Source organism: Solanum lycopersicum, chromosome 10 (genome assembly GCF_036512215.1).
Source record: "Solanum lycopersicum chromosome 10, SLM_r2.1".
Taxonomy (NCBI): Eukaryota; Viridiplantae; Streptophyta; class Magnoliopsida; order Solanales; family Solanaceae; genus Solanum; species Solanum lycopersicum.
Window position 1 is genome coordinate 45,860,066 of NC_090809.1, and position 72,089 is coordinate 45,932,154.

The following is a 72,089-nucleotide window of genomic DNA, read 5'->3' on the forward strand; positions in this document are numbered from 1 at the left end:
CGCCATTATCTTTATGGTATTCATGTGAAAGTGTTCACCGATCACAAGAGTTTTCGGCATGTGTTTAGTTAGAAAGAGCTTAATCTCACGCATTGAAAATTGTCTATGGGTAGTACCAGCCATTTTGAAGAAGATAAGAAAAAGTTAGAAAAGGAGGTGTATAGACTTGCACGATTTGGAGTTTGATTAATGCATTACAATGAATGAGTAGTAGTGGTGAAGAATGGGTCTGAATCATCATTAGTGAGAGAAGTAAAAGGTAAGCAAGACCAAGACCCTATATGGCTTGAATTAAAGACAAGTGTTCATAAGCAAAAAATAATGTGTTTTGAACAAGGGGGAGTTGGTGCATTGAGATATCAAGGTAGGTTGTCTGTACCAATGGTAGATGATTGAATTACTTTAAAAAAAATTCACCCATGAAGTGTGTTATCTGATTTGGTAAGAAGAGATCAGTTTGTAGAGAAGCTACTTGAGAAGCTAAAAAGTATAGGAAGAAGAGATATCTACATCTCTTCAAATTTGGAGAAGTTCCAAATTGAGGTACTAATCCTTTTCTAGGCATTGCTATTAAGTTGTCATGTTGTGTTCATATTTTGTTGTTGTGTGTATGAGCTGAATGTAAGATGTTACACCATACGCCTAGTAAGAAAAAAAATCTCATTTGAGGACGAATGTTCCCAAGGGGGAGATATTGTAACATCTCACAAATTTAGATATCTAGGAAGAAACTTAGAAGTTAAAATAGTCATTTTGAAAGAAAAAAAAATTAGTTAAAATCTGGAAATTTTCTTAATTTGGAGAAAACTTAGTTTTTGGTCAGCTTCAAACGGCTATAACTCCTAGTTCAAGATGATTTAGAGGTATTTCTTGATTTTTTTGGAAATACCTTGGACATATCTTTTCAATGCCGCCGAGTTTGCGAAATTTCAATTTCGTATGAGTGAGATAATGTCTTTCGGAAGTAGGGCTGTTGTATTAGGGACAGTCTAATCTTGATTTGGGAAGGGTAAAGTTGTATTTACCTTACCAAATCATATTATTTCATTTTTGGATAATAAATTAGGTTCTAAACTGATTTTATTCAGTTCACACTTAGAAAAAAGTTAGGGTTTTGAGAGAGGAGAAAAGAAGAGGAGAAAAGAGGAGAAAGGAGAAAAGGAAGAAAGAACGTTCAAGATCGTCGAAGTTTGTCTTGTGGAAATCGCCATGGGTGATCCCTAAACAGGTATGTGAGATCATTCAGTGTTGGTTACTTTCACCCACACCCCAAATTTGATTCAATACAACAAATTAGAGTTTATTTGAATGAAAATCTTGAAGTTCTTGATGAAAAGTGTAAAGTTCTTGTTAATTTAATTGTAGTTGACATCTAGTAGGTTTGATTCATGTTTTTCGGGTCTAATCTATTGGGTAATGTGGTATTTAGGGATCCTAAGTATTTGGGGTGAGATCCATGGTAGTTAAGGAGCCTTAGATATGAAAAACGGATAAGAAAAGTCAAAGGTCCTGTCAGATAACCGTTGAGGCACCGCGCCTTCCAGAGCCTCTCAGGGTAGGCTCGAACTAACAGGACCTAGCGCATCTTACGTCACAGAGCGCCCTAGACCGGGGTCTGTACGAAAGGACCTGGCGCCCCACGCCTCTCAGAGCGCCAAGAACCCGTTCTTTCCCTATCTTTTCATACTAATTCCTAAGTTATGTACATTTCATTCCTAGTCGATTCCAATACTCTAAAGTACATCTAAGCATCACGAAATCATCCCTAAACATGAGATCATGATCCTTGAGTCCATAATTCAATTCAACGGAAGTTAACATCAAAGTCAAAGAAGTTAAGAGTCAAGTTTAAAAGTTAAGAAACAAGCCAAAGTGAGTTCTTAAAGTTTTCAAAGAGTCTTAAACAATCATTTTAACTTTGATTTAACGCTGAAGTTACAAATCGAGAAAAGAGAAAAGAGTTGAGTTAAATTCTCAAAAGCTATAAGGGAACTAATTATTTCCTAAAAGTTAAGTTTCAAAATAAGTAAAGAGCAAGAGTTGAGTTCTTTTATCAAAAGCTCTGAGGGAACTAAGTATTCCCAAATGGTTTATAAATGTTTCACATTTAAGTTAAAAGGAAACTAAGAGTTCCAAAAAATTATTAAACTAAAAGGGGAACGTTGATTTCAAGAAGGAGCTTTTCAAAAGTTAAAGGTTTCAGTAAATTATCTCAACCCAAAGGAAGAAAGTTTTATTAAAAGTATGATTTGGGGGTAGTAATGAGCATCGATGTGGGGATGAGAGTTCATATTAAATAAGTCTACATATAAACCATGGAGCCATCATGGGAATCGACGGGTCATACTTTTAAGATGATTGTGTAAGGTAATCTAGGGGATCCACTAAGGTAAGTAAGGTCTTATACCGATGTCATAGTATAGGATGGTCCTCGACAGCGTTAGGTAAAACATTGTATCATCACTTAGGCTCAAGTGATGGTTGTCGGTTAGAGAATCTCCCACAGAAATTATATTACTTTCATATATAAGTAAAATTATTTTCATTGTTGTTGTTGTTGGTGCTGCTGGTGGTGGTGGTGGTGTTTTTTTTGTTCTTGTTGTTTTATGAAAAAGAGAGGAATAATTCTCAAAATAACCTAACTGTTCATTACCTTATCCACCACTATAAACCATGTTCAATCTCGAACATAAAGAAGAAAAAGATGGAAGAATAACCGACGTTAACGATAGGCTTAGTTATGATCAGTGTTCATCTCTCTAAGTGAGATCCTTCTTAAGACCATTCAATCAAGATCAATTACTAAAAGCTGAATAATCACAGACCTAATCAAGAATTTATCCTCATGATAATCTATCTACGAACTTAAGCTATAAGAATGTGAGCGTTACCCAAAGATTACTCATCAAGGGATAATTGAACTTATCTAACTCAAAGAAAAACAAGATCAAGTAAACACCTAACAAGAAGTACACCCCATAATGTAGAACCTTTAATAACATTGTCAGATAACTGTAATTATTCATGCAAGCTCTTCTATAAGTTCTCATAAGCAAGGTCATATGCATAACCAATGTTATATTTCTACTATCCAAAACAACACCAAATCTTCCATAAATGAAATAATCTAGTCTGCCCAAGGATCGTGCTAAGTAGTGGAAGAGCGAGAAATTTCACAAAGAGAGTCTAAAAATAGCAGCTTGTTATGTGAAGGGCGTCTAAACTATGTTATTTAATTATTTCGTGAGTCAATTTACTTGTATACATAATTATTTTTTTCCAGAAAAAGGGTGTCCAATTTGACACACTTTCAACCATGTTTTATGTCATACGAGGCGAGACGTAAGCCCAAAGACATGGGGCATAAGTCTTATGGATCTACGAGACATATCTCATGTATACTCAATTTAATATTTTATTACCGAAAAATAAACAAAAGTAAAACTTTCAATTATATATATATATATACACATATATATATGTATGTATGTATGTATGTATGTATGTATGTATATGTGTGTACACACACACACTCCGAACATGTATCTATATTCCATTCTTAGATATTGTAGGCATTATAGTTGTTCGACTTAGATCCTTTGGATCTACATATTCAATTTGCACTTGGAGAGATTTTGGTCCGCCCCTCCCCAAGACTCACCCGAGACTCTCCCTAAAAACATTTTTGAAAACATTCATCCTACCTATCAAGAGTACGGAAGAAGATTGATACATCCGGTCCACCACTAGAGATTCACTTATAGATGTAGAAACACATGTGGCCTATGCAATGAACCATACTCCGAAACATATCTAAAACGAAGTAGGTGGTCATATAAAAATGTAGGAAAAGAAGGTCAAAATACACAAGATACTTTCCATAGTGCATATATCAAACATTGTCATTTATCTGACTCTACTTCCTAGATTTTTAGCCATCTACAGTAACCCTGTCACTGCCTGAGCCTACACCCTAGAGAGAACTGGACCTCGAGAACCATTGTTGGGTCAAGCAAACCCTTAGACTGACTAGACTCTCAGACTTACTCAACTAAAAATGTACTCAATCTTAACAAATAGTCTAAATCGATAAACTGAGAATATTTTAGAAATAACATTCAACTTAGCCAAACTGGCAAGTCAAGTCTTATAATCAAAATAATTGAAATGCAAAGAGTAAAGAACTATAACTATTTGCCCATGAAAACTCTAATACTCAAGGGGATGTCGAGACAAGACCCTTGATCATCCTAACAACTGAAATACAAAAAATATCACCGAAAAGCAAGGAGGTTCACCAAAAGACTCTGAATGCTCAACTGGATCAACGAGGCACTGGATGTAGATCCTAGTTACCTATATCTGCATCATAAAATGATGCAAGATAAATGGCTGCAGTACATTGAATGTGCGAGCATGTGAGGGAAAATCTAAAGAAAACATAAAAAGAAATACTTACCTCTTCTCAACTAGACTCAACTCTTTTCTATAGAAAGCAGAAATAAAGATGCAGTATAAAGAAAAGCTTCAAAACATGAAGATAACAACTCAGTTCATTTAAAACACACAACAACTCAATTTTTATATGAAAATACAAGTAAATCCGTGTATACAAGTTTACAAAATATGTCTATGGGAGTTTTAATAGCCGAAAACCATATCTATGGGCTTATATGATGGTACAACGTCTTGCCTCACGCTGACTGGGCTGTCTTATACCTTGTCGGGGAATGGAACCTAACTTACTAAAAGGATCCACTAGTATATGCTAAAAAAAGAATTAAGGAATCATCTAAAAGTATGACCCTTTTCTACCCATCTTGGCTACACGCTTTACGGAGATCTTGAATTATCTAAACTTAAATATGTCCCCAAAAAGGCCAGCATGAGATCAAAGTCACTTGCCGTCCGTTCGCTCTCTGTTCAACAAAGGCCATCGATATTTACTCCCAAAATATTCTAGCTCATATATTTTAAAAGATATCTCTTTCTATGGTTTGATATTATTACCCAAAACTAGCTCAAAATCTTTCTTGGAAATCGATGTTTCTTCTCTTCGGAATCAATGTTTCCCTGTTGTTTAAATAAAAACATTTTAACTCTTAGGAATACTTAGTTTCCATATAATCTTTTCAAGAAAAGAAATTCACTCTTACTCTTTCTCAACTCAATTCCCAAGTCTTTAAAACATGTTTAGAATGATTGTAAAAGACTTTTCAAAGACTCTAAGAACTCTCTTAATTTGACTCTTAACTTTTGTTGAAGTTGAATTATTGATTCAAGACTTATGATCTCATGTTATGTATGATCTATCAATATTGATGCGTACCTTATAATGTAGAAAATAACTAGAAAAAAGGTCCGATTGGAGGAAACTCAAACAGAAAGAAGTGGGAAAGGGTAGAGGACTTGACCACCCTAGTGTAGTGAGTACCGCAGGCGCTAGAGCCTTAAGTACAAATGATTAACTGGGCTGCACTGAGTGGCGCGGCGCCACAGAGGGTGAACTATAGAACCAAATTTCTGGCGCACTGAGTGGCGCTACACACCCGGCCCCATCTAGAAAATCCCTAAATTTTCTTGTTCATTTTCAACTCTAAAACATATAGATTCGATTGGTTTTTTCAGTTTGGAACTTATAATTGCTTACAAACCTCCCTTAACAATTGACACTTGTATCCCCTCACTCTGATTTATTATGTTTACATTTGTTAATGTCTTTAGCTATGACTAGCTTGCACTAATTTGTACTGGGCTCTTAATTCTTGAAACCACTCCCCATGAGAACGATCCCAACCCTGGTTTGGTTATAATACTACTGACAATCATTGACACTTAGAATTGGAAGAAGTATCCTAATACGTCAAGTCAGTCACCCTTACTGTATAAGGGATTCTTACTTGCCTAAGGTAGGACCATTACTTTTTAGCTTAGGTGAATCCATTAGCTATAGACCTATGTAGACACATAGTTGGGATAGGGAGATTACTACAAGATACCCTGCCTTGACCCACAGATGAGCATCCATCTCAATCTTTATCCACTCACTGCTTAGAATTATTCCCCATGGAGTACTTGACATTAATTACTATAGTCATTAGTATGAGACAAAAGATTGTTACTAGATAGGTCCCCTTTATTCATGGATAAACATCCATCTTAAGCTCAAAATTAAGATAACTCATAGATTTAAAGATAAGAATATCATTTAAACTAAGAATCCCCATATTGTGAGAATGTCCTTTCACAAATATGTCGTTATCATTCATTAGAGTTCAATTGAGAATAGCCTTCAATCAACCCACATCATTAGCATAAGCATAGAAACTTCATTCATTTTTAACTCAGGTATGTAGGTGTGTATGTGAGAATAATATTTCACATAAAACCTCATCATTTATAACTGTTAGAATAATACTTCAATCATAAAATAATTACATTCTAAACATGATCATAATACATTCATAATGATCACACATATATTATATAATCAAAATCATACATTAATCATTCATACTTTACCTTTCAAGGCCATGATCACAATATATATAGCAATTAAACACCTCCACCTTTCAAGTGGATCAATAGCTCAAGAACAATTCTACTTCAACATGTAATTTGATCATAACTTTCCCTTCAAGGGTCATAATTCCAATTCATTAACACACACTACAATTTACTACAATTGAAGCATGAATAATGATACAATTAAATAACAAAAATAAATTTAGACATATTTTGTTCATAAGCTTTCATAATCAACAAACTTACTTCATAAAGGCAAAATATAGGAATTTAGAGAATTCATGGGTTCATAGAGTATTTTCATCATCAATCGTCAATTAAACACCGATACAATCATAATTTGTCATTAATAACCATTTCAAAATGTTTGATGGAGGAACCCATTAGATTGAGTAACAACCCTAGGCTTTTAAGAAACTTGAAAACTTTAAATTACTTTAGAATGGACTCTAAGGGTGAAAGATAAAACTAAATAAATGCTTTATATACCTTGCTTTTGAATCCTTGAAGAATTTGAGGAAGAACCCTATAGAAATCCACAAACCCTTGATTCAACGGATAACTATTTAAAATGATCCTAGATCATTACAACTAAAACATGAATTTACCAAAAAGACCATCACTTGATAGCCCTGTCCAAACACCATACTACATTGACAGTTCGTGAAGAGGACCACAGCCCGCGGTGGCGCCCGTGATCCTCTTGGTAGTAGCTCCTTTCCGATTGCCAAGACTTCATGAGGCCAAGGCATAACCACGCACCTCCCACAATTTGTGGTCAAGACCACGAATCATGGAGGAGGTCGTGGTCTAGCCTTAGAGATAAAAGGTCTTGGAGCCTTGAGACCAAGTCATCTCCACGCCCAACCTCACGCCCCATCAAGGGCACCACCGCCCGTGGTGGTGCCCGTGGTCCCTTGACTAGTAGCAGTTCAACTTTATACCATCTCTACCAAGCTAAGGCAACCCCAGGAGTCTTCCCATGGACAGTAGTTATGAGCATGGCTCATGTAGGGAGCCTTGACTTGGCACCAAACTACAACATATTGCCATACAACCATGGGTGGCACCATGACTCATAGTGGCTACCATGGGTCGTGGAGAACCTCGTGGTCATGACAGGCAATGGCTAGGACAATTTTTAGGTAGCCTTGCCCCCTAACCATGGACTTCACCCAAAATATTTTTCTTTGCCCTTAACCCTTGACATTGACTTACATATTTTATTTATATTTCAACCTATTATTTTATGGGTTGCTACAATATCCCCCAATTAGGAACATTCATCCTTCATTAACACTATAAACACATTAAGGGGTTAACGACTCAAGAATAACAACATCATGCATGCAACATTATAAACAATAGGCTCAATGCAACACAAGAAAGTAGGAACTACATTTACAAACTCATTATGCATCATAACTTCAACATTTATCATTACATTAGTGGAACATCCATTTCCAATTCTTATCATTCTCATCAAATTATCATTAGGCATATCATATGAAACTTTTCCTTAAAGTAAAATTTCGTCATGTTCAACATTTTATCTCATGAAGCACAAAATAGGCAACTCATACTAGATGTATATCAACATGAGGAACAAAAATCATATGAACTTATTTTCTCATTTAAACATGAATTTATGAAGAACATGCATATCATAAGGAAGCCATGGAACCAAAATCACTCATGATTCTAAAACATGAAACAATCTAGAAGGAACTTTTGGTCTTAAACTTGAATAAGAATATAAGGAAAAATAAAAGGGTAAAATAACTCTTACAATCTTACTATTCAACTTACTATCCCCCACTTAGGGGTAAGCCCAACTAAAGCTAACATGAAAACAACATAGGAACCTCAATGCAATATTCATGACCATAAGGAATTATCACATACAAATTCCTTCATCTGGAAGAACTCTTTTGCAAACTCTAGCCACATCCTTTACGAAAGACCCTTACTGGGTTACTGCCCTTAACATCTTTCAAGGATGGAACTTCTCAACTTTTTATTTCTTATCTTACTAGTTTAAGATCCCAACCGATACTTCTAGACTAGGGAGGTTATCATTAAGCACTCTTGCTCACCACAATATTACCAACATCACTTAAGGTCTCATATGAGTCTATATGCCGGGTCTTAAACTCCTCAAACTCACTACACCACATAAGGTGAGACTTCAAGTCAACCTAAACCATGAACATGAAGAACACTTATACTCCTTGCATACCTAAACACTTTGTCAAATCTTTCACCATACTTCAAAACTCAATATGACTATACACCAATCATCACACATAGCAAAAAAGCAAATAATCTACACAAAAGGATGCCATTTAGTTCTATAACATCGTCTAGACTCCTCTAGTCACCTAAACCCCATTGACATCCATACAAACATTTTTCTTTCTCGATCCTTGTAGCATTAGGCCTTCAAGTTGTCATATGTTGAAGGACATCAAATAAAGAAATAAAAGAGAGCTCCTTTAAAGTTAACTTTGTGGCATGACTCAAGAGTAATGAAGAAAGTGAATCTTTCTAACGTCCTATAGCCTCTCGCTCATAGATGCATCACGACTAATACCGATGTACAAAACTCTACTACACAAGGCTTGTGAGACTTGGTTCTAAAAACCATTTCTAAAAACTTATGCTCTGATAACATGTTTGTTACACCTCGAGTCTAAACCCTTGACGTGACACGGCGTATAAGACTCCGTGGAGCCTCATATCATTCATTACATTTAATATAAGGAAAAATTGTACGAAATTAAAACTTTTATTTAAAATTATTCAATCCAAAAACATCATTTAAAATGCAAGCGGAAGTCTACCATCTTATATGGACATCTAAGACAAGTCTTTGAAACTAAAAATAAGGTCACCATCCTTTACAATTGAAAGTCTTAAAAGAAACTAGACATTGTGTATTACAATAAAAGAAATAGAACATCAAAAGTACTTGTCCTCGATTTATGAGGACATACCACTTAGGCGTGGAAAATCTCTAATACAACTCCTTGATCTAGGGATAAAGCAACTCGCTTTTCTGGAATCTACGCTTGTAGTAAAAATAAGAGAAATATGGGTTAGAAAAATTAAGTACTAAGTAAGATGATCATGCAAAAATATACTTAAAAAGGGACATTTTATTTGCAAGTCATGCATTTTTGCCATTTTGATAAAAGTTCATGAACATAAGTATAAGAGGAAGAATACACCACATAACCAACATACAAGTCCTTTATTCACATTTTAACATAATCAACATATAAACCATAAGTCATTTGGTCACATTAAAGCCTTCACCTCAAGTAACCCTAAAGCTATACTTTGTGGAATATATGAATAGCGTCCCTGACCATCATCCACACTAATTACCACATTAAGGAAAAAAAATGAACTTACCATTCATCATTTCCATCTTTACACAATACACATTCATAAGAGACATAAATATTTCATAATTTATAATATCACATTAGGACCATCATCTAAAGAAACTCTATGTCATACTTGTGTAATGTATGAGTAGCATCCCATAATACTACTTGCACTAAGTAATTCTTTGGAGCCACCATAATCTAGGGACATTCACATTCTATATGTCATGACAAAGAAGTAACTCATAATACAATCCAAGTAAAGCATGCATCATTACATTAAGTACATAAATCAACATTCTTAATTATCACAATAAAGAACACCTTCATTCATCAGACATTAAATCAACATCCTTAATTGCATTAGCCTAAGAGAACATTCATTTCATTAAACATTATAAAGACACACCATGACTACTCTCGAATCCTACTTGTGCAATGCATGAATGACATTCTATACTACCGCCCACACTAAGTAGTTCATTCTTAAGAAGCCATAGTTTTCATTTTTTGTGGGGGTAAGCGTTAACCAACATATACCATGTGAGCAATTCATGGAATCCTAGTGTCACCCTAACCAGATAAGGGATTCCTACTTGCCTAAGGTAAGACCATTACTTTTTAGCTTAGGTGGATCCACTATCTATAGATCTATATGGGAATATAATTATGGGATAAGGATATTTTTACAACATACCCCGCCTCAACTCATAGATGAGCATCCACATCAAGGGATCACTACTAGATACCCTACCTCAACTCACAGATGAACATCCATACCAATCCATATCCATTCGGTGCTTATCATTATTCTCCACGGAGTACTTGACATTAATTACTTTAATCTTTAGTATGGGACACGAGATTGTTACTAGATACTTCTCTTCAACTCATGGATTAGCATCCATCTTAAGCCCTAAATTCATTCATTAAGATATCTCATAGATTCAAAGAAGAGAATAACCTTTCATTTATGAATCCCCCTGTTGTGATAAGGTCCTTTAACAACATGTCATTATCATTTATTAGAGATCAATTAAGAAAATCCTTTCAATCAACCCATTATCATTAATGTAATGATAGAAACTTCATTTATTTTTTGCTTACGTGTATGGGTGTGTATGTGAGAATAGCCTTTCACATAAAAACTCATCATTTAAAAGAGTTAATTTAGAATAAGACTTCAATAATAACACTATTACATTCTAAACATGATCATAATACATACATAGATATTACACACATATGATACTCATCAAAATCATACAGTAATAATTCATACTTTGAATTTCAAGGCCATGATTACAATATATATAGTAATTAAACACCTCCACCTTTCAAGCGGATCAATATCTTAAGCACAATTCTACTTCACCATGTAATTTGATCATAACTTGCCCTTCAAGGGTTATACTTACAATTCATCAACACATACTGCATTTTACAATAACAAAGGCATGGACAATAATTCAGTTTAATAAGCAAAAACAATTTAGACATATTCCATTCATAAGCTTTCATAATCAACAAACCCACTTCGTAAAGGCACAATTTAGGAATTTAGAGAATTCATGGGTTCATAGAGTATTTTCATCTTAAATCGTAAATTAAACACTTATACAATTATAATTTGTCATTAATAACAATTTAAAAATGTTTGATTAAGGAATCCATGAGAATGGGTAAAACCCCTAGGTTTTTAGAAACGTGAAAACTTGAAATTACTTTTGAATGGACTATAGGGGTGAAAGCTACCCCTAGATGAAAGATCACCATAAATTTCTTGTGAATCCTTGAAGAATTTGAGGAAGAACTCTCTAGAAATACAAAAACCCATTCATCAATGTCCTTTCTTCTTCCTTGAGTTTTGAGAGACAAATATTGAGAGAAGAAGAACTTTGGGGTTTTGATTTGGGTGTTTTGAATAAAGGAGTAAAATATGTGTTGAAAGACTTAAAACTATATATATGCATGATATATAACTTAACACGAACCCATATCATTACAAATTAAAACACAAATTTACCAAAAAAACCCTCGCTTGACAGGTCTGTCCAGGCACCATGCCCACTTCGATGGTCTGTGAAGGGCGACCACGACCCTTGGTGGTGCCTATGGTCCTCTTGAAAGTAGCTCCTTTCCAATTTCCAAGCCTTCATGAGTCCAAGGCATGACCATGGGACCTGCCACAGTCTATGGTCAAGACCACGAGTCGTGGTGGAGGTCATTTTTAAGCCTTAGAATTATGGAGGCGTTGAACCTTGACATCAAGTCACTCCCATGCCTAACCTCACACTTCAACTTTTCCCCATCTCTACCAAGCTATGACAACCACGCGAGCTTTCCCATGGACCATGGTCATCACCATGATCTATGAAGTAGCTCGTGAGGGGATCCTTGATTTGGCACCAAACTAGGGCACACTGCCTTGCAACCACGGGTGGCACCACGAATCGGGGTGGTTATGAGGGGTCATAAAGACCCTCGTGATCACTCTAGATAGTGGCTACACAAATTTTTACGCAACCTTGTACCCCTAGGCATGACCTTCACCCAAAACATTGGTCAATACCTTTAAACCTCGACGTTAACTCACATGTTTTGTGTCTATTTCAACATATTATAGATAGCACAATACTTCTCATAGTACTCCAATGAAGGAAACATCTCCAACTTTCTTGATACTAACAAAGATTATAACTACACATCATTTACCTTACTTTCAAACCATCACTCGTATGAATAAACATTTTATCCTCTAAAAAGATTCTAACTATGTCTTTCTCTATTTCCATTTAAGCATTCCATGATAGATACAAGTCACACCCACCGAGGTACAACAACTGAATCACACACAATGTCAACTTCACACAATCATTCATGTACTAAGTTTCAACTACCATTCAAATCATTGTACACCTTATGTCAAAACTTAGAAAGATTCTTAGTAACCCCAATGATATTGTATACTATGAGCAGATAACCTCTTTATACGATCAAATGTCTATGCAAGGCAACATCACACTCTATGTATTCTCATCAATGGTGTTATTTTGATCCCCTCAAAATCTTAAATAACCATGCAGAATAGTAGTTTCATACCGCAACATCATTATGAGTCATCTACCACAATTCAAATAATCCAAACCAACATAAAAGAATAATATGTTCCACACATCATTATTTATTACTCAAATAAAAACGTAATCCTCGTAACATGAATAATTGGTAACCTCTAGTAATTTTGTATCAAACATGTCCACATCTCATAGTGGTTTATAAACTACAATGAAAACTCCATATAACCTTCAAAAATTCAAACCAAGGACCTATACGAAAGGCCTTATTTCTTCCACTTTCTTATATTCTTTCGATGACACAAATTTTAAATTCCTTGAACTCTTTGATACACCAGATTCTTGTTCCTTTTTGTGACTTGTTTACGAATCTTATTCTTTGACCAACTACCCATGACCTTTTTACCTTATCCTCTAAACCAAAAAATTACGTGAAATACCCACCCCTTAGGTCCTTTAACATTAAAAATTAACCAAATTTACAACTCAAATTATGCACAAGTCCATCCAAATGTTCAATACCCAATACGATAGATCATTTCTTCCTTTAACAATCCATATACCATTACAAAACATACTTCCATGAACATAGAATGACAATTAAAAAATTAATTTTGATCCCAACCGTGTAACACAATATCATTATCTATCAACATTAACATATACATTTAAGATCTTTATACCATAAACCATTACAAAACATACTTCCATGAACATAGAATGACAAATAAAAAATTAATTTTGATCCCTACCGCGTAACACAATATCATTATCTATCAACATTAACATATACATATTAAGATATTTATGAATTCACGTATTGTAGCCTATTATTAATCGGTTCTCAATGGATCTTATCGTATCCTTTGTTAAAAAACCAATTGTTCCAGTCACCAAACTTGAAATCATAAAATAACTTATTACCACACTCGAGTCAAACGTCTGTAGATTTCTTTCTCAAATCTTATCCAACAACTTTTAAGTGGTATGAATGACACGTAACACTATCACAATAATTTGGGCAAAATAGATAGAATGAGATGTCTCTAAATCTAATTATCCACTCTTTCTAAAGATACATCTTTGTCCCTTGCAATCAAGTTAAATATTCTTGTTATCACCTTCTTCACATATCTAAACTACACCCCACTAATTCTTTAAATTTATTACGCTAGCTCCTTTCAATTCTACTCAATTTGTGTTTCTACACATTATACAACTTCCCGTACGAACGAAGCTACTCTCCAAATAGTAGAAAACTACAATTTCATATGCACGCAAGTAGTCATTATCATAGAGAATCCATTTAACATAAAATCTTAATCATATGGTTGCATCCTGGTCATACATTATCACAAACTCTTATTACCTTTATGCTCAATAGATATTGTCATCATCATAAAATCAACATTATTATCAACATGACACCTTAATCCTACTTATACCAATCAAATCCAATGGACTAATCCAATTTCATATGCATTTTACTCCTAAAATCCTCAATTTCCTTCACTCAAGTGTACTCATTGAAAATTTTCTTTACCTATAAGATTTTCATTCTGACATCCATCATTTCCTTATGACTCACTAGTCCTCATTTAAAATCCTCGAGATACACTTCACAATCTAACACATTAAAACAATTCCAAAGACCCACCACTATAATCTTTCTTATAAACAATATTTTAATCCATACATCCATAGTAATAACTTGTTGGTTTATCATATATAAAAGCAACATCGAATCTAATCATACGAGCATGTGTACAATTGATAACTCCTTAAGTAGTTATCATTCACACTTGTCAATGATGTATCCGTTTCTATATACCACTAATATCATATCATGAAAGCCAGGAACCACCACTATAATACATCATACCTACTAAGAAAATTGTACCTAAATAGCCCACACATTTCTATCCATTGAATAAATGCAATATATTATCAAATTTGTTCCATCTCTAGCCTAAGAGATATGCATTTTTTCATAGATTAGGTCGATAACAGAAGCAACACACTCCATTACTCTAGCCAAGTAGGAGCAAGTACTTTTGTACTAGTTAAAGTATGAGCCTTTTTGATATACACTCAAACTATGAAGCTACAAAAGAGATTTGGACCTCAATTGACGCAACATCATTCTCATTATTCTCTAAGCAATTCATAGATGCTATGAGAACTTTACTAACAATAAAAATCTAAAGTTACAGTTTTTGTTTACCTAGCCATTGTTTAATCATTCGACTTCCAATTATAAGACCAGTCTAGATATTGCCTATATCACAAGTACTATTCTCTGTTAGGGTAACTAACCGAAAAATAGAACACATTCATGAAGTCCCGCTAACCATTTTTCAACCTCATCTTTCAAGTATCATCAAAATGTATCATTGAGTCATCACCATACTCAACCCTTTCAAATTAGTGAACATTTTTTATTGGACCACACATCCTTTAAATAACTCTATAACTTCTAAGCCATATCTAGACTCCAAGCCATACACAAAACCCCAACGAATAACATGAACAACCACACATAGGTCATCACTATAAGTGATAAATAATGAAATGACGCAATAAGAATTAGAGCGAATAAAAGAGGTATGATAAGGATTCAAGAAGTGAATATTTTTCTTGAAAGTCAATATAGCCTAACAAAGATAAGTATAGATGTATATGTATCAAAGATAAGTATATACGTGAGACCTATGAACCTAGCTCTGATAATCTTTTGTCATGATCCAAAAATTAGATGTGATGGAACTTGTATTATTCCATCAAGACAAGTCAGCCTAACCCCCAACAATCACAATAAAGTGCGTAAATAAAGTGATAATAAAATTAAAATACTATAAAATAACATGGAAATTCATAATCAACTTAAATATACCCCCAAAACTCAATGGTCATGTGCACAAGTCTCTAATGTATTAAATTAGCATTGAAAGGAAACATAAGTTTCAAATGACTTTACCTCTATAATAGAACAAGATCATAAATAAGAGTAAGAAGGATCGCTGCAACGCAAAAAAACTACCTTGTCATATCCCTAGACTACCCCTTAGATATAACACGTGACCTAGAATCACAAGTGATACCTATCTAACCCTAAGTCTGGCGTATGAAAATAATACTGAAATTGAACTACATAAATCACATACTATATGGAAGGTACAAGCAATGGACATCTGAAAGGAAAAAACCAGAGTAGTTTGAATATATAGAATATAATAAGAGTTTAGTGATTAATGAAACAACACTTTATCATTCGAGTTGAATCAATTGCTTTGTCTTATAAATTCTCTAACTGAGTTGACTTGTAGTAACATGCCCCCATCTTACTCTAACATGATAGAAAATTGAAAGTAAACAATGAAAAGTAAATCAAGTCTATTGTCATCAAGGTATGAGGACTAACTAGTGAAATTGCTAAACTTAGGATGAGAATCAAATTAAGCATGAATAGGTAGCCGAGTGCATGAACCTACATCATAATAAGGAAAAAGTATGTGTCAGTATTTTTAATGTATTAAGCATGAATAACATAGATATGCAAAGGTGAACGATATAAATAGACAAATTACTACTATAAATATAGATTGAGCATAACAATAAACTATACTGAAGTATAACTGAAAATTGAGCTAGATGCAATGACCAAGTACTAATTATAAAGATAACACGCTGAACTAAAGTAAATGTTGATAACATGGTCAATACAATAAAAGTATGATTAAGGGAGTTACTATTAACCGACATAAACTACGTGAGCTAAACATGGAGTCCGATGTGTACGCCTAATCCAGAGGATCCAACATACCTTGCTAGAGGTATAGAGGCATGATTGTGACGTGATCGCTAAAACTGATGCCCAACACAGTGTACTTTTGAACCTATATTGGCACGTAGTTCTAGGACTTTGAGGGTATGTTAAACCCTTCTCGAACTAGATGCTAAGTCTGCTCCCAACTTAATATATATATCTAAAATGAAACTAAAATACCGAGTAGGTCAAAATACTTGTATGCTATATTAGAAATGCAATCAAAATATACTAAGAAATATGTCATTCGAGTTGTAAACCATAATTTTCTAATTGATATGCATAACAAGTATAATATTCATGAGTTGATAATTAATACAAGCTAGGGCTCTGAATTGTATACATGAAAATTATACTTAATCACCAATAATCATTTTACTTAGATTATGGGAACTATAACAACTAATATCTCAATAAATCTATAAAATCAAGAAACTAAGTATGAATGATTTATGAGAAATCTAAGAACTAACTCAATTATAGGGACCTAATGGGTGAAATGAAACCAAAGTGAAATACCACATACCTATTGAAAAAAAATATAGAGAAATCCTTTGGATTACGAGGGTGAGCTTCGAAATTACGAGGCTATTCGTTCATGGGAGAAACTGGTGCCTCTTCCTCTTCCTTTTGTTCTAAATTGAATGATATTAAGAGAGAGTGTTCTAAGTTTTTTATGACCAGATTATTAGGTTGAGGTTGAGTAAAATGACATATTTTAGGCATCAAATGACATAGTTTAAGTGCCCAACTTATAGGGGAAAAGACCAAAATGACCCTGACTTAAAAGTTTTCGGACCTCTTTCATAGGCCCATTCAAGGACCACGTGAAGCACCACAGGATGTATGGTCAACCGTGGTTCCTCACAGAAGTTAAGGTGGCACAAGGTCATTTTTCACGAACCATTCAACAGCCCGTGTGGTGTTCACGGACTGTTTAGTGATTGGTGGTTCCTTACAAGGGCCTTGGGTTGTTTTGATTTACTTTCATGGAAAACTGATGACCCTTGTGTAGTTCCACATCTCTTGTAGGTTTCCGTGGTCCTCCACATTTTTCTCGGTGTGAACCACGATGATGGTTATAAGTCCTATTCATATCACAATGTTTACGCCCAATTTTATCCTAACATTTTCAAAATTAGTGATTTTTAAGCTTTAACTATCTATAGTTCAAAATGAATTTTTTAAAATTTTAAACAAGTTTATTGATAACTATTTTTTTTATAAAAAAAATACGATTTTTTATCAGTTAATTCAAAAATTACATTTTTACATGTCATTAATTATGTTCAATACACTTTTTTAATATTTATTTTCTTTGTTACATTTGTTAATATTTATTTTGATATTTAGTATAATATAGAAATTTGTTTAAATATGTGTAAGATTTCATATCAGTCAATAATTTTGGGGCCTCAATCTTGAGCCCCATTGTATAAAAATAATCTATTTAGGGATCTATTAAGTAAAAAAATAATGGGTGTTTGGACAATACTTTAGATGGTGGATGAAGATTTCCAAATGAAAAAAAAGAACCTTAACAAGCTCTTTCCATTTTTTTTTTCCAAAAAAGCCAGCCTCCACCCAGACTTTCTTCTCCATAGTTCTAATTCAATGTTTTCTCATTGTTTTCATCTTCTCCGGTGAAGCAGAAAAGCAGAGTTCAGCCGATGAGCTCGTGACCTTAGCAGGCACCTAACAACCACCAGATTCAACTCCAAAAGAAACCCCGAACGACCCTTTTCCTTTTCCGACCAAACACCGTCCAAAAACCGTCACTTTTTTTCGAGCTCCATCAGCTCGCTGCCACCATTGGTCGTCACCAAACCCACCGCCAAAACAACCATAAAAAACCGACTCCAAGCAATTGCCAACTCAGCAACTCAACCACCATACCACCGCATCCAAACAATGACCAACAGCCACCATAAACCCCTTTTCCTTTTCCCATTTTCTTGACCAAAAGGCCTCCAACAAATCGCCCAAACCACAAACCAAAAACCCCTCATAAAACAACAACAGAAAACAAGACCCACCAGTTCCAATTTTCTTTTCCCCTTCACTATTTCTTTGTATTGAAGGTGTTTCAGCCTCAACTATAACTCCGGTGAATACAACAGCGGCGAGTTACTACTCCAAACCAGCACACAGTTGCTCCATCTCCAGCGAAACCCATAATGCTCCGGTGAAGCTTCAAACTCGGTCTACCATTGTATGGTATTGTTTGTTTGTTTCTGTAATTTTGCATATTGATTTGCTGTTATAAGAATTTTAACAATATCTCATTATATTTGTTTGGTGCTTGTCTTTTAAAATAATATATATATATATATATATATATATATACTTAAAGTTTTAATTTATAATTTTCAAAATTTTAAATTTCAAATTTAAATTTTCAAACTTTAAATTTTGAATTTAATGTTTGAAAATTTTAAATTCAAATTTTAAAGTTATAAAATTTAAATTTCCAACTCTTAAAGTTTGAAATTTTTGAATTTAAACTTTAAAGTTATAAATTTTAAAATTGACTATATTAAAAATTAAATTTAATACAATAATATTAAAAAACAAATTAAGGCGAATAACCTATATTTTATTAATATTTATTTGATATTACAATTACATTTATAAAAATATTAATTTGAATTAAATTTCGAATTATCATACTTTTACTAATAGTTGGTGCCACCATATAAATCCCTTCGTAAATCATTCAACATTTCTTTAGTAACATGTTCGAGAATAGGTTGAATAGAAAGATCTTTCATTGCTTCAATCCCTTCGTCACTATAATCCTGCATTACTTCATCAATGTCATCTTGAAATTTTGTTGGTAGTGGTTCACGATCCAAATTTCTTCTATCGGCATTAATCCAATCTCGAAATAATACCGATATCTCCAAGCTGTCGGTTGCTAGTAAATGCCTATGTTCTCCAAGTTGAAACCTTGCTGCACTAAAGACGTCTTCCGAAGCTACCGACGACGCTTGCATTGCTAATATATCTCGAACCATCGGTACTAGTTTTGGAAATCCTTTGGTGCGATCTCTCCACCATTTGAGAATATCTTCAGTAGGTTCTGTATTTTGATTAATATAGGCATCAAAATCATTTATATTATCGTGAGAAAGTTCAAGATAATCCTTTAAATAATTATCAATATTATTTTCATCAAATCTAACCCTAGAGCTTTCAGGTTCATTTTCACTTGATAAATTTATATCAGCATTATATAAATCATACAATTTTCTAGCTTCAATTTTTATGCTATCTTTAACTTGTTGACAGCTAGGAATATCTTCTAATACATCATTAATATCTAAGTAAAAATATATTTTTTCAACCATTCTTGATGAACCAAAATCTTTATACTTAGGGTGTAACAAACATGCAGTTAAATAAATTTGAGGAATAGGAATATAATATATTTTAAATTTTATAATCATTTTTTCAATGGTTTGTTGAAATCTTGGTTTGTTTTTAAATTTATATAATTTAGAAGAACTCATACAAATATCAGGAAAAACAGTACAAATTGATGCACTATAAAGTACATAAATTCTTGTTGTAGTTAAGTAAAAATCTTTTAGGAAATCTATAAGTTCAGTTATATCACGTCAATCATTATCATCTTGTCTATATCTCATATAAGAATTATGAGCATTCCAAATCATTTGTAAGAGTATTCGATATTCATAAGCGACTACAAGCATTTTATGTAAAGTATTCCATCCAGTAGCCACTGTTTTTGGAATTTTTCTAGTTGGAAGATTATTTTCAAAATAGCGATTTTGAAAATCTTTACGACGAGACTTAACTTAACATTTAAATATAAAATGACATGCATTTTCAACTTTCGTATATCCGTTATAATACATATTTACACCATCTCTAACCATCAAATTATATATATGTGCGCCAACAAAATTATTACTTGAAGCATTATCTAAGGTTATACTACTTATTTTTATCACCTATTCCATAACTTTGTAAAATATCTAAAATAGTTTGAGCAATATAACTACCGGTTTTTTGCATTTGACAACATTTATAACCTAAAATTCTTTTTTGCATATACCAATTTTTATCAATACGATGTGCAGTAACAGTCAAATAATCGTTACCATTTACACTACGACCCATATCAGAAGTAATAGCTATTTTACAAGTATTATAATAAAATAAACAACGAAGATATTGAAAATATTGTGCATGATAATCAAATACAGTCTTTTTATTGTATTTCTAGCAAAACCTTTAAAATTTGGATTATATACAATGTGAATATAATGTATAAAATCGGGATTTTCAGCAAAACTAAATGGCAAACCCATAACACATATCATTTTAGCTAGTTCTTCAAGATCTTTTTCTCTACTATATGAAAGTAGTAAACTAGAGCCAGAAACATTAAACGGATTTAATTGTGTTTGTACCATTTTAGAGCCGCCTACCCCTACATTTTCAGGAAGGGGGTACCATTTTTTTTAGCTTTCGGTACCGCTTTAGCATGCAAAAATTCATTTTTACTACAAGACATTAAATGACTACTCAAATGTCTCGTCCCGCCAGATTTGCCAACAGTTTTGTGATTTAATATATGTTTACATTTATTACAAATAGCTTGTGCATTATCTTTGTTTTGTGTCATAAATTGCCAAACAACCGATTTTTAACACGTTCTACCTTAGGCCTAGGATGTACTGGGGGAACTGGGGCAAGGACAAAAAAAGGAAGCGGGACTGGGAGTATTAGTAGCCGTAGGTGGCTCAGTTTCATCATCATAATTATCATCAAAAGTAGGCGTATCAGTATAATTATCAATATCAATATCATTATCATTATCACTAGGCAAATCCTCATCAAAATTCCAAAGCGACGTTGTAAATGTTCATGATAAGGATCTAATCCAGAATTACTATCAATATTAAAACCCGTATCATCAACATGTGTATAATTATCCGTATTTATTCTTAATACAGTAGATTTTTTAGTTTTTGATTTAGAAGAACTACCGGTTTTTGCATTATCGGAGGATGTAAAGTTACAAATATTTTTTACACACTCTAATGCAATATTTTTCCCTTTCCTTTTTGAACAATATTTTTGCCGAAATCCATATTAAAAAATTAAACGTGAGATTAAATATAATACGAAAAATGTTATGCAATTATGCAAATAATAAATCACAAAATAAATAAATAATTATTTAAATATAAATGAAACGTAAAATAAAAGTTAGAACGAATGTACCGAACGTCTACTTAAAAAAGTAGACTTTTATGACCGCCGAAAGCCGAACGTGATAAGTTGAAAATTGAATTTTGAAGCTCCAAATCTAATTTCCAAAGACCAAGTAAGGCAACACCAGAATTTAAGATATTATATATTATAGAATTAGAGATTAGAGATAGAGAGTAGAGAGTTGAGAGAGTAGAAGATGAATAGATGATTTTGTGATTTAAAAGAATGAAATTTAGGAGTATTTATAAGTAAAAAACACGGTTAAAGTGTAATTTTTAAAACTTTAGGGTATTAAAAAAGTTAGGGGTGGGGTAGGGCTCCTATTGGATGAAATTCTACTCAAATAGCCGTTGGGGGGCCCACTAGCCATAACCCAACGGCTAGTAACAGATATATTTTAATTTTTTTTAATCGGACCGGACCGGATCGATAATTACCAGAACCAGTAAATTCGGTATTTACCGATTTCCGTCCCGGTACCTGTATCGGAATCGAAAATTAATGGTCCTTAACGGTACTAACCGATACCGAACCGGACCGAAATCCGATAAGTACTAGTTCCGCTGCCAGGCTTAGTTGTTTTTGATGAATTTCTGTTGCTTTATATCATTGCTACTCCATCTTGCCACTTTTGATTTTTTAGTTGGATTATTTTATTACTGTTATTATATTACATTTCGTTATCACTTAAATGATTATTATGTTAATTTATTAATTTTAGTGTGTTTTGATAACCTTATTTTTTTCAATTAGGTGTTATGATATTTAATTATTACTCCCTCCGTTTAAAAAAGAATAACCCTATTTCCTTTTTAGTCTTTTTTTGAAAAAGAATGACCCATTTTTTTTGACAACACTTTAGTTTTAACTTTCCATATGACATGTTTAAGACCACAAGATTAAAGTGCATTTTGGTAAATTTGACATAACCTTAATTTAGAACCACAAGATTAAATGACTTTCTTTATTTTCTTAAACTCCGTTCTAAGTCAAATTAAGTCATCCATACTAAAACAGAGGGAGTAGTTCATTTTATTTATCTATTGAATGTTGTTGCTTATTTGGTTATTATTTTGTATTATTTATTGTTCATTATTTTGGATATCCTCATTTGTTATCCAAAACATTGTCAAGACTTTATTTTATTTTTTGCTACAAAATAGTTATTTTTGTGGAATTTTGGTCCTCCTCTCATCAGATCACTCTTGTTTTGCTTATATTTTTTACTTCATGTTATTGTATTTTTAGTGGTCAATGAGAAATTATGTCCATTGGTTTTTGAGGTCCTCAAATTTTAAAATACGAAAATTTAATTTAAGTTTATATTATATATTTGTTAAATTTGGCCGATGAAGAAATTATCGTCAATTTTCAAGGTCTCCCAAGTTAATAAGACGGGATTTTATTTTAAGTTATTATTGAATTATTTATTTTTATTTATATTTATTTAATACTAACTCTTTTATTAAGTGTATTTACAGATACATCGAGTTGGTTTTCATCGAAGCTAATCGAATAAAACTTTAATTGTAAGTTTATTTATTATGTATATTATTGGGGATGAGCAAACTTAGGCCGTTACTTATTATTGTTTTATTTTATTATTAGTGTATATTGAACGCCTATTATACTTGTTTGTAGTTTAATTTCCTCCTTAAATTGAAAAATTAAATTTAGTCGGGACCCACTTTTATGGATTTCGAAGGGTGCCTAACACCTCCCTTCGAAATTACTTGAACCCCTTATCTAGAACTAATGGTTTCGTAAATTACTTTATTTGGTTTCCTAGTTTTCCTAAAATTAGGTGGCGACTCATTTAAAATTCATTTATTTTTATAATTCTTTTAAAATTGACTTAAGTTATTATTTTTTGAGTCACCGCGACGTTCACCCTATTTGAATAGAGCAAAGATGTATACATAATGACGACTCTGTTGAGGACATAAAAGTTCTAAACAATAAGAGTTTATTTTTCAAATTGAGGAGACTTTTCTTTTATTTTGTTATATCTTGTATCTTGTATATTCTAGTTGTAATTTATTCATTATTTATTTCATTTTATATATGTTGGCATTGCATCATGACATATTCTGCCATTTTGACTTTTTTGTTTCCTACTTAAAGGACGATTATGCGGGTTTGCAGTCGTTCGTTAAACAAACCTTTCTCGGAGCACCCTGATGAACGTAGTTGACTATTGGATAGACAACAATCGTTAACTGCTCTAGCCCAAGTAGTCCGCTTGGTTCACCTATCCGCTACAAATAAATCACTCTTAGTCCAAATTAGTGTGGAACAAAATCCAATTTTATAATTTAGCGCATTAGCCTAAGATGATCGAATATCCAGGGCGTGTTAGGTCCAATTAAAATACAATCTTGTGTCCAAAATGGTCTCCGTCTTGAACAGACGATAATAATTGTGTGTTTGAATTTGAAGGATGTATACATCATTTGACAAATCATTGTCCACTAGGGTTACAAATTTATTTTAATAGTTTACTTTAGACAATTTAGGATCTTCACTAGCTATTATTTCATCCAAAAACTGTTGGCACTCAGATATGAAAAAGAAGTTCAAGAAAAAGTACCCTTTACTAAGGCTTAGCTTAGGATAGTACCCTTTCGTGGAATTGATTATTTGTATTTTTTCCTTATTATTTTGTAATCCTATTTTGTTTATTTATAAAATTTGTACTTAGTGTTTTTGTGAGACAATGAAATGTTGTCAGCTGGCGTAAATACATCCTTTAGATTGATAGGCGTGCCCTTGGCATAAAGGGTCACATATTTGTATCGGACGCGCAATAATTTTTTTGTACGCTATGTGATAGTGTTTGTATTTAATTGATTTTCTTTGTGTAATATTTCGCATTATTAATTACGAACATGATTTAACACTTTTATCGTTTGAGTTTTTTAATTTATGTAAGAATCTAGAAGTAATTGTCCGTCTGCAAGGGACAAGAGAACTCGCGAAAAATGAGTCTTTGAATTTCTCAAGACAATAGTAAACTGGTGAAAGGAAAAATCAGGGGAATGCTTGACTATGATGTCACTCATTTATTTTTTTTACTTTTGCACTATTGTCCTAATTTCACACATTTCTCATGTTTTTGTAGGAAAGTTGTCCCCGAGAACAGTCGGGGATGGTCATAATAATGTGTGATTCTTGTGGATAATTGAGAGAATGCATAATTCCAAGAGCCATTCAGAAAGGAATACAACAAATTGTTACTATAAAAATTTGAAGACCACATTCGACAAACAATATGGAGATTGATAGCTAAGTGGATACAAAAAATATTAGTGAAAACAGTAAGAAGATATTTTCTGATATAAATGTCAGCGACACTGTACTTACGAGCATCACTTTATGTTTGTCTAAGTTTTTATAGAATTTTACACCGCATTTTTACGAACTACACGAACCACATTCTCATTTCGGTGAGATACATAGGCATCCCTTCTTGGGTTTGGTATTATTTTTTGTAAAAGTAAAAAATACAATAAACTAGTTTGTGCATATTTTGAAAGTCATATCTGCACGAACTACGCGAACCTGATTCTTATTTTGGTGAGATACGTAGGCAATCCTTCTTGGGTTCGGTATTATTTTTTATAAAAGTAAAAACAAAAATAAAATAAAATAGTTTGTGCGTATTTTCAAATTCATATCTGCACGAACTACGTGAACCTTAGTCTCATCTCGATGAGATACGTAGGCAACCTTTCTTAGGTTTGATATTATTTTTTCTAAAAGTAAAAAACAAAAAAGTTTGTGCATATTTTCAAAGTCATATGTGCATGAACTACGCGAACCTGATTCTCATTTCGGTGAGATACGTAGGGATCTCTTCTTGGGTTCGATATTATTTTTTCTAAAAGTAAAAAAATAAAATCAAATATTTTGTGCATATTTTTAAAGTTATATTTGCACGAACTACGCGAACCTGATTTTCATCTAGGTGAGATACGTAGACATCTCTTCTTGAGTTCGATATTCTTTTTTTTAAAAAGTCAAATGGTTCGTGTATATTTCCAGAGGCATAACTGCATGAACTATGCACACCTGATTCTCATCTTAATGAGATGCATAGGAAGCCCCTCCTGGGTGTAGTATTCATTTTTTTAATAAAAAAACACGTTGTGTATATATCGTAAGAGTCATGTATTCAACTCTGTTGGGACAAATTCACTTAGGAGCGTGTAAAAATATTTGATATGATGAAGAAAGCTGAATGTGGTAAACCGTAGATTCTTTTGGTACCTCTCATTTATACTTTTGTGATACTTGAAAATCATTTTGCATGCATTCAAGATAAGAATAAAACCAACCTTATGTTCATGTTCATTGTGTGGTAAGATTGTAACAACCCTAAAAATGGATAAGATAAGAAATGCTTAATGTGTCAAGAGTGCCTATGATTAGACCAGGGTCACACGGATTGATGCGCATAGAACCACATCTCGGATTCCTTGCTACAGCCAATCCAACTAACTTGGGGAGTTATTTGATATTGGAAATTTTAGGTTCAACCATGTAGGGATTTCGAATACGAAAATTTAAAGAAGGAGTCTTTACCGGACATAAAAAGGGAAAATAATAGGTCTGGAGGGTCTAGGGATAAAATGGCCTTTTTCTAGGCAAAGGGTAGTATTGTAATTACCCTAAATATACAATTAATTATTTAATTAATAAGTTAGAGGGGTATTTTGGGGAGAGAGGGCCGAAATTGGGCTCTTGAAGTGAAGTCTTGCTCCAGCGGGTTCGAACCTAGGTGGAAGTAATGAATTAACGTGATTTTTTATTTAAGCTATATAATTAATGTAATTAATTAATAATTATTATTCATTACATGATTTAAAAAAAGAAAAATCAGATTTTTATTAAATAAACAAAACCTACTATGTCCTAAAACTAGACTCCTAAGCCTCCTACAACTCCCACTCTCACACGTTTATCTCTCCACTATCATGCGCAATCTCTCTTGTTCTTTCTCACTTATTTTCTATTCCAAAATAAGATATAAAGCATAAAAATAAACCCAGTTCTTCACACTTAAAGAACTCACACGAAATCACAAGAAAACAAATCGCACACTAAGCTAACGGAGGTTGTCATTCGAGTGGAGTTGATATTGAGGGGTCTTAGACTTGTTCTTGGGTGAAGTTTTTGGGCAAAAAGCTAGATTTTAACGTCAAAAAGGTATGCATTTTCTTCTCTCTTGGTGCCTTTCCCAGGAGTCCCTTTAAGGTTCAAAATATTCATTCCGAAAACTAGGATTGTTTCCCGTTGTATGTCCCTGTCACTAGCTCCCATTGAATCACAGGTTGGTTATGTTTGCTGGTAGAAAACTAGTGATGAAACGTGTTTTCGTGATGATTATATGTTTATATGTATGTTTGGAATTATGTGATTTATGTTGATGTTTCTGAAAAAGTTACTACGTGTGTATGCGTGTGTTGTCGTTGCTACTGTTCATGGTTTAGGACTTGAAATGGCATGATAGTTCTTTATATTTCATGTACACATGTTGATGTAAATGTGATGTTCATATGAGTTGAAATATGACTGATTTGAGGGATAATGTCTTGTCTAAACAAATACATGAAGACGCACCTAAAACGTTCTAAATGCACTACGAAATTCCCCTAAGAACTAAGGTGTAACTTGATGAAAGGATTCTTAAAATTAAAAAAAAACTTCCAACTTCTAGTGTTTATTTCGGTCAGCAAAGAGGGTTCAAAATGTTGAAAAAAAATGAATTAAAACAAGTGAGGTCATGGAGGATTGAACCCGTGACCTCACCATGTTTAAAACCATGAAAATAAAGAACTAAAAAGAAATGTGGTGAAGGGGATTCGAAACATGGTATTGGATGTAAAATGTAACTTAAAAGAAAAAAAAAAGAAATGAGAGAAGTGAGATTCAAACCCACCACCTCTCAATAAAATTTAAGGAAGATCAAAAGAAAGAAAAATAAAATGTGAGGCGTGGGAATCGAAATCACGACCTCTAGGCAGTGAAGGAGAGTAAAAAAAATGAAATAAAAGAAATGTGAGGCGTGGGAATTGAACCCACAACCTCTAGGCAGTGAACAAGAGTCAAAGGAAATGAAAGAAAAGAGATGTGAGGCGTGGGAATCGAACCCACGACCTCCTAGGCAGATTTAAGGAGTAATGTTAAAAATAATTAAAGAGGAGCTATGGGGGTTCGAACCCACAACCCCTCGGCCAAAGGAGAGAAATTTAAAGGCAGTGAAAATAAAAAGTAATTGAGGTTGTGGGGGTTCGATCCCACATATTCTTAGTTCCGTTAAGTTAAAAATGAAGATAGAAATTAAGGAAAAAATAAAATGAAGGCACTGGGGCTCAAACTTGGCTCCCCAATCCATATGCATCAAACCAAAGTGAATAAAAAATGTAAGTGTTCTTCAAGGGATTTGAAAACCGTGTACCCTTCCCAAATTCCGTATTGATACATAAGTCATACGTGAATTAAATGTTCAAGAATAATACTGCCTACTTAGATCTAAATTGAGATATATGCATACATACAAGATGCATAAGTCTTGTACCTCATAATCTTAGGAAGATATGAATAATTTAAACGAACTATGAATGAAGCCTCATGGCTTGTATGTATAAATCCATAAGTCTAACATACATTTAAAAAAAAAGAAAATAAGGGAGCCTAAGATGTATGTAATGAAATGATGTAACCCTAGAAGGATTAAGTAAGAATGTAAAACACACTAAATGTCCAAGTGCATTGGCATATGATGAAACAAATATTATGTAATGAAATGATGACTACAAGGGTTAAGTAAGAGTGTGAAACACACAAATGGCCAAGTGCATTGGCATATGATGAATTAAACATTCACGTAAAAAGGATTGAGTAATTATGAAGAACAAATGTGCTAATGTTAATGAATGTGGTGACAACATGATATGAAGCTAATGTAAAAGATTAGAGCAATCTCAAATGAGCCTAAGTAAATGTCACCAAAACATACTCACCTATTAAAGTGTAAAGTTAATGAAGGGACTAGTCTCTATGAACACTCTAATGAAAGTATTGAGATTAACACACTTAATACTAATGATGAGATGATAAATCATCTATTGAGCTATGATGTACTCATACTAGAAGCCATCTTACATGACGTATGAGTTGAATGTAATAGAACTTTATACTGAGCACCGATAGACTAGTTATGAGCGGTGATGCCTTATTTTGGGAAGGTTGGAGGTTCACGTAACTCTCATGAGATGAGACTATCCGGTATACCGGGTATGGGTCTCCTTATATCTCCTAGTCTTATAACCTATACTGCCAATATAGGGATATGGCAGGGTTCAATTCCCATATATGCCAACATGTTCTGGGTCACTTTGGCCAGTGATTCCACCTCTTTTCTGCGTGGCGTTTCATGACACTAGATTTTATGATGCTCACATGATCTATGTCGGTTAAAGTTAAAGTTCCCAATGAATGAATGAGTCCAGCCTCAAATGATGCACATAATGAAACGAATGATTCCAAAGGTGTTAGGATAGGATAATCAAGAGGTGAGTTAGAGTGAAGTAATTACATTAGGTCATTCATGGTCACGACACAACAAACCCGATAAAAGCCTTAAAGTACATCCTAGGTATAACTGGTGTTTACAATGGCCCATGAATGAAATGAAATGAAGTACATAGAATGAATGAATGAGACTCTGTGTTTTCTAAAGAAGACTCCCTAGTTGAGGTCCCATATGTTGAGCTCTCATTTTGGGAAGTCTTAATGTCAAGTCCATGATTCCAAGGTCACATGGCATACGAATAAATGATATGAACAACATTATGTGTTATATGAATTATGATATGTGCTATGTGTACGCTGTTGTGTGCTGTGTGCAAAATGTTAAGTATGATGATGCATGCCACTCTAATGGAAGAACTTTCCTAATCCAAATTTGGAAATCTCATTCACTTTCCTAATCTCAAATTTTCAAGTCCACTAACTTGACATTCTACAATCATCTTGTTAGGAAAGATTTATTCTTAATCATGCATGAGCTTGGTGTGTGCTTGCATATACCCATACTTAGTACAAGTGTGTAGTAACCTATGCAACTCTAACCTTTTAGGTGCAAGCACTGGTGGACGCTAGAGCTACAGGATCAACGCTGCAACTATTCTGACGTCGAGCATTCATACGGACTCGGAAGTCCCTCATACTTTTGAGGATGCTCGCACCTTTACATTCTAGCTTAGTTGTAGGATTGATACAGTGGAGTATGTTCCATTAGCGTTTCTTTACCCTTTTTTTAGACATTGTATTGGTGCCATCCTGGCCAGTACATCTTTATCATTATAATAAACTGCTTCTTTCATTTGATGATCTTAATTTTAGATGGTTGATGGTGAACAATTATATATGTAATAGAATGTTTAGTAAGCATGTTAGAAAACAAAAAGTTTCAAATTTTCCCCCACAATTAACCTAGATGAAGTAAGAATGACGTATGTAGGCTTATGTGCGACTTCTGAGAGGTCAACGACGCCGGTTTTGTCTGGTTTCTAGACTCTAGTCGTGACAAAGGTTGTATTAGAGAACTATGTTAAATTACAAAAATATTAAGTTCACATCAACCACATTGAGTAGTTTCTAAGATATGGTTGTGAAGTGCACCACTATCTTGGATTAGAGATTGCATAATGCGTAGGAAAATTTACCTTCTTCTGATCTTATCGAACCTTTCCTAATGTCTGATTTTCTTGGTGTTATGAGCATTTCTAGCATCAATTTTTGTTGTTTACAGAGAATGAACACTAGGAGATCTATTGGTTAGAGGAGAGGAGTAGCAGCTGTTGGGGACAATCAAGTTCCACCCCAGGTTTCAGCTGAAGGAATAGCCATGCCAGTTAGCCCTTCTAGATTAACTGATGCTGAGGTGAGGGAATCTCTGGACCATATGGCACAGGCCATCACCATGCAATCTCAGGCCATGACTGCCCAGGTCAATTGACAGAATGTTCAAAGGGAGAACCCACCGGTACGTAGCATGGCTTACAGGCTACGAGACTTTACAAGGTTGAATCCCCCTTTTTTCACAGGGTCCAAGACTTTAGAGGATCCCAGGAATTTATGGATGAGGTACACAAGATTTTGGTGGCTTGTGGGCTATAGATAATGAGAAGGCTGAGTTGGCTTCCAATCAGCTGAAGGATGTTGCACAGACTTGGTAAAAGATGTGTCAGTATAGACGAGCTTCAGGCGGAGTTCCGATCACGTGATAGTTGTTTAAGAAAGCCTTACAGGAGAGATTTTTCCGCAGGTAGATGATAGAGGCCAAGGTTGAGGAGTTAATCAGCCTTAAACAGGGATTGATTATATTCAAGGAGTATTCCCTGAACTTTGTGAAATTATCCAGGTATGCCACTTGTCTTGTGTATAACAACAGAGACGAGATGAGTATATTCTTGACAGAGATTGCTGAGCATCTGGAAGAGGAGTGTAGGGCAGCTATGCTGCATGACAGCACGGCCCTTTCCCGGCTTATGGTCCATGTCCAAGAAGTGGAGATAAGTAGGATGAGGAAGCACACTAGGGAAGGAAACAGATCAAGGCAAGTTGAGGAGAATTTTTCAAGGAAGAGTAGAACTAGAATCTGGGAAAAGCCCAAGTTTAAGAAGGGAATCTCCCACCAAGGGGAGTCAAATTCATCCAAGGGTCGCTATGATAGGTATTTTAAGTCCATAGTTAAAAGAAACAATGAAGTAGATACACATCAGGAGAGACCACCTTGTAGGAAGTGTGACAAACTACATGGAGGAGAGTGTATTATGGGAACTAACGCTTGTTATAGTTGTGGCAAACCGGGTTACATGGTGAAGGATTGTCCGAATAGGAGAATTCAAGAACAAGGGAAGGCGAGATTTTAACCTAATTGTCCAAGTGAATAGGCTCCAAGGAGGAAAATATTCTTCGCACTCAAGTCTAGGGGTGCAGGGGAAGGCACCTCTGGTGAAGTCTCGGGTGAGTAGCCTTAGTTAGTCCTTCAGGTATTTGACTTTATATGGTGTCTATGCACTAGTATGAGGTTAATATGTTTGAGAAACCATGTTGGTTGTTGATTTGTATGATTTTTCTGTTTACTTATGTTGTATGCTTTGATGAGACTAGTTTAGGAAAGAGTTCCTTAGTCTGTTAATGTGAAAATACTAGTAGGTTTTAAGGATGTGCACCATCATGTTAATATATGAATCAGATATTCACCAATGGGGAGTATTGGATTACATATGCATGTGTACGTTCTATAGATGACTTACTTATTGTTAGTGAAAAGTAGTATCAATTTGGGGACGAATTTTCCTGGGGGGGGGGGATAATGTAACAACCCTGAAAATGGATAAAATAAGAAATGCTTAATGTGTCAAGAATGCCTATGATTAGACCAGGGTTCACACAGATTGATGCACGTAGAACCAGACCTCCGAACCCTTGCTACAACCAAAAAAAATAACTTGGAGAGTTAGTTGAGCTTAGAAAGGTTGGGTCCAACAATGTAGGGCTTTCAAATATGAAGATTTACTTGAAAGGGTCTTTATCGGATATAAAAAGGGAAAGTCTTAGGTTTGGAGGGTCTAGGGGTAAAATGGTCTTTTTTGACGCTAAGGGTAGTATCTTAATTACCCTAAATATAAAATTAATTATTTAATTAATAAGGTGGAGGGGTATTTTGCGGGAGAGAGGGCCAAAATTGGGCTCTTGAAGTGAAGTCTTGCTCCACCCGGGTTTGAACCTAGTTGTAAGCAATGAATTAAAGTGATTTTTTATTTAAGCTATTTAATTAATGTAATTAATTAATAATTATTATTAATTATATGTAAAATAAAATAAAAATCAGATTTTTATTAAATAAACAAAACCTACTAAGTCCTCAAACTAGACTCCTAAGCCTCCATCCCACTCTATCACGTTTATCTCTCTACTCTCATGATCAATCTCTCTTATTCTTTCTCACTTATTTTAACTTCCAAAATAAGATACAAAACATAAAAATAAACCAATTTCTTCACACTTGAATAACTTACACGAAATCATAAGAAAACAAACGTTAATCGCACACTAGGCTAACAGAGGTTGTCATTCAAGTGGAGTTGATATTGAGGGGGCTTAGACGTGTTCTTGGGCCAAGTTTTGGGAAGAAAGCAAGATTTTAACGTAAAAAAGGTATGCATTTTCTTCTCACTTGGTGACTTTCCCAAGAGTCCCCATAAGGTTCAGAATATTCATTCCGAAAACTAGGATTGTTCCCCGTTGCATGTCCCTGTCACTAGGTCCCATTGAATAATAGGTTGGTTATGTTTCCTTAAAGAAACCTACGGATGAAATGTGTTTTTGTGATGATTATGTGTTTATATATATGTTTGGAATTATGTGACTTATCTTGATGTTTCGGAAAATGTAACTACGTGCATATGTGTGTGTTGCCGTGGCTATTGTTCATGGTTTAGGACTTGAAATGGCATGATAGTTCTTTGTATTTCATATACACATGATGATGTTAATGTGATGTTCATATGAGTTGAAATATGGCTGATTTGAGGGATAATGTCTTGGCTAAACAAATACATAAAGAAACACCTAAAACTTTCTAAATGCACTATGAAATTTTCCTAAGAAATAAGGTGTAACTTGATTAAAGGATGCTAAAAATTAAAACAAAATTGCGAGCTTCTAGTGATGAATTTCGGTCATTAAAGAGTGTTCAAAATTTTGAAAAAATGAATTAGAACAAGTGATATCATGGAGGATTGAACCCGTGACCTCAACATGTCAAAAACAATGAAAATAAAGAAGTAAAAATAAATGTGGTTAAGGGGATACGAACCATGGTATTGGCTGAAAAATGTAACTGAAAAGAAAAAAAATAAGAAATGAGAGGAGTACGATTCAAACCCACCACCTCTCAATCAGATTTAAGGGAGAGTAAAAGAAAGAAAAATTAAATGTGAGATGTGAGAATCAAACCCACGACCTCTAGGCAGTGAATGAGAGTAAAGAAAATGAAACAAAAGAAATGTGAGGCGTGGTAATCGAACCTACGACCTCTAGGAAGTGAAGGAGAGTAAAAGGAAATGAAAGAAAAGAGATGTGAGATGTGGGAATCGAACCCACGTCCTCCTAGGCAGATTTAAGGAGAAAAACTAAAATAAATTAAAGAGGGCTGTGGGGGTTCGAACCCACAACCTCTCGACCAAAAGAGAGAAATTTTAAGGCAATGAAAATAAAATTTAAATGAGGTTGTGGGGGATCGATCCCACATCCTCTTAGTTCCATTAAGCATAAAATGAAGAGAGAAATTAAGGAAAAAATAAAATGAAGGCATAGGGGCTCGAACTTGGGTCCCCAAGCCATATGGATCAAACCAAAATAAATAAAAAAATGTAAGTGTTTTTCAAGGGACTTCAAAATCAGGTGCCCTGCCCGAATTCCGTATTGATACATAAGTCATACGTGAATTAAATGTTCAAGAACAATACTGTCTACTTAGATCGAAATTGAGATCTATCCATACATACAAGATGCATAAGTCTTGTACCGCATAATTTTAGGAAGATATAAATTATTTAAACGAACTATGAATGAAGTCTCATGTATTGTATGTGTAGATCCATAAGTGTAATACACATTTAAAAAAAAAGAAAAATAAGTGAACCTAAGATGTATGTAATGAAATGATGTAACCTAGAAGGGTTGTGTAAGAGTGTAAACACACTAAATAGACAAGTGCATTGGCATATGATGAAACAAATATTATTTAATGAAATGATAAAACCCTAGAACGGTTAAGTAAGAGTGTGAAATACACAAATGGCCAAGTGCATTGGCATATGGTGATTTGATCATTCACGTAAAAATGGTTGAGTAATTATGAAGAACAAATGTGCTAATGTTGATTAATGTGGTGATAACATGATATAAGGCTGATGTAAAAGATGAGAGCAGACTCAAATTAGTCGAAATAAATGTTACCAAAATGTACTCACCTATGAGAGTGTAAAGTTGTAACGACCCGTTTAGTCGTTTTGAGCAACAGACTTCAATTCTGGAAAAACTAGCAGAAGCGACGGACCCCACGACGGAACTTCATGGGCACGACGGACCGTCGCAGGGTCTCGTTTCAAAACACTTAGAAAATCTGAAATTGGGTACTAAAAATCAACTCTCTGAACTTTGTGACGGAATGGCAGGACGGACCGTCACAGGTGTGACGGACCGTCACAGACCCTTGGTGGAAATATTGGGTCTATGAACTCTGCGACGACCTGCAGGATGGACCGTCGCAGGCACGACAACCCGTCACAGGTTGCGCAAATCCCAGGCAGAGTCGGACTTCTGGTTAAGTTTTAAGGGACGTTTTTGACTATTCTTGCCTTAATTATAAAGTTCGTGGGTTTATATTAATAACTCAAATTCTTGATGGGTTAAAAGAGGTAACCCTAAGTTAATTAGTGGGGTATTATTGCCATCTTTTATTCTTAATTATATACTAATTAGGGTAAAAGAAAGAGGGTTTGAATAAAGAAAATAGAAAGAACAAGAGAGAGAGAGAGAATCGAACAAGAAGAAGAATATCAAAGCTTGGGAGATTGCTTGTTGATTCCAATTCTTCGGTGGAGGTAGGTTATGGTTTCTCTTACGATATTCGTAGTAAACTCTTAATAGAGAATGATATGTATTGATAATATTGTAAACCCTGTTATGTGCTTAATTGTATGCTTGCAGGAATGTAATTATATAATTGTGATTATATAAGCATGACGAAGTTATTGAATCCCAAATCTTGCAAAATCTTAATCTCTTTGTTAATAATGAGGCCTTGGTATAAAAGAAGGCGTGATGAACTAAAATAATGGGATTGATGGTGCCTTGGTAAGAAAGAAGGCTTGATGAATTGATGGAAGGAGATTAGGGGATAAGGTGTCACGAACCGACACGTAGAATTAGGGGATCGGGTGTCACGAACCGACACGTAGAATTAGGGGATCGGGTGTCACGAACCGACACGTAGAATTAGGGGATCGGGTGTCACGAACCGACACGTAGAATTAGGGGATCGGGTGTCACGAACCGACACGTAGAATTACGGGATCGGGTGTCACGAACCGACACGTAGAATTAGGGGATCGGGTGTCACGAACCGAGACATAGATTTAGGGGATCGGAGTGTCACGTACCGACACAAGAGGATTAATGAATATTGAGAGAGCGGAGTGTCACGTACCGACACAAGAGAAATAAAGATAATGAATCTTGAGAGATGTTAATATACTCAATCTAATGAACATGATTACCAAATGAGTATGGTATCGAGGCTTGAGCCCTCATGGATGAACTTGATGGTACTTATTGATGATTATAATACTTGTTGTGGCTACATGTTGAGTTTTATAGTTGATTTACGATAATATCGATATATATACTGTTCCCTATTTTGAGTTGGCCGATGATATCTACTCAGTACCCGTGTTTTGTACTGACCCCTACGTTTATGTTTTTCTTCTTGTTATTTGTGGAGTGCAGCAAACGTGCCGTCATCTTCGACTCAACAGTAACTCAAGCCAGTCTTCGTCACACCGGATCTTCAGGGTGAGCTAACGTTTACAGCTTGGACTGGATCTTCTCCTTCGTGTCTTGATGCCTTGAACTTATGGCATGGACTAGCTTCTTATGTATTTTTAGCTTTTAGAATACTCTTAGTTTAGTCATTTGATTGTAGATGTTCTTGTGATGATGACTTCCAGGTTTTGGGAATAATAGATGTTGAATATTGATAGTTATTGAATTGTTTTATTAATGAGTTTAAGTCTTCCGCATTACTTTCTGTTGATATACTTTGAAATGTTAAGGTTTAGATTGGTTGGTTCGCTCACATAGGAGGGTAAGTGTGGGTGCCAGTCGCAACCCGGTTTGGGTCGTGACAAACTTGGTATCAGAGCATTAGGTTCGTTGGTCTCATCACACAAGAACAGGTCTAGTAGAGTCTTAAGGAACGGTAGGGGGACGCCTTTACTTTTCCTTGAGAGGCTATAAGACTTTTGGAAAAATTTCACTCTTTCATTCTTTCTTTCGTGCTACTACTTGAGTCCAATTGGTATCTAGGCGATAGGAATTGGTATCTGACCATCTTCACTCTCTTTCGCAGATGGTTAGAACTAGAGTAACAACTACGCCAACACAAACGTCGGCCAGACAAGAAACAACTGAGCCAGCCACTGGGGCTGTGGCTCGAGAAAGAACAGCGGCAAGGGGCCGTGGAAGAGGTCGTGGGAGGACGTCCTCTAGAGGGAGAGGACAAGCACCTAGCCCATCTGATACTAGGGCAGTGACTCCTCCACCGACCGAGGAAGATAGAAGAGAAGGGGAGGATGGGGAAACTGAACAAGTGCAAAATGAGGAAATGCCACCCCAACCTACCCCAGAGATGATCAATCAGGTTCTGGCTTATCTTAGCGGGTTATCTGATCAAGGTCAGGCACCTCCAGTGTTTCCTGCGCCAACACCTCCGGTTTCAGAAGTACAACATGCGGCTACTATGGCTCCCCGCATGGATGTTCCATTGGAAATAGGCACGTTTCCACGTCTGACTACTGGGCCTATAATGACAAATGATCAGCATGAACTTTTCAGTAAGTTCTTGAAATTGAAACCTCCAGTCTTCAAGGGTGCGGAATCTGAGGATGCTTATGATTTTCTGGTTGACTGTCACGAGCTACTGCACAAGATGGGTATAGTAAAACAGTTTGGTGTGGAGTTTGTGACTTATCAGTTTCAAGGGAACGCCAAAATGTGGTGGAGGTCACATATCGAGTGTCAACCAATAGAGGCACCACCTATGACTTGGGCCTCATTCTCTAGTTTGTTTATGGAGAAGTATATCCCCCGAACTTTGAGGGATAGGAAAAGGGATGAGTTCTTGATCCTAGAGCAAGGTAGGATGTAGGTTAATGCTTATGAGGCTAAGTTTCGTGCACTATCCAGATATGCCACTCAACTCTGTTTCAGTCCTCAAGAGTGGATTCGCCGGTTTGTGAAGGGGTTGAGGTCAGAATTGCGGATTTCTGCCTTACAGGTAGCGGCAACGGCAAAATCCTTCCAAGAGGTGGTAGACTTCGTGATAGAAGTGGAAGGAGTGAAGCCAGACGACTTCACTATGACATCGACATCAAAAAGGTTTCGAAGGGGAGGTGAGTTTAATGGTTCTTACACTAGAGGACAGGGTTCGGGAAGTTACTCAGTCCGACCAATTCAGTCTTCACTACAGACTGTAGTTGGGGGACCACCTCAAACCGGTCAACACTTCTCCAAGGGGCATATGATCGACTCCAAGGAATGTTATGGATGTGGGGAGATTGGACATATTAGGAGAAATTGTACCAGACCAAGTTACAGACCCCCAATAGCTAGAGGTAGAGGTGGTCATGGTAGAGGCCATTTTTCTGGAGGGCGTGGTGGTCGAGGTAATAGTGGTCACCAAAACGGCAGAGGTAATGGGCAAACTGGGGCCACTACATCACAACATGGTAGGGGCAATGGACAGACGAACGATAGGGCCCATTGTTACGCTTTCCCTGGGCGGTCTTAGGCGGAGGCATCTGATGCTGTCATCACAGGTAATCTTCTTGTTTGTGATTGCATGGCTTCTGTATTGTTTGATTTTGGATCCACGTTTTCTTATGTATCTTCCTCATTTGCTAATGGTCTAAATTTACATTGTGAATTACTTGATATGCCTACTCGTGTCTCTACTCCGGTGGGTGAGTCTGTGGTAGTTGAAAAGGTATATAGGTCTTGTTTGGTAAACTTTGTGGGGAGCAACACTTATGTAGATTTGGTTATCTTAGAAATGGATGATTTTGACGTGATTCTGGGTATGACTTGACTTTCTCCGCAATTTGCAATCTTGGATTGTAATGCTAAAACGGTGACGTTAGCCAAGCCTGGGACAGACCCGTTAGTGTGGGAGGGTGACTACACTTCCAATCCGGTCCGCATCGTCTCCTTTATTCGTGCTAAGAAAATGATTAGCAAAGGGTGTTTAGCTTTCTTGGCACATCTCAAGGATGACACTACCCAAGTACCTTCGATTGAGTCGGTTTCAGTAGTTCGTGAGTTTCTGGATGTGTTCCCTGCAGATCTTCCTGGTATGCCACCGGATACGGATATTGACTTCTGTATTGATCTTGAACCCAGTACTCGCCCCATTTCTATACCCCCTTATAGAATGGCTCTCGCGGAGTTAAGAGAGTTAAAAGCACAACTTCAAGAGTTATTGAACAAAGTCTTCATTAGACAAAGTGCATCTCCTTGGGGTGCTCCGGTTTTGTTTGTAAAGAAGAAGGATGGGAGTTTTCGAATGTGTATAGACTACAGACAACTAAACAAGGTAACCATAAAGAACAAGTATCCTCTTCCCCGCATTGATGATTTGTTCGATCAGTTACAAGGTGCTTGTGTCTTCTCTAAGATTGACTTGAGATCCGGTTATCATCAATTGAAAATATGGGCAACGGATGTGCCAAAGACTGCTTTTCGAACGAGGTATGGGCATTACGAATTTGTAGTGATGTCCTTTGGTCTTACGAATGCCCCTGCTGCGTTCATGAGCTTGATGAACGGGATTTTTAAGCCATATTTGGACCTCTTCGTGATCGTATTTATTGATGATATATTGGTATACTCAAAGAGCAAGAAGGAACATGAAGAGCATTTGAGAATGGTATTGGAAATGTTGAGGGAGAAAAAGCTTTATGCCAAGTTCTCTAAGTGTGAGTTTTGGCTAGATGCGGTGTCCTTCTTGGGGCACGTGGTTTCTAAGGATGGAGTGATGGTGGATCCTTCTAAGATTGAGACAGTGAAGAATTGGGTAAGACCCACTAATGTGTCAGAAATAAGGAGCTTTGTTGGGTTAGCTAGCTACTACCGCCGATTTGTCAAGGGATTCTCTTCTATTGCTTCCCAATTGACGAACTTGACTAAGCAAAATGTCCCATTTTTATGGTCGGATGAATGTGAGGAAAGCTTTCAGAAGCTCAAGACTTTGTTGACTACCGCACCTATCCTTACCTTGCCAGTAGAGGGTAAGAACTTCATTGTTTATAGTGATGCATCCTATTCTGGTTTGGGTGCAGTACTAATGCAAGAGAAGAGTGTGATTGCTTATGCTTCAAGACAATTAAAAGTGCATGAACGTAACTATCCCACTCATGATTTGGAATTGGCCGCGGTAGTGTTTGCATTAAAACAATGGAGACACTATTTATATGGGGTTAAGTGTGAGATCTATACAGATCATCGTAGCCTTCAATATGTCTTTACTCAGAAAGATTTGAACTTAAGACAGAGGAGATGGATGGAGTTACTAAAGGACTACGATATCACTATCTTGTATCATTCGAGGAAGGCGAATGTTGTAGCGGACGCTTTAAGTAGGAAGGCGGGAAGCATGGGAAGTCTAGCTCACTTGCAAGCTTCTAGACGCCCATTGGCTAGAGAGGTTCAGACTCTAGCTAATGACTTGATGAGATTAGAAGTAAATGAGAGGGGAGGATTGTTGGCTTCTGTGGAGGCAAGATCTTCCTTTCTTGACAAGATTAAGGGAAGACATTCTGATGATGAGAAACTGCGCAGAATTCAAGATAAAGTATTGCGAGGAGAGGCTAAGGAAGCACAAATCGATGAGGAAGGTGTTTTGAGAATCAAGGGAAGGGTATGTGTACCCCGCGTCGATGATTTGATCAACACTATTTTGACAGAGGCCCATAGTTCAAGGTATTCTATACATCCGGGTGCAACCAAGATGTATCGTGACCTAAAACAACACTTTTGGTGGAGTAGAATGAAGCGTGACATTGTGGATTTTATTGCCAAATGTCCAAACTGTCAACAAGTAAAGTACGAACACCAAAGGCCCGGAGGAACACTTCAGAGAATGCCCATTCCGGAATGGAAGTGGGAAAGAATTGTGATGGATTTTGTGGTTGGTCTTCCGAAGACAATGGGTAAGTATGACTCCATTTGGGTGATTGTTGATAGGTTAACTAAATCTGCTCATTTTATTCCGGTTAAGGTGACTTACAATGTCGAGAAGTTAGCCAAGATCTATATCTCAGAAATCGTTCGGTTGCATGGGGTTCCACTATCCATCATATCAGATAGAGGTACGCAGTTTACTTCTAAGTTTTGGAAAACATTGCATGCAAAATTGGGTACTAGGTTTGACCTTAGTACTGCGTTCCATCCGCAGACCGATGGTCAGTCTGAAAGGACGATTCAAGTGTTGAAGGATATGCTTCGTGCGTGTGTGATAGAATTTGGTGGCCATTGGGATAGCTTCTTACCCTTAGCGGAGTTTTCATACAATAATAGCTATCACTCAAGCATTGATATGGCTCCATTTGAAGCATTGTATGGTAGGAGATGTAGGTCTCCCATCGGTTGGTTTGACGCATTTGAGGTTAGGCCTTGGGGTACTGACCTTTTGAGGGATTCGATAGAGAAAGTGAAGTCTATTCAAGAAAAGCTTCTAGCGGCGCAAAGTAGACAAAAAGAATATGCAGATAGAAAGGTTAGAGACTTAGAGTTCATGGAGGGTGAACAAGTCTTGTTGAAAGTTTCACCACTGAAGTGGGTGATGCGGTTTGGTAAAAGGGGTAAACTAAGTCCAAGGTACATTGGACCATTTGAGGTACTTAAGCGAGTAGAAGAGGTGGCTTATGAGTTAGCCTTGCCTCCAGGGCTGTCCGGAGTGCATTCGATATTCCATGTGTCGATGTTGAAAAGATACCATGGGGATGGAAACTACATCATCCGTTGGGATTCGGTTTTGCTTGATGAGAACTTGTCTTATGAGGAGGAGCCTGTTGCTATTTTAGATAGAGAAGTTCGCAAGTTGAGGTCAAGAGAGATTGCATCCATCAAGGTGCAATGGAAGAATCAACCGGTTGAAGAAGCCACTTGGGAGAAAGAGGCGGATATGCGAGAAAGATACCCACATCTGTTTAAAGATTCAGGTACTCCTTTTCGCCCTTGTTTTCCTTCTTTTGATCGTTCGGGGATGAACGATGGGTAAATTGGTATCTAATGTAACAACCCGTTAAGTCGTTTTGAGCAACAGACTTCAATTCTGGAAAAACTGGCAGAAGCGACGGACCCCACGACGGAACGTCATGGGCACGACGGACCGTCGCAGGGTCTCATTTCAAAACACTTAGAAAATCTGAAATTGGGTACTAAAAATCGACTCTCTGAACTTTGTGACGGAATGGCAGGACGGACCGTCACAGGTGTGACGGACCGTCACAGACCCTTGGTGGAAATATTGTGTCTCTGAACTCTGCGACGACCTGCAGGACGGACCGTCGCAGGCACGACAGCCCGTCGAAGGTTGCACAAATCCCAGGCAGAGTCGGACTTCTGGTTAAGTTTTAAGGGACGTTTTTGACTATTCTTGCCTTAATTATAAAGTTCGTGGGTTTATATTAATAACTCAAATTCTTGAGGGGTTAAAAGAGGTAACCCTAAGTTAATTAGTGGGGTATTATTACCATCTTTTATTCTTAATTATATACTAATTAGGGTAAAAGAAAGAGGGTTTGAATAAAGAAAATAGAAAGAACAAGAGAGAGAGAGAGAGAGAATCGAATGAGAAGAAGAATATCAAAGCTTGGGAGATTGCTTGTTGATTCCAATTCTTCGGTGGAGGTAGGTTATGGTTTCTCTTACGATATTCGTAGTAAACTCTTAATAGAGAATGATATGTATTGATAATATTGTAAACCCTGCTATGTGCTTAATTGTATGCTTGCATGAATGTATTTATATAATTGTGATTATATAAGCATGATGAAGTTATTGAATCCCAAATCTTGCAAAATCTTAATCTCTTTGTTAATAATGAGGCCTTGGTATAAAAGAAGGCGTGATGAACTAAAATAATGGGATTGATGATGCCTTGGTAAGAAAGAAGACTTGATGAATTGATGGAAGGAGATTAGGGGATCGGGTGTCACGAACTGACACGTAGAATTAGGGGATCGGTGTCACAAACCGACACGTAGAATTAGGGGATCGGGTGTCATGAACCGACACGTAGAATCAGGGGATCGGGTGTCACGAACCGACACGTAGAATTAGGGGATCGGGTGTCACGAACCGACACGTAGAATTAGGGGATCGGGTGTCACGAACCGACACGTAGAATTAGGAGATCGGGTGTCACGAACCGACACGTAGAATTAGGGGATCGGGTGTCACGAACCGACACGTAGAATTAGGGGATCGGGTGTCACGAACCGACACGTAGAATTAGGGGATCGGGTGTCACGAACCGACACGTAGAATTAGGGGATCGGGTGTCACGAACCGACACATAGATTTAGGGGATCGGAGTGTCACGTACCGACACAAGAGGATTAATGAATATTGAGGGAGCGGAGTGTCACGTACCGACGCAAGAGAAATAAAGATAATAAATCTTGAGAGATGTTAATATACTCAATCTAATGAACATGATTCCCAAATGAGTATGGTATCGAGGCTTGAGCCCTCATGGATGAACTTGATGGTACTTATTGATGATTATAATACTTGTTGTGGCTACATGTTGAGTTTTATAGTTGATTTACGATAATATCGATATATATACTGTTCCCTATTTTGAGTTGGCCGATGATATCTACTCAGTACCCGTGTTTTGTACTGACCCCTACTTTTATGTTTTTCTTCTTGTTATTTGTGGAGTGCAGCAAACGTGCCGTCATCTTCGACTCAACAGTAACTCAAGCCAGTCTTCGTCACACCGGATCTTCAGGGTGAGCTAACGCTTCTAGCTTGGACTGGATCTTCTACGTCGTGTCTTGATGCCTTGAACTTCCGGCATGGACTAGCTTCTTATGTATTTTTAGCTTTTAGAATACTCTTAGTTTAGTCATTTGATTGTAGATGTTCTTGTGATGATGACTTCCAGGTTTTGGGAATAATAGATGTTGAATATTGATAGTTATTGAATTGTTTTATTAATGAGTTTAAGTCTTCCGCATTACTTTCTGTTGATATACGTTGAAATGTTAAGGTTTAGATTGGTTGGTTCGCTCACATAGGAGGGTAAGTGTGGGTGCCAGTCGCAACCCGGTTTGGGTCGTGACAAATGTTAATGAAGAGACTAGTCTCTATGAACACTCTAATGAAAGTATTGAGATAAAAACACTTAATACTAATGATGATATGAGAAATCATCCATTGAGCTATGATATACTCAAACTGGAACCTAACTTCCATGACGTATGAATTAAATGTAATGGAACTTTATATTGATCATCGATAGATTAGCTCAGAGCGGTGATGCCTTCTTTCTGGAAAGGTTGAGGTTCACGTAAATCTCACGAGATGAGAATGTCTGGCATGTCGGGTATCAGTCTCCTTATATCTCCTAGTCTTCGAACCTATACTACCAATATAGGGATCTGTCGGGGTTCAATTTTTATGTAAGATAGCATGTTTTGGGTTACTTTGGCCGGTGATTTCACCTCTTTTTGGTGTGCGGATTTATGACATTGGATTTCATGATGCTCACATGATCTATGTCGGTTAAATTTAAAGTTTGCAATGAATGAATGAGGCCAGCCTCAAATGATGCATATAATGAACTGAATGATGCCAAAGGTGTTAGGATAGGATAATCAAAAGGTGAGTTAGACTCAAGTAATGACATTAGGTCATTTTTCATCATTGCACAATGAACTGGATGAAAACCTTAAACTACATCCTAGGTATAGCTAGTGTTTACAGTGGCCCATGAATTAAATGAAATGAAGTAGGTATGAATGAACAAATCAGACTCTATGTTTGGTAAAGTAGACTCCCTAGTTGAGATCCCATATGTTGAGGCCTTATCTCGGGAAGTCTTAATGTCAAGTCCATGATTCCAAGGTCTCATGGCATAAGAATAAATGATATGAACAACTTTATGTGTTATATGAATTATGATATGTGCTATGTTTACGCTGTTGTGTGCTGTGTGCAAACTGATAAGTATGATGATTCATATTACTCTAATGACATAACTTTCCTAATCCAAATATGGAAAGCTGACCCACTTTCCTAATCCCAATTTGGCAAGTATGCTAACTTGACTTTCTACAATCAACTTGTTAGGAAATAACTATTCTTAATCATGCATGTCCTTGGTGTGTGCTTGCGTATACCCATAATTAGTACAAGTGTGTACTAACCCTATGCAACTCTAAACTTTTAGGTGCAGGCACTGTGGACGTTAGATCTACAGGATCAACGTTGCAGCTATCCGGACGTCGAGCATTCATATGGACTCGGAAGGCCCTCATGTTTTTGAGGATGCTTTCACTTTTAGATTCTAGCATAGTTGTAGGAGTCAGCTATTTGAGTATGTTCCACTAGCGTTTCTTTCTCATTTTTGTTAAGGCATTGTATTGATGCCATTTTGGCAAGTACATCTTTATTTTTATGACAAACTACTTCTTTCATTTGATGTTCTTAATGTTAGATGGTTGATGGTGAACAATTATATATGTAATAGAATGTTTAGTAAGCATGTTAGGAAACAAAAAGTTTCAAATTTTCCGCTAAAATTAACCTAAATGAAGTAAGAATGACGTATGTAGGCTTGTCTTTAACCTCTGAGAGGTCAGCAACGCTGGTCTCATCTGAGGTTTAGTCTGTAGCCGTGGTAGAGCTTTTAGATCAAAATTCATTTGTATCGCACTGTTAATCTAGAACTTGGCCTGAATGTCATTGAGGCGAAATCCTGAGTAATATATTGTTTGAGAAAGGATTGTAGGCCATTTTTACCCAATTGTGCCTTTCAAAGACTTCCAATGACATTAATCCCTAGTTTTTCCACTTTGATCCTTAAACCTTTCTTTGAACAACCATATTTTAGACATTATCCTTTTGAGTGCTTATATGCACTATTCCTCTCTAAGACTAACCGTCTTGAGTGCACCAAGAATGTATAAATTATAATAGAAGATTCATGTATGAAATTTCCAAAAGCAAAGATATCGATTTTCATAAAGTCAAGGAAGCAAAAAAAAACTTCTAGATAAAGAAAGAAACAAATAATGAAAGAAATAAAGAAACACAAAAATACCCTTAAAAGGTAAGTGAAAGACCAAAAAAAAAACACTCCAACAAAAGATTAGAATTTTTTTTAAAAAAGGAGTGAAATGAAAGAAAATATCCAAGAAATGAGGACTTAAAAAAAGTCGAAAGAAAGAGGTGAAATAAAAGAAAATAAGGACTCAGAAGACTTAAAAAAAGTCGAAAGAAAGAGGTGAAATAAAAGAAAATAAGGACTCAGAAGAAGTCATAACAAAGGGGTGGAAAAAAAGGGAAAAGCTCAAAAAAATGAGAATTAAAAAGAAGTCAAAAAAAGGGGAGGATAATGAAGAAGATCTGACGCCAAAGGCGTATCAATCATTAAGGGTACATATTTAGTGTGACACTCAAGGAGGAATTAAGTCACTTATCCCAAATAAATATTATATCCATCCTTAAGCCTACATTACAAGCTAATGACATGCCCTACATGATCTCATTCCACATGTTCTCACATTAGTGAAGATTTACATAAGGGCAAAACATATGGTATTGCAGTTGTATTCATTGAACATTCTTGTGAGTGTGAGTGCACTTTGAAATTTTTTCTAAAATAAAATGTTTCAAATATGCGTGGAATAGGATCAGTCTTTGTCGTGAGGGAACTTGAAACATGAGGATTGGTACAATTTTAACCTATATTTGATGTAAGATGAACAAATCTTGTTGTTCCTTAAGTATGTTTGAGGTACAACTTAAAGTTGTAGGAATTACCTTCAATTCAATCTTAATTAGAAAAAGAGAATGAGAAATTTACTTGTAATCTTAACTTTTGTACCAATTGTTGTCAAGATTAGACTGTCTCATCACATTCTTTATTTTTCAAAAAGAAAAGAATAACGAAAAAAAGTGAGCAAGCATCCACTCTTTAATATTTTTCAAACCTTTTTTTAGAGTCTTTCCATTTATTTTATTTTTTAAAAAAGAAGAAGAAGAAGAAGAAGAAGTAGAAGAAGAAGAAGAAATTTCTTTTTTGAGTTCTTCATTATTAAAAGTGTCATTAGGTTAATCTTGTATGTGTGATAGTCTTATTTTACTTCATTGGGTTGTCCATCCCAAAAATGTGATATATATCTTGTCTTTAGGTTTTGAATATTGTAGAGAGTATTATTTTTTCTATTTCATAATGTTCATATTATGCCTTTTCTACTGATGATTTTGTATCAGGTTCTTTGCAGTATTCGTTATCTATAGGATTGGAACTACATTTGAGCTGATTCCTCACTTAAAAGGATATGTAGGCGCCACGACGACTCGGTCGTATACCTAGTGTAGTTTTTATTTCTCCTTATAATACAAATTGGGACAGAATTTTTGAGAGCATCTAAAAAATTCACAATAAAGGTGCAACCTCCATCAAGTCAAGATTGTGGGTCAGTTTGAGATTTGCCAAAAGTTCTAACCGGGACAAATTTTTTGAGGAAGACCTCAAAAATTCCAACAATTACCGTGAGAATATTGATATTGAACTTCAAATGATTCATCATCCCTTTAATTTCAAATTCAACTAGAAAATCTCCAGCATTTTAATGGCGAGCCAGCAGCTCCTCGTACAAATCTTCAATAAAACATGAGTTTCAAAGAACATAAAGCGTTCAAAACAAAAATGATGATTGCTCACTTGCGCCAAGTGAAAGGCACTTTGGACACATGAAAGCATCGAGATGATAACATTTTCAAGACACACGACCCATCCACCTCGTAACAGTGGAAAATCATTGGGTCATCCATCATTTGCATTTTCATTGCATTTTTCAATTGCCGAGAAGGTCATTACATTTTCCATTTTCACAAAGGATAATTTTTTTTTACATTTGCCAAGAGGGCAATTGCATTTTTTTACCGAGAAAGTCATTGTATTTTATTTGCCAAGAGAGAAATTGCATTTTTTTATTTAACAAAAAGGTCATGATTTTTTCATTTTCCAAAAGGACAATTGCATTTAAGCCGCATCTATTCCATGGTCAAGGATGTGCACCATATCTTTTAAACGTTCAAGTCGGTGGAAACTTGTGTTGAAAGATATTTGCATTTACGTTGTTCGAAGGTGAAGGATGTACACCCTATATTTTCAAATTTCAAGTCGGTGGAAACTTGCATTGAAAGATATGTTTCTTTAAGTCACCTTTATTCGGTGGTGAAGGATGTGCAACCTATCAATTGAACGTTCAAGTCGGTGGAAACTTGCCTTGTAAGATATTTGCATTTAAGTCGCAGCTATTCGGACGTGAAGGATGTGCACCCTATAAATTCAATCATCAAGTCGGTGAAAACTTGCGTTGAAAGATATTTGCATTTAAGTCACATCTATTCAGAGGTGAAGGAAGTACACCCTATCTAGTCCACGTTTAATTCGGAGGAGGCTTGCTTCGCAAGATTTTCCTTCATCCTACCGATGGACATATATTCAAAATCCTACTGATGGATAATCTTTTCATTCGTCCTATCGATGGAAATACATTCAAAATCCTACGGATAAATAATCATTTTTATTCGTCCTATCGGTGGGCATAAATTGTATCCTATCGATGGATCACCTTTTTATTCGTCCTAGCGTTGGATTATCTTTACATATATTCAAAATCCTACCAATGGATCATCATTTTTTTATTCGTCCTATCAATGGACATGTATTTAAAATTCTACTGATGGATTATCTTTTTGCATTCGTCCTACCTATGACACATAGTCAACATCCTACCCATGGATTATCTTTTTTCATTCGTCCTACCGATGGACAACAATTTAAAATCCTACCGATGGATTATCTTTCTTCATTCATCCTACCGATGGACATATATTCAAAATCCTACCGATGGATTATATTTTTTCATTCATCCTACCGATGGACATACATTCAAAATCCTACCAATTAATTATCTTTTTTCATTCGTCCTACCAATGGACATAGAGTCAAAATCGTACCGATGGATTATCATCTTTTTCATTTGTCCCACCATGGACAAACATTCAAAATACAACCGATGGATTATCATCTCTTTCATTCGTCCTACCAATGGACATGCATTCAAATTCCTATTGATGGATCATCTGTTTTTGTTGTCCTACCGATAGACATGCGTTCAGAATCCTACCGATGGATCATCATCTTTTTCATTCATCCTAGCGATAGATTACATTCATATCCTATAGTTGGATCATCTTTATTCATCTTATTGGTGGACATAAATTATGTCCTTCCAATGGATCATCTTCATTCATTGTATTGCAAGAGATACTACCTTTTTTTATATTTTAACTTTGTCCATACTAATGAGTTTTATCTTTATTTTTTCAATAACATCCAAGAGGATGCATTCTCACTGAAGCCACATGTGCGGACTACTTTAACGAGGATGCAACACAATGTTGAATATTTTTTATGCAAAAGCAGGATTGACTTCCACCACACTTTTATGTAAAGGTCATGTGTTTGTCCAAAATCGAGTTTGTCAATTTTCGTTGTCCACGATTTCTTTCACCAATCATATCCAACGAAAGGAACAACTGTTGATACCCAATTTTTGTCTAACATTTTCAGAATTCGTGATTTTTAAGATTTATTTCTTTAATAGTTCAAAATGAATTTCTTATAATTTTTAATAATTTTATCGATAACTATCTTTAATTACCAAAATTTAGGATTTCTATCAGTTAATTTTAGAATTGCATTTTTACATGTCATTAATTACGTTCAATACATTTTTAATATTTATTTAATTCCTACATTTGTTAATATTTATTTTGATAATTAGTATAGTATAAGAATTTATTTAAATATGCATAATATTTCATACATAGATACTTTATCAGCAAATAATTTTTGGGCCTCAATCTTGAGTCCTTTATTTAGGCCCATTATATAACAATACTCTATTTAGGGCACTACTAGGTCAAAAAATAATGGGTGTTGGACAATATTTGAGATGGTGGATGAATATTTCCAAATGAAAAAAAAACCTAACAAGCTCTTTCCATTTTTTTTCAAAAAAGCCAGCAACTACCCAAACTTTCTTCTCCATAGTTCTAATCCAAGGTTTTCTCAGTGTTTTCATCTTGTCCGGTGAACCATCAAAGCAGAGCTTAGTCAATGATCTTGTTACCTGATTAGGTACCTAACGACCACAGGATTCAACTCCAAAGGAAACCCCAAACGACCCTCTCCCTTTTCCGAACAACCACCATCCAAAAAACCGTTATGTTTTTTTGTGCTACACCAGCTCGCAACAACAATTTCTCGTAACCAAGCCCACCACCAAAACAACCATACAAAACCAACTCCAAAAATTGCCAACCCAGTAGGTCAACCACCATAACACTGCCTCCAAACAGCGACGAACAACAACCACAAACCCCTCTTCCTTTTCCCATTTTCTCGACCAAAAAACCGCCCAAACCACAAACCATAAACCCCACATAAATATTCCAACAACAACTAGAAAACAAGACCCACCAGTTCCATTTTTCTTTTCCCCTTCACTATTTCTTTGTTTTGCAGGTGGTTGAGCCTTAACTGAATATCCGGTGAACACAACAATGGAGAGATACAACTCCAAACAGCAGACAGTTGCTCCATCTCTGGAGAAACCCATAATGCTCCAGCGAAGTTTCAAACCCCTTCTACAGTTGTCTGTTATTGTTTGTTTCATTTTTGTTATTCTATGTCTCTAAAGAGGACAACCTTTAAGAACTTTTGGATGGGGTTTATATGGTACTTGCTATTATGGGGAGTGTCTTCGGTAAAGAAATCAGAGTTAGTTTCTTACCAATTTGTAAGGTGTTGCTCAAGTATTGTATAATTAATGAAAGGATGGTGGGCCATTAAGAGAGAAGCCCATAGACTGGGAACTGTTTAAGTTAGATTTTCTTGATAGGCTATTTCTCCGAGAGTTGAGGAAAGCTAAGGTGGAAGAGTTCATTAACCTTCATCACAGAAGTATGAGTATGAAATATTATGCCTTAAAGGTCACTCACTTGTACAATTATGATCCAACCAGTGTGATAAATTCGTGGGACTGGATAAGTAGGTTTTTGACGCCCATGTCCAACATGGTTGAAAAATAATCCCCTACGACAATTCTATATCATGATATGTATATCTCATGTCTTATGGAGTATGTCCAAAAAATTGAGGAGTCAAGTCCCAAGGAAAAAAAATAGAGAGGTGAAAATGGCTAGGACCGCTGATTGAAACTTCTCCAATGCTAGATTTGATATACATGGTTGACCTAAGGTTTCAACAAAGGTTTTCCAGCCAAGGTTCCTCTAGTGCTGCTCCAAGAGTCAACAAAGATAGGGTGTCCAACCCTAAACCTCAAAGAGGTAATTATAGTGGTTCTTATGTAACCTCAAGTAGCTTGTATGCACTCTTAGTTTTTCAAAATCTAATCCTCCCAAGAAAAATAGTTTCTATGCTCTTCAAAGTTGAGGTGAACAAGAAAATTCTCTGGATGTAGTCATCAGTTTTTGAAAGGTTTTTCATATAGACTCGTATTCGTTATTAGACCCCCATGCTACTTTGACTTTTGTGACACCATATATGGCAATGAGATTTGATATGTTCCCTAATGTGTTGTTAGAACCTTTTTCTGTCTTTACTCTTGTTGGTAATTCTGTGGTGGCTAAAAGGGTTTATAGAAGATGTCCAGTTTCCTATCCAATGTTACTCATGCTGATTTGTTTGAGATTAAAATGTTAGATTTCAATGTGATAATTTGTATGAATTGGTTGCATTCTTGTTATCATCGATTGATTTTAGAGATTGGGTAATTAAGTTTCAGTTCCTGGATGATGTCTTTGAGTGGAAAGGGGGAAATTTCATGTCTAGGAGTCAGCTTGCGTCATGTTTAAAGTCTACAAAGATGATCTCTAAGGTTTGCATTTACCATATTTTTACGGTGAGGGATGTAGGTTCTGAGACCCCTACCTTTTAGTTGGTCCCCGTTGTAATTATTTTTTTGGATGTATTGCCAAATGATCCTTCCTCCCGAGTGGGAGATAAATTTTGGCATTGGCCTTATTCTGGATACACAACCTTTCTCAATTCCTCCTAATAGAATGACCATAACTGAACTGAAAAAGTTAAACAATTTTTTAAAAGATTTTTTGGATAAGGGATTTATTTGACCAATTATTGTTCATTAGAAACAATGATAGGTATTTCCGTATGTGCGTTGATTATTGTCAATTAAACAATGTGACCATTGAAAAAAATTATTTCCTTTCAAGGATAGATGAATTGCTTGATCAGTTGCAAGGGACTAGTTATTTCTCTTAGATAAATCTTTCTTCGAATTATTACCAATTAAGGGTGCGAGAGGCAGAAACTCCAAAGAAGGCTTTTAGATTCCCATATGGTCATCATGATTTTTGGTAATGTTGTTCAGGTTTCTAATGCTTTGGTGGAATTTATGTACTAGATTAACAGAGTGTTTAGACAATAATTTGACATGTTTCTGATTGTGTTCATTGATGACATTTTGATCTATTCCAGGATTGAGAATGAACATGCTGACCATATAAGGATTGTAACGCAAGTTCTTAAGGACCATGTACTTTTGGAAAATTTTAGCAACTATGAATTTTTGTTAAGGTCTGTAGCTTTCCTCGATCATATTGTGTCTAGTAGGGGTATTGAGGTTGATCCTTAGAAGACAGATGCAATCAAAAGAGTTGGCCAAAACCTCTAAATCCATCAAAAATTAGAAGAGTTTTGGGTTTTGCCGGTTATTATATATGATTTTTGAGGGTTTTTATTCCATTGCCTCTCCGATGATGACTTTAACTCAAAAGAAGGCTAAGTTCATTTGGTCGGAAGCTTGTCAGAAAAGTTTCCCAGAGTTGAAGCATAGATTTACTTCCGCTCTAGTGTTGACATTACTAGAAGGTACATATGGTTTGTGGTGTATTTTGATGCCTCTTGAGGTTGATTGGGATGTGTCCTTATGAAAAATTCTAAGTTTATTACCTATGTTAAAGGTAACTTAGAGTATGTGAGAAGAATTATCCTCCCTATGACCTGGAATAAGCGGTTGTTTTTGCCTTAATGACTTGGAGACACTATATATATGAGGTCTACGTTGATGTATTTATGGATCAAAAGAGTTTACAATATTAGTTCATTGAAAATTAGTTGAATCTTCGCCGAAGAAGTGGCTTTAATTATTGATGGATTATGGCGTGACTGTTCTTTATCGTCCCGTAAGGCTAATGTGGTAGCAGATGCTCTTAGTAGGTTGTCTATGGGAAGTGTTTCACATATAGATGATGACAAGAAAATAATTTCTAAGGATGTTCAACGGTTGGTGATTTGATATATCAGGACACTACTTACAATTCAAGTGCCAATGATATGATTCAATATTATTACCCAATCAAGGGTTAGGAGCGTTCCCACAGGGACTGGTTTTGAGAATTATCAGCCAAGTATTAATCAATTCAAATTAGTCATAGCTAAAACATTTACCAAAAAATATATCAAATTAAAGGGTGACATAAGTGTCAAATATTAAAAGGGGGTTTGTAGTCAATTATCGATTGAAACAAAAATACACTAAAATACGAACATGGAGACAAAATTTTTGGGATGTGATTGGATTATGGGCTAAGACAAACAACAAAGTAATTGCAATTAGTAGAAAATAGTTCTATATTAGAGATTAAGCTAGACTTTAGTATAGGTAAATTCTTTCTCGAGCAATTTACCCTGAATCAAATTGGTTTCTCTCGAACACCAATAAGCCGAAATGAAGCCCAACCTTAGCTTTAGTCCATTGACTATCTCAAACTTAATGTGCGGAAGAGGGTTTAGGGTCCACTTTCTTCAGTTGAACCCATGAGAACTGACTATCCACATACCATCAATTCAGTAGTTTTGGTTTCAAAACCTCTCTCAAGCAAGCCCAAAACATTGAGCTAAGATTGCATTCGCAACTACAACCCATTAAATTCAACTACAACTACCAAACAAAATCACTTATATACAACAAATAAACTATTAATTAGAAACTCCCAGTAGTTATATTAACTCATAATAAGATAATTATGCCCAAGAATTGGAGTTTTAGATAAACATAGTAAAAAGCAAGAAATCGTTACCAAATAGTGTTTCATTAATTGGGTACGATTAATATTCTTTTTACATAGATCTATAACGATGAATCTTTAATACCCACTTTAAATTTTTTAGAATTGGAAATCTTCATATCTTCAAAAGTTAAGGAAAATTTTAAGAAAATGTTTACAGCTAAATTAAATACTCTCTATATGAACGCTAAACTATCTAGATGTCTCAACTTCTTGATAGTAAACTAAGAATTTAAAAATTATTTATAGTTGTAAATAATTATGCTGCAAAGGATCATTCAGCACAATAAGTCGGGATCACCGATCAACTCGACGATCTTCCCTTTGGTTAATTTTATCGCCTTTCTACTTTGGCCTTCACCATCTGTGAGTTCTGTAACTTTGGGCGATAAGGCTTTTCATCGTGAAATTGTCTGGCGAATCCCTCACTGCTCGTTTCTATCGTCTACTTGAATTTTTCTTCAGGGCTTGGCACACTGGAACAGTAGGCGAGATCAAGGCCATTCGACGACTCGCCCAATGGTTTGGCGATCCTCAAGCCTTTAAGTCTTCATTCTTTTAGCTGCATTATTCCTTTTTGCTCGAGAATGGCCCTGCTTTGTCTGTAAGTCCAAATACCTCAAACTCAAGGATTCAGTTATTGTTAAAAAAATGCATTTTACGACACTAAATTTTTAATATAAAGCCTTACGTGCGTCCATATTGTAGACTCATCAACACCCCCAACTTATACATTTGTTTGTCCTCAAGTAAAACTAAAGTTTATCAGTTCAAAATGGATGTCTAAAACAATGCTATAAAAGAATATATCATGAATGCATACAAAAAGACTCAACCTACTCATTTAAGGATCAATTGTGTACCTAAAGATTCAAGTTGTGACTCACCAATATTGAAGAATTTCAAGCTCACTATACCTGCTCAAATGTTAGTTCAAGCTCAACAAAAATGTACAAATTCCCTCACACAAAGAATGATTCAATATTCACACACAATGATTAACAATCTTAAAGCTTCGGAATCAATTTAAATGCGCACACTCACAAAGATGAACAGAATGCATGATTTCACCCATATGTTTGCTCGTATTTTCCGATCAACCATTGTTTCAGCTCTCTAAGGATCACAAAGGTCTTTTTAAGGCTTGTAATAGGGTTGAGTGTAAAGGTATGGTAATTTAGGCTCAGTTACTTTCGTCCTCATTAAATGTGATGTGAACACCACTTTCTTTCCTTTTCTTCTCAATTTCGTTAATGCTCATAAGTTACCCTAGCATTCCCTTTTCAAGTACTTTGAAACCCCATTTTCTTTTCATTTTTTCAACTTTATTCCAAACTTTTTCATTTTATTTTTTTTCTTCTTATTTTGAATGGAGGGGTTCCATTTTTCTCAATGTCTTAGGTAAATGGGACTTTCTTGCACTTCTTGATGTATATTCTCCTTTCACCATACCCCAACTTAATATTTTGGCCTAAGTTGGCGATTAAAACTAACCATAACATCATATGGATTATCGGTAATGGATTGAGAAAGGTTATAGTTCCATTATGTTTCTTCCAAGAAAAGGTTAAGGATCAAGGGGTGCTCAACTGGAGTTCACACACTCACAAGGTAGGCCACAAAAGAGGTACACGTAAAATCGTCTCACACTATTCAAAGTTTCCTAAGATCATATCAAGAGATTCACATCACGAAGTCAACCGGACTAATAGGGAAAATTCTAACTGTCATCATGTATGGTTCACAGTAAACTCATCACACTAAGTATTGACACTAAAGTTAACAAAGAATCCACACTTTTTGTAGTGTGCACTGTTCATTGCAAGAGACTCTATTCGATACTTGGCTAGTCGTAACGAGATGCAAAGAGTTCACATATTTTCTATGCAATTTCATTTGGCATCATCTTAGATGCTCATTCTTATTTGTTCGATTGATAGCACTATTCAAAATTGGTATTGATTGAAATCGATACTAAAATTTGCAAGAAAACTACCATACTCATAAAAAGTGAGAGATGGTAAAATTTTTGGAAGGGTTAAAATCATTTGCAAATTAAAAAAATGAGCCACAAGCTCAATAATCCACACAGTGCAATTGAAAAATCAAGATAAAACATACAACCCAAATATACATAAAACCAATATTTGCACAAATGGTAGGCCTCACCCCACCACAAAGAATCATTTGTCCTTAAATGAATATAACAAATATTAGAAAGGTAAAACAAAGAAAGAAAAAAAGAGAGATAAAAACAAATTTTGTATACACATTTTCTCCATCTGCCTGGGCATCAATGCCCAGTGCATTAGTAGGATCACGGGCCTCAGTACCCGAAGTATCAAGCTAGATATGGGCATCAGTGCCCGGACTCACCTGAGGAGGAACAATATTTCCTGATCCACCAGGGGCTGCCAAGTGTGAGTCCGCCAAAAAGACATGCACATCTGCACAAAATCCTCGGGCCTAAGATGGAATCTTAGGGTCTTGGGGAGTAGCCTTCTTATTGAACTGGTCCTTTTGCGCTTGTCTTTCCCGCCAGTTGTGTGAATTTTCATAGTTTTTCCTTTTGATGTGGTTGCGTCCTCATTTATCGAAGTACCCTTATAATTATCTTCGGCTAGTATGATTCTCTCAATGACTTTTGGTCTATCCATGACAGCAAAACCTCTAAAAAAACATTGAAATATCCACACCAAAGTATTTCAGATAGACTCTTCGAACCATTTTGGCGAGATAACAGATCTCTTTGGCAAGCTACATCGAACTCATTGAATAAAATGGCTCTAAAAGTTTTGACAAGAAGGTTATGACAAGACCTTTCAGTGAATCGTTGATATCTTTTGGTAAGCGCACGCTTCTCATTGGAAGTTAAAAAATACAATTCACATAAGACTTGAATTTAAAGCCGAGGTGTGGAACTTCGATGAGCCACACAAGTGGTTCAGCGAGCTCGACCCAGCTCACCAAATGACCCAATGTGCCTTCTTTTCAACTAACATATCGAATTCAACCCTGCAAAATATAATTCAGATCAACTAAGAAAAAGAAAAGAATTCAACAGTAAAAAAATATAGGGAAGAGTTTTGAATTATCAAAGTCGCATATAAAACGAATAAGACTAGAGAGGTTCAACATACATAAACACGATATAATCATTTGCAAATTTGTCTAAGGCTAGAAATATGAACTCGTGGTTCGAAAGACAAACCTTTTATGAGAATAAGATAGACTGAAATTCTAGGAAGCAAAAAGTACAAATCCATGCACAAATCAATGACTGAAATACTAGAGAAATATGAAAATATGGATAGTAGAGTATGGATGTGAGTTTACGAAGATTAAAAATAAGGAACGTGAAGTATTAGAAATTTAAACCTTTGTCCTTAAACTCGTCCACTTCTTACTTAGGCGACGATTTTAGTCACACTCGCCAACACACTCTGTGATACATTGAGTAGACACTTAACTCACCGAATTTTATAGGATCTCAAGCTATCATGAGGGTCCGAACGATAGGTTTTATTGAGATCACCAATATGGTCTGCGCTTCACTAATAATTTCTTGTGATTTCCAATGTATACATACTTCAATGTCACATTGTCTTGAGTCTAATAGCGATGTAGGTCGGGTATGCTGAATACCTTGGCGACACGCCAAACAAGGGGGTTGTTCACCTATAATTCTAGTGCATAACCTTTCAACAAGATGTCAATCGACAATGCTATAGCAGATCTTCGAACAAATTGATAATTCAATTAATGATAGAGGTCTATCAATGAATATTCTAGAACTTTGCCCTCTCCTTTTTAATTATTCGGTGAATTTCAACACCTTCACAATAAACTTGGTGATTTACAAAAAACATATTTATATTTATCCTTCTCCTACAACATAAAATCACACATTTTTATAAACACTAAGACATGGGTTGAATCCCAAGAATCGCCTTATTTAACGTCATGGCTCGACGTGGAAGTGCTTTCAAGCATCATCCAAATACACCTTCACTATCAGGGATATCTCTTGGCACTCGCCAAAATATGCTTTCAAACATTTCCCATTCACTTTAAATACAGGTCCTTGTTGCCCCTCGACTTTGATGGGACCATTAGTGAACACTCGTGTCAGTCTAAATGGTCTTGGCCACTTGGACATGAGATTTATAGTAAAAAAGCCTTAGTTTGGAGTTATATAGTATCACCCAATCTCCTATTTTGAACTCCCTCTTAAGTATTTTAGTAGCATTCCACATTTTCATATTTTCCTTATAGAGCACTAAATTTTCGTATTCTTTAATCCTGAATTCCTCAAACTCGTTCAACTGTTCTAGTTTCTCTTTTGAGTTTTTTGTGTAGTCTAAGTTCAGAGTTTTCAATTCCCACATTTCTTTGTGCTCCAATTCGATTGGTAAATGACAAGACTTCCCAAGAACTAGATGATAAAGAGACATTCAAATTGAAGTTTTGTATGCGTTACAATATGCCCATAGTGCGTTATCAAGTTTTTGAAACTAATCAGTCCTATTGACATTCACTGTCTTGGCTAATATGCTCTTGATATCCAGGTTTAATACATCAACTCGACCTCTCCTTTTGGGTTGATATGGAGTTTTCACCTTGTTTTTTATCCCATACTTACTCAATGCAGCTGAGAACAATTTATTTCAAATGTAGGAAGCACCATCACTAATGATAGCCTGAGGCGCGCCAAATCTAGACAAAAAGTAGCATTTCAGGAATTGACACACACTTTTTCCTTGATTGTTTGGCAGTCCAAAAGCTTCCACTCATTAAGAAACAAAATCTACGACTACCAAGATACACTTGTTACTAAACGAGCTCACAAACGGTCCCATGAAATCAGTTCCCCAAACATCAAATAGTTCAAGTAATAACATAAGAGTAAGGGTAATTCATGTCTTTGGGACACCCCACCTTGATTTTTGTAGTGAGCGCATCTTTTCATAAATTCGTGTGTGTCCTTGTAGAGGGATGACCGATAATATCCACTTTGGAGAACTTTTGCTGCGGTGCATACACCGCTATAATGACCCCCCACCGGTGAGGTATGCCAACCGTGGAGAATGTCTATCACTTATTCTTTTGAAAAAAACGTGTAATGATGTGGTCTGCGTACTTCTGAAACAAATATGGTTCATCCAACATGTACTTTTTAACATCGAATAAGAACTTCTTTTGTTGGTAGAAGTTCAGTTCATGTTGCATTATCCTACACACTATATAATTGGTGAAATCAACATACCAAGGAGGTTGTTTGAGAGTTACCATAAAACCATATTCGTTGAGAAAAACATAATTAATGTATATTTCCGATTCATCATTCTCTTAGCCTTCTAACCTCGATATGTGGTCGACTACGTGTTTTTCACAACCATTTCAATCTTTGAGCTCAGAGTCAATTTGTTGCAACAATAGCACCCAACTTATTAATAGCATCTTGGCATCCTTCTTTTCCATCAGGTAACGCAGTGCATCATGATCAGTGTGGACAATCACTTTAATACTAAATAAGTATGCTCAAAATATTTTCGAAAGCACATACTACCGCAAGTTACTCTTGTTTGGTAACTGTATAGTTACATTGAGCACTATCCTATGTTTTTCTTGCATAGTAGATGGGATGGAACAACTTATTGCGTATTTCCCCCAACAAAACACCTATTGCGTACCACTTGCATCACAAATTACTTCTAAAGATTTTGACCAGTAAGGGTTGATGATGATTAGGGTTCACACAAATTTATCTTTCAAGCACTTGAAAGCTATCATGCAAGCGTCATTAAAGTTGAACTTCACCTACTACTCTAGGAGTTTTCATTAAAGGATATAAAATCTTGAAAAAGTCTTTGATGAACCTCCGATAGAAACCGACACACCAGAATAAACTACAAACTTCTTTAACAGAAATTGGAGTTGGCAATTTCTTAATCACTTCAATCTTTGTTGTGTCAACCTCCAACCCTTTTTGCGAGACTTTATGCCCAAGCACTAAAACTCATTTAACAATGAAGTGAAATTTTTCCCAATTGAAGACCAAATTCATTTCCACACGTATTTGGAGGGCTTGGCTTAAGTGTTCTAAACATACCTCAAAAGTGTCACCCACAACTGAGAAGTCATCAATAAATACTTCCATCAAATCTTCTACCATGTTGGCATATACGGATAACATGCAGCGCTGAAATGTGGAAGGGGAATTAAATAACCCAAATGACATCTGCTTGAAGGCAAAAGTACCATATATGCATGTAAATGTTGTTCTCTCTTGATGTTTTGGGGTAATAGTGATTTGGTTACACCCTGAATACCCATCTAAGAAACAATACCACGATAGATTAAGCAAATGATCCATAAAGGGTATATCTTTGTGATATTTTTCTGTCCATGAATTTAGCTTCCGATAATCCATGCAAACTCTTCACTCAATCACAGATTTCATAGATTCAAGTTCTTCTTTTTCATTTGGTATGATCGTGATACCTTTTTTTTGACACACATTGTACCAAGCTTACCTACTTTCTATCCGCATTAGGGTTGATCACGCCTGCATCTAACCACCTGATGATTTCCTTATTCGCCACCTCTTGATTTGTTGGGTTTGATCTCCTTTGGTTTTCAACACTTGTCATGCAATCACTATTGAGCTGAATTTATGGGTGCAATTATCAGGAGGGATACCCACTCTGACAGTGATAGTCCACCCTTTAGCTTTTATATACTTTTGCGACACTTCAAGGAACAATTCAACATCCAAATTTAGAAAATTGGCTGCAAGAATCACATGCAATGTGTTGTTCGTTCCCAAGAAGGCATAATGAAGATGGGAATAAAGCACTTATAGCTATAGTCTTAGTGGTTTCTTTAGCTGATGGCTTAGAGGGGGGATTTTCTTAGTTCTTTAATCAATATCCAACTTCAATGGAATCTTAAAATACACCCTCTAATCTTGATAGAGCTGCCACTGCCTCTTCATAACCTTGAATGTCAGTTTATTCACAGTTAGCAAGTACAACTTTAAGCGATTCACTCATACATATCAAATGGCTCTCACTAGACACTGCCTCATTAATAACATCATTTGTTGAGGTAACATGAATACACTAGTATTTTTCATAGATTTACACACGTTGAAGGTAAATTCATCTTCATTTTCCTAGAAACTCCAATCTCCACTCTGAACATTTACCAAAGTTGTTCATATTGATAAAAATGATCTTCCCAAAATAATTATAATCTCAATATCTATTTCACAATCGAAAATGACAAATTCCGTCGGAAAGATAAATGGATCAACCTTTACCATGATGTTGGACAATATCCCCATAAGATGTTTTATTGACCGGTCAGACATCAAAAGTCTCATTAATGTGTCTTTTGGCTCCCCCAACCTCTGTTTTTTTTAAATGGCGTACGATATCAAGTTGATACTTACTCCTAAATCTTATAAGGGCTTTAGAGATTTGAAGCATGCAAGTGGTGCAACGAATGATGAATGCTCTGAGATTATCTCTCTTCTTAATAACCTCATTTGTCATGTATCATACTAAAATTATTAGAAAACTCAATAGTCTCGAAATCCAAGACCCTTTTCTTAGTAACCAACTCATTCACGAACTTGGAATAACCCAACTTTTCTAATAATACTTGAATAAGTGAAAGGTTGATAGATAAAGACTTTAACACTGATATAAACTTCTTGAACTTTTCGTTGGCGTTCTTTTTCTTAAGACGTTAAGTGGATGGAGGTGATATTTTGGGAAAAGGTTGTATAAATTTTGGGGTTGTAATTTGTTTCTCAATTTCTTTTTGTGTCGCTTCTTCCTATACACTTTTATATTATTCATGATCCTGATTTCCTTCATTTCCCAAAATATTCTTTATATCTATTTTTTCTCTACGAATAACCACAACCAATTGTCTTCCATCATCTTTTGTTGCCATTTTTTGTTCTAATTGTTCTACAAGTAGACTTTAATGTCATTTAAGTGTTCTGATCGCATCTGCGTGTGAGTTTAATTTATTATTCAACAATGAGAAATCATTATTCATTCCCTTTAGCATGTTATCGGAACCCTCTAACTTATCAAGGAAGCTTGATAGCAGGTCATTAACTCAAGGGCTACTCTCACTTCCTATCGTTCTTGGGCTCCCACTTGAATGCTTATGATTCTCTTCATAGTCTTCCTCTCTTCACCAGTATGAACTTTTCTCTTCTCCTTTTTGATATTTACAAGCTATATTTTCTATCACTTTGAGAATAGCGGGGGTGGAATCCCTCATCGTATCTCCTAAAGTGCCAACCTTGATTCTCTCCCAGCTTCGAGTCACCGGAAGAAGAACCCTCCTCAACTTTAAATACTCCACATGTCTCCTTCATATGCTTTTGACATGAATCCATTTGAATTAGTATCTTCTTAATGTTTCAGTCTCTCTCTCTTTTTGTTAAGTTGCTCTTGTGTCATGGTAAAACAAAGTGGAGAGACTTGGTCTTCTTGGGTGTACCATGTTTGATTTAATTTGGTCATGTCATCAAGAATAAATGAGACCACCTCAAATGATTATGACATTATTCCCTTCGGGCCATTGATAAGCTACCCCTTTATCAACCAAATCAAGACTCCATTTGAAGTGTTGGAGTAGTAACTCACTTGGCAACCCACGAGTTGGACATTTAAGCAAGAGTTTCTTAAATCTTATTCATGCTTCATGGATTGGCTCGCCTTCCCTTTGCTTGAAACCTTAAATGTAATTTCTAAGATTTGTCATCTTTGATGGAGGAAAAAATCTCGTGTTGAATGCGTTAACCAAATCCTTCCATGGAATGATGTCATTTTTTGATAACTCAGCCTACCACTTGTTAACCTGCCCTGTCAAAGTGACACATTTTGGAATGACAAAGGACTGCACACCTTTGCCAAAAACCTTATATGCTAGTGTGAATCTTTCATGTTTCAGCCCAATATAGAGGTCTCTTGATTGTAAGAGATGTACGATCCTGCTGGTAAACTAAAATATTGCATTCCCACAAGCTTGTTGGATGCACATGGCATCCATGTCAACCATTTGAGCAGGGTTATAAGCACTGTTTATATCATGGATGTTGTCCTAATGAAGAGAACTACCCGTTTGATATCCCGCCTAGCTTTCAACAATGTTGTTCACACTTATGTTTCCTATTTCATCACACAACCAATAAAATCAAGACTAAAAAGTAACTAAGTATCACTAAAACTAATGAGAACAAAATTCAACTTAACTAAAAGTTCTCAAATAACATCACTCGCCTGCAGCGACACCATTTTGATTTGACGTATTAGGATGCTACTTCTAATTAATGTGGGAACGCTAATTTGTTAAATAATAACCCAACCAAGGGTTGCGATTGTTCCCACAAGAAATAGTTTTGAGAATTAACATTCAAGTACGAGTCAGATCAAATTAGTCATAGCTAACAACATGTACGAGTGAAAATATATAAAATTAAAGGGAGACACACGTGTCATATATCAAAAAGGGGAGTTTGTAGTCCATTATCGAATAAAACTGAAAGTACACTATAATACGAATATGGAGACAAGATTCTTGGGATTCGTTAGTATTATGGATTAAGAAAAAAACCAGGTAATTACTATTACTAGTAAAAAGTTGTGTATTAGTGATAAACATAGACTTTAGTAGGGGTAAACTCTCTCTCTAGACATTTATCCTGAATAAAATTGGTTTCTCTCAAACACTTATAAGCCCAAATGAAGCCCAACCTTCACTTTAGTCCATTCACTCTGTCGAGCTAAATGTATGGAAGAGGGTTTAAGATTCACTTTCCCAAGCTGAACCCAAGACAACCCACTACCCATAGACACTCGATTAACTAGTTTTGGTTTCAAAACCACTCTCTCTCGAAAGACCAAAACACAAAGCTAATATTGCATTTGCAACTACAACCCATTCAATTTAACTAGAACTACTAAACAAAATCACTTTTACATAGCAAATAAACTATTAATCAGAACCAACTAGCAGTTATATCAACCCATAATCATATAATCACACCCCAGGAATTGGGTTATAGCTAGACATAGTAAAAAACAAGTAATTGATACCAACTGGGGCTTCCTTCAACTAGGTATGATTGATATTATCTTTACATAGATCTATAATGAAGAATCTTCAACACCAACTTCCAATTTCATGGAATAAGAAATATTAAAAACCTAAGGGAAAAGATAAGACAATGTTCACAACTAAATTAAATACTCTGTATTTGAATACTAAAATATCTAGATGTCTCAATATCTGGATAGTAAACTAAGAATTTAGAAAACATATTTATTGATGTTCAAAATTATACTGGGAAGGGTCATTTGGCGTAATAATTTGGAAGCACCGATCAACTCGGTGATCCACCCTTTGGTGAATTTTATTATCTTTCTGCTTTGGCCTTCAACATCTCTGAGTTATGTAACTTTGGGAGGTAAGGGCTTTCATCGCGAAATTATTCAATGACTCACCGACTACTCTTTCCTATTGCCTACTTGAATTTATCCTTACAGTCTTAGAACACTGAAATATTAGGTGAGTTCAAGGATATTCGACGACTCACCCAATGGTTTAGGCGATCCTCAGTCCTTCCGTTCTTTCTTCTTTTGTCTGCGTTGTTACTTTTTCCTCGATAGTGTCCATGCTTTGTTCTTAAGTCAAAATACCTGAAACTCAAGGATTTACATTAGTATTTGACACAAACTTTGCATTTGAAGACAATGAATATGCTAAAATAAATCCCTACATGAGTCTAAATCCTAACTAATTAGTTGGCCCAGTTAGGTGTTCAATTAGTAGTTTCAACAAAGGGTGCTGTTATTGTTCCCAAAAGGTTCAAATAATACTTTGTGGAAATGTGAAATCTAAGAAAGACCTTGATCCTATTTTTGTTTAATTGAAAGAGGCAATACTTAAGAAATATGTCAAAGCTTTCTTTCAAGGGGGGAGATATTGTACTTAGAAATTAAGGTTGTTTATATGTTCCAGATGTGGATGACTTAAGGCACCTAATCTTGTCAGAAGCTCATAGTCCTAAGTACTCTTTTCACCCGGGAGCCACCAAGACGTACCATGATTTATGAGAAGTCTATTAGTGAAATGTGATGATGAAAGAAATCGCTGAGTTTGTGGCTAAGTGTACTAAATCTCAACAAGTTAAGGTGGAGCATCAAAAACCAAGAGGGTTATCCCAGAGCATAAATATTCCTACTTGAATGTGGGAATAAGTAAATATGGACTGTATTGTTGGTTTTCCCCGAACCCAGAGGTAACACACTCTATTTAGGTTATTGTAGATTGGATGACAAGATAGGATTATTTTATTCCCGTAAAGGTTTCATATTTGGTGGTGGACTATGCGAAGTTATATATAGGAGAAATGGTGAAGTTGCATGGACTGACTTTATCCATTATATCCCATCGTGTCCCTCATTTCACCTCTTACTTTTGGAGATCCTTTCAAAAGGATCTTGGAACCAACGTTAAGCTTAGTTTGGTTTAGTCGGAAGATATGTTAAGGGCATTTGTGATTGTCTTTAAGGGTAATTGGGATGACCATTTTGCTTTGGCAGAGTTTGCCTAAAGTAATAGCTATCACTCAAGTATCGATATGACTCAAATTGAGGCCTTATATTTTAGGAGGTATAGATATCCTGTAGGTTTGTTTGAAGTGGGAGAATGGACTTTGATAGGGATCGAGTTTGTTTTAGAGGTCATTGAGAACATTAGACTCATTAGAGAAAGATTGAAAATGTCTTAAAGTCAGAAAAAGTCTTATGTTTGTGTGAGGAGAAGGTACCTAGAATTTAAGGTTAATGATTGGGTTTACTTGAAAATATCGTTCATGAAGGGTGTAATCAGATTTTGCAAGAAAGGGAAGCTTACTCCCCGGTATGTAGGCCCATACCAAAATTTGAGGTGTATTGATAAGTTCTCATATCAGTTAGATTTTCCAAGTGAGTTGGCTTCGTTGCATCTTGTTTTTTATCTCCATATTAAAGAAGTGTTTTGGAGATCCGGTATCCATAGTTTCCTGATAAGGGTTAGGGTGTGATGAAAGTCTTTAATATAAGAAAGTTCTGGTAGAAAATTCAGAAAGGCAAGTTAAGATATTTAGATACAAGGAAGTAGCTACCGTGAAAGTTTTGTGGAGGAATCATTTAGTTGAGGGTTATACTTAGGAGGCCAAGGCCAATATGGAATCCCATTATCCTTATCTTTTTTCTTCTACTCCTACTTTAGCTTGAGGTAAGTAGTGCCTCTTCAATTTTCCTTATTTTGGGAGTCATGTGTGTTATATGTGTTTTCCATGATTTCCCTATGTTATGCATGTTCATGAATCTATGTTTAGTGAGAAATTAGTTCTTATGATTTATGTTCTCATGTTGTTGTGCATTGAGTAAGAGTTGCATATCTGATTCATGAGATGAAATATTGAACACGGTGTGTTTATGCTTTTTGACAGTAAATTGCATAATTGCTCCATGAGATTGTGTTAATCATGCTTTTAGGTTGAAGAAGATAGTTCCTCCTATGAATATGAGAAATTGTTGAATGGCATGCATAATGGATTGTTAGATGTAGTTCCTACTCCATTGTGATGCATTGAACCTATTTGGGTATATTTGAACTGGAGTTGATGTATCCTTGTTTGATTTGAACATTATTTTGGTGTTGCATGCATGATAGTCTGCTCGTCTTGAGCTTTTCTATTTTGAAAGGTGTGTAGATCGTCATTCGGGGCTGAATAATCTCAAGGGGGAGATATTGTAACACCCAAAAACCATCTATGTTGATTTACATGAGGTCTAGAGTCCTAGATATAATTCCCCGAACCTAAAATAAAACATTTCCTATTAGAAAGTCAGGGTACGAATACTCAAGGACAAACTAGGATCCCTTTTTGAATGACCCTAGAAACTTCCCAAAACAGTAACCCACAGACATGATCCACGCCCCGTAGGGGTCCACATCCCATTGATGAGAGGTTGTGGGTCAGTATCCCAAAAATCAATCCACAGACACCAACCCACTATTCACCAGCACACCACATGGATCCATCAACGGACCGTAGTTATGGTATTGTAGGTGATGACCTACAAACTGATTTGAAGAGTTAGTTAGGGGCACTTTGGATTTTTCCATTTTTAATTAATATTAAGGGACATCATTTTACTCTAAATTAGAACACCTATAAAATGTTTTATACCCCTAAACTAATTAAACCAACTCATTATTTCTAAATTAAAAAAGTAGTTAATCTTCTCCAAATAAATCTCTCTCTAAGAACTCAATGAAGGAAAAAGAATAAAGTTAGAGCTAGGGTTTCAAGAACAAGGTTTTACTCATAAATTTCATATTAATTCACTACTAAGGTATGTTATAGCTTCATCTATCAATAATTTTCATCCATGGACTCCTTTCAATACCCTAATTTCATAGATAGAAATCCCAAAAGCTAGGGTTTGATTCCAATCTTATGGGATCCTTTCAAATTCAATTATAATGATTGAATTATGATATATTGTGTATAAATTGATGATTTAGTATGGTTTATAAGATGAATTATGTCAAGAACCAATTAAATCCCTATTTTCCCAATTGTGATCATGTAATGTTTGTAATTATTGATGGATAAAGGTTTTTATAAAAATGATGCATGAATTAATTCTTAATCACTTGAATTATAATCTAAATCCATGTATAATGATAATCTTTTAGATATGTTTATTGAAAGTAACTTTTGAGCTATGTAAGGGCCAATTATGTGATTATGCATGTTTGAAAGAATTTTGTATATGTTTTAATAACACTTTGAGAGTAAATTGTTAATGATCATGATGATGTTGTTGTTGTGTTGTTAAAAGTTCATTCTCAAACACACACTCCTATGTATGGTTATGATATGATGTGGAAGGTTTCTCATAATATGAAGATTATAAGGTTGAAAGACTACTCTAACCTAATTAAATCTAATAGTTATTTTATGACTTATGTTGGATAGGTGTTAAGATATTCTTCGATAAATATGAGTTAAGTAAGACTTATTATGAACTCCGTGCGATTAATATTTAGCACCAAGCGGATATTCAATACTAGATGAAAGCTTCTGTGATAGTAAAGTCTGTCTTTATAATGGGTTCCTTGTACGTTAGTCGAACCCGTGTTCCCAAAGTATGTCTCATGATATAGAAGCTTTCTACGAAAGTTGAGTTCGGGTTTCTAATAGTAATCTCCTTATCCCATAAACTATGTCCCCTCATAGGTAATTAGCTAGTGGATCCACCTAAAGCTACGAGTGTGGTTCTACCGTAGGTAAGTAGGAAAACCCTTATAGATGAGGGAGTCACCAGACTCCATGATAAGCTCACATGTTCTCATGTCAATTATGACTTACTTACCACACATTAAGAACAAGAATATGAATGATGTCCTAAGGAGTTTACTAAGTATAGGTGAGATTTATAGGGTCTTATCCATACATTTCACAAGTATACTTTGAGGGTAGTAATGAAATGTTTCTCTTATGTCAGGACGATCTATGTATGGACTATGTTTATGACTTACGTTTTTCCAATGTCTTTGCATACTTTCAAATGGAATGTGTGCATTTTTTTACTAAGACCTATTTCTCCTAAATTTTTCCCAAGTGTATAATCTGATTCTATAGATGTTCACCAATTCGGCTAATCTTGGAAGTCACTCATTTCTCCTACCTTATGGTAAGTCCTTATGATTCCAGGATAGATGTTTTTTCACTTGTAGTTTCTTTTCTTTTATTTCCTTTTAAACAATTTTATATGGGTTGCGTCCCTTTTGATTCGGACTATTGTAATAGATAGTTATCTTGAGACTTAGATTCTTGACTTTCACTTTTGATTTTATGAAGAAAATTTAACACTTGAAATGCATTTTATTCATATTGTTTTATTACTTATTTTATGATATGCTAAGTGGCTTGTATGGAGTCTTTCAGGGTTCTATACACTATGTACCAGATAGGTTGTACCCTTAGGTCGTGAAATCCTTGAGCTTATATAACCTTCTGAGCATAGGTCATTAGTTTGGAGATCTCCATATCCCCTAATAGTATAACATTTCTTAACCCGATATTCACAATAGTGAATATTCCAAATAAGAACTTACACTTAGAGAGTTGGGTGAACTTTAGAATGTTCATCTTCTACTCCTAACATACTTGGAACAAACTTTGAAGAACTTTGTAAGACAACTAAGTTTAAGAACATTCTCAGAACTAGAAAATTAAAACTAATACCGAAACTAGAATCAGAAACAAATTAGAAAAAGTATACGAAATATTTTTCATAAAGAAAGAATCTTTCCAACAAACTTTGCATAAACACAAAGTTACCAAAGTTTATTGAACCAGTGAAAAACAAAAGAATAGAAGAAATGAAATTAATTCAAAAATCTTAAATTTGTAACACATAAAAGAATCTGGAAAAACAGAAAGAAGATCAAGTGCACTGAATGTAAAGTGTCCCCTAAAGGAAATTATTCCCCTCTAGTATTTGAAGTTTGATTTGGATTATGTCCTTCCAGGGTAGAATGATCTCAATAACCAGTGTATTAATACCCAAAAAGCTTGTGTTAGCGAGCCACTCAATGGCAATAAGTACACTTAGAATACTAGATTTAGTAGTACAAGAAGAAGTCTATAAATTCTATATTTAAAATAAGAGAAAATCTCTCAATTTATAGAATACAAAGGGTAGGGCTAAAAGGTTCTTACTGTGCATTATCGGAAAGGTGACAAACCCTTGGAATAAGCACAATCTTTCGAAAAGGTTGTCACGTTTTATAAAACTCACAACTTTCCATAAAATTCACACTTCTCATAAAATTCACAACTTTTCATAAAAGTCGTAACTTTTCATAAAAGTCAGAACTCTTTATAAAAGTCAAAACTCTTCATTTTATATTCACACCTTTCAAAACCCAACAAACCCATGCATGAACGGGGAATGAATCCAAGAGAAAGAAACGGACAAGTATGTGTACTTTTGAAGCAAGAATTAATTACATCTTGATAAGTAGGTTTCCCCTTGGACTTATCATAGTGAACATATGTCAGATAGGCTCGGTCAATCGGTAGATGTAATATCTTTGAATCGTAGAGATTTTTTGTATACTTAGACAACCATATGTCACACAATTAACCCTTTACCATTTATGGTTCTTATGGTTATGTTTGTTTTAGCCATGAACATCTCCTAGTTTCATGAGTGTATAGAGAGATGGACATTTGACAATCATATTCTTTGAAGCGGATTACACTTCACACTCATATAGGTGATTCCTAACCTTGTTATCGCATAGATTCTTTATTTGGTCAAATCTGCGATACTCACCAAATCATTAACATCATTAAGCTTTATTAATTCATTAACAAGCCTTAGTGTTGTATCCTTGTCGTTGAGCATTGTATTCATCATGAGAATTGATTGAGTTTGTTGAAAATTTCTAACCATCATTCACAACTTTGTTTTTCTCATTCAATCTACCTCTTGGAATCTCCAGTCTTGTTGATAGAGTTATCGCCATGATGACTTGTCATAAGCCATAAATCCATTCCCTTATCTTTCAACTTTCTCTCTACTTAGGCCTTTTTGTAAGTGGACCCGAAACACTATCTTTGTACTTTACAAAGTCCATTCAGATAATTCAACTAGAGAGTAGTATTCTAACGGTATCATGTCTATGTTATATATGACGAGACTTTCCATTATACGTCATTGCTACATGTCCTACATATTGCATCTTGACTATCAAATTGTAGGCATAATAATGCCAATGGTTTCGGCCAAAATAGTATATTTATGAAAAAATTTCGGAGTCTTTCAACTTATTCACCGACTTTATCTAGACATCCTAGCTCAGACATCATTGTAGAGCTAGAGATACATGTTTCATTTTTGAAATATTTCCAAGAAACTGCTCCTCTACCAAGAGTAAATACATATCCGCTCGTGCATTTTACTTCATTTGTCTGATGATCCAATTTGAATCATTATATCCTTTCAATACTGCAGGATATTGTTATAAAGCAAGGCATAGTTTTAAGTATTATATTAAATAATCCAAAACTCTTTTTATTGCCATATAATGAGTTTATTTGGGATTACTTGTGAAACAACTCAATTAATAATAGAAAATGCTATATCTGGTCGTAGACACTTCATGATATACATCATACTTCCCAATACTCTAGCACAATCCAGTTGTTAGTCACTTTTGCTTTCACTCTTTTGAAATGCACAACTCACATTTATTGGACATTTGACAATATTGACATCCAAATATTTAAACTAGTCAATTAGCTTTTAAATGCAATGAGACAGTGAAAATGCTAAACATTATGGATTTCTAAGGATTCTTATATCTAAGATTGCATCAGCAACTCCAACATTTTTCATTCCAAACATGCTTTCTAGCATACATTTATAAGTATTTATGTCATTAGCATCTCTATTAATGATCTACATATTACAAATATACAAACAAACAATGACTTGATGATTTTAATGTGAACACATTTATCAGATCCATCATTCTTAAATCCATTTGCCAACATGGTTTGGTCAAACTTCTTATGTAATTATTTGGGTGCTTGTCTTAGTTCATAATGTGACTTACCAAGTTCTCACACTTTCT